We start from the raw sequence: 71,695 nt of genomic DNA on the forward strand, positions 1-71,695 counted from the left end.
GTGCAAGGGACTAGTGGAGGTTGTGGGAAGGAAGGGTGGGGCTTGTGAAATATCAGCGAGGTTTTACAGATATGAAGGTGGGTAAGAAGGCTGGGGAGCAGCCTTTTTTTAAAAGGAGACATGGTGTGTAAAAGAGCTGGGAATGGACAGTGGCATTTCTGGATAATGAGGCTGGGGGGAGTCAATAGGGTTTAGGGTCAATGAAGGAATGCTGGGAAGGGTGCACCTAATCAGAGAGGGAAGCTTTCATTGGTGACATTGTGATAAATTGGGCAAAGAAACTAGGAACCAAGGTGATGGAGACAAGGCGGGGGTTGTTCAAGTGAGATGGATTAGTGTTGAGAACAGAAAGAGAGAGATTTGGAAAGGAAAGAGAGAATCTCAGCCTAAAAACTAGTGCTGGGAAAAGAGAATGGGGAGTAAGAATAATGCAGACTGAAATTAGATAAGAAAGATAGAGCGGGAAGGAAAATGATACGAACATCAGTAGAATGGAGATATATCGGAAAAGAATGCAGAAGGCACTTGCAAAATATTAAGGTATAGAGAAAAGAGAGAGAACAATACCTGCTAGAGACCATGCTGCTTTATTAATTGGAAGAGACCCAAAAATTCCAGATGACTTGTCACATCTCTGCTATCAGAAGATGATCTGCTGAAAACCATTAATAAAGTATGCATGACAGGAAGGCAGGATGAAAACCTATTGTAGAGTGAAGGGTTACACTTCTGCCAAGTGGCAAACTCCAGCTGCAGTGGTTAGAACGTCTCCAGCCTTGCGGGCTGAGAACCACTGTCCCTGCCAGTAGTTAGATGCTGAATCTGGAGCCAGCTGGCCTACATTGACAGCTATGAAAGGGAAGAATAATGAGATTGAGGATATGAAAAACACTTGAGTAGCAAAGCAGCCTTGGCTCTCATGATCTTGCGTATGTCAGAGGGGTGGCTTACACAGAGTATTGCATCTGGACCAAGGAGCTGTTTTTAGAGCTAAGAGTAAGTACTCTGTATTGTTGCTCAGGTCAACACCTTCTGCTTCAGGGCAAATGAACTGAGTTAGTTTTTAGACCACAAAATCTTAATGTCAAGTGATTTTCTGTTTTCCTCCAGGTCAGCAACGATATTTGCAAGAACATGCTAAGGCTGAGCCCTCAGCCTTGGCAGAGTTTGGCTTGACTCTGCCCATTTTACGTAGGCAAAAAGAGAATAAGCTTTCACATGCAGTTCCCCTGCCTGGGTAATATAACTCCTCACACATCTACAGCCAGCAAATTCAATCCATCTAACAGCTTTCCAAGAATGTTATTGGGGGATGTTTCCTTCAGGATCTAAGGAAATAGCAGTATTATTTTCTTTATCTGCTCCTTTTTCTTCATCTTCATCCGTGAAGCATCTCTCCTAGAAAATAAAAAATAATTATTTTTTGTCTCAGCTCCCACCTCTACTGCTTCCAAGCCTGCCTGCAAACAGTCCCACAGCTGTGGTACTATCCTGATTCCCACATTTTAGCATCGGTGATTCATATCTCTAGAATATCAATTCTGAATGAAAAAAAAATGGGTTCAAGTTCAGCTTGTTGAGACCTCCAAGACATCCATCTCTTCCCATCACTCTACAACATTGCTGGCTGAAATAAGATCCAGTCCTAATGACCCATGAAGGCCATTACTTGCTCCAGAATGGGGTCAGTAGCAATTGCTAATTCTGTCTAGGTCCTGGTATTCATGCACAGGCAAGTATTAAGAGACAGGAAGACAGGAGGCAAGACAGGCACTTTTTTTGAACCAGCACCAAGTAATCAGTTTCTTCTACTTAAGAAACTTTCCAGCCTCCAAACCCCCAAATGGTCACTTTATGTTAAGCATAGAATCATAGAATCATTTAGGTTGGAAAAGGCCTTTAAGATCATCGAGTCTAACCGTAAACCTAACGGTGCCAAGTCATCTACACGTCTTTTAAGCCTGTTCCAACGCTTGACAACCCTTTCAGTGAAGAAATTTTTCCTAATACCCACTCTAAACCTCCCCTGGCTCAACTTGAGGCCATTTCCTCTCGTCCTATCGCTGGTTACTTGGGAGAAGAGACCAACACCCACCTCGCTACAACCTCCTTTCAGGTAGTTGTAGAGTGCGATGAGGTCTCCCCTCAGCCTCCTCTTCTCCAGGCTAAACAGTCCCAGTTCCCTCAGCTGCTCCTCATAAGACTTGTGCTCCAGACCCTTCACCAGCTTCGTTAGCCTGCTCTGGACATGCTCCAGCACCTCAATGTCCTTCTTGTAGTGAAGAGCCCAAAACTGAACACAGTATTCGAGGTGCGGCCTCACCAGTGCCGAATACAGGGGCACGATCACCTCCCTGCTCCTGCTGGCCACACTATTTCTGATACAGGCCAGGATGCTGTTGACCTTCTTGGCCACCTGGGCACACTGCTGGTTCATATTCAGCCAGCTGCTGACAGCACCCCCAGGTCCTTTTCCTCTGGGCAGCTTTCTAGCCACTCTTCTCCAAGCCTGTAGCATTGCATGGGGTCATTGTGGCCAAAGTGCAGGACCCGGCACTTGGCCTTGTTGAACCTCACACAGTTGGCCTCAGCCCATCGATCCAGCCTGTCCAGGTCCCTCTGCAGAGCCTTCCTACCCTCAAGCAGATCAACACTCCCACCCAACCTGGTGTCGTCTGCAAACTTACTCAATCCCCTCATCCAGATCATTGATAAAGATATTAAACAGAACTGGTCCCAATACTGAGCCCTGAGGAACACCACCTGTGACCGGCCGTCAACTGCATCAATCATTCCATGTTCTGCTGGAAGCATCCTCGGCAAAAGGGAGCCAGCTCCAAGTGCAACTTACCTGCAGTGTCGTGCAAGCAACACCAGACTGGGACCGCCAACTTTCTGTAACCTATTTATTTCAACTTCCAAACAGCAGTAGAAATGCTATTACTTCTCTCGTAAACAGATTCAGAACCTCTTTTTTCTTTTTCTCTTTTTTCTTGCTGGAAATCTTATCTGAATATAAAACATGCTAAAGTTATAGACTGGCCATTAACACTCATTTATTCTGTGCTTTGACTGACCTTTAACTTTTCTCCCTTCTTACCCCCAAAACTATTTAACAGCAACAGTTATATCCTGTTTGAAATTTCATTTTGCTAGGTTAAAAAAAAACCACATGCCTCTGTCTTATTCTCCTAAAACAAGCTTTTGCATCTCTGTCATCCTTTGGACTCTTTTCTGTTCTTGTTTCAATCTAAATTAATCTGTATAAACAAAAAGGAAATAGAATTAAATACAGTATTTCAAAGAAGATCTCAGTAATGCCTTCTACGCTGGCTGTAACACTTCACTAATCCTACCAGGAATTCTTGTCAGATAAACCCTAAGGTTATACTTACCCTTTCCATAGCTTCATCCCATTGGTAGGATTGCCTGGCAGGATTTACAATTAGAATCATAAAATCACAGAATCATTAAGGTTGGAAAAGACCTCTAAGATCATCAAGTCCAACCATCAACCCAACACCACCACGCCCACTAAACCATGTCCCTAAACGCCTCATCTACACGTCTTTTAAATACCTCCAGGGATGGTGACTCCACCACTTCCCTGGGCAGCCTGTTCCAAGGCCTGACCACTCTTTCAGTAAAGAAATTTCTCCTAATATCCAATCTAAACCTCCCTTGGCGCAACTTGAGGCCATTTCCTCTCGTCCTATCGGTGGTTACTTGGGAGAAGAGACCAACACCCACCTCGCTACAACCTCCTTTCAGGTAGTTGTAGAGCGCGATGAGGTCTCCCCTCAGCCTCCTCTTCTCCAGGCTAAACAGTCCCAGTTCCCTCAGCCGCTCCTCATAAGACTTGTGCTCCAGGCCCTTCACCAGCTTCGTTGCCCTTCTCTGGACACGCTCCAGCACCTCCATGTCCTTCTTGTAGTGAGGGGCCCAAAACTGAACACAGGATTCGAGGTGCGGCCTCACCAGTGCCGAATACAGGGGCACGATCACCTCCCTGCTCCTGCTGGCCACACTATTCCTAATACAGGCCAGGATGCCATTGGCCTTTTTGGCCACCTGGGCACACTGCTGGCTCATGTTCAGCCGGCTGTCAACCAACACCCCCAGGTCCTTTTCCTCTGGGCAGCTTTCCAGCCACTCTTCCCCAGGCCTGTAGCATTGCCTGGGGTTGTTGTGGCCGAAGTGCAGGACCCGGCACTTGGCCTTGTTGAACCTCATACAGTTGGCCTTGGCCCATCGATCCAGCCTGTCCAGGTCCCTCTGCAGAGCCTTCCTACCCTCGAGCAGATCAACACTCCCACCCAGCTTGGTGTCGTCTGCAAACTTACTGAGGGAGCACTCAATGAAAAAATGAAACGTGAGTTTACCATTTCTCTACATCTTGAACTACTATTTTCTTAACACGTATTGGTCTGGAACACACCGTGCAGTGCAGAATACAGGAGACTCCTAATTGTTCTTACTTGCTTAAATATAGGTGCTAAATTTGCTATTCTTTACTTATCTGGTATTAACTTCATAAAGATACTAAAAAATCCTTGCTACTGGGCCTACAATTAGATCTGCTAGACATTGTTCTTGTATAGATTGAGAAAACTAATTGGTTCTGTCCTTACAATTTCTGAACCTTGATTTTTCATTCCAACTTTGTAATTTCTGCTCCTTCATCTTTATTATCAATCTGCCAATGCTCCACCTCATTGCTTTTATTCAAAATTAGAGCAAAGTACTTTTTCAGCCCTATTACTTTTTTATCTTACCTTCATTGGTTGCTACTTTTGTTTTATCTGAGGGTAGAAAATCTTGACTGTTATTTTTTCCCCGTTTAACATATGCTCCTGATTCACAAGACACACGTTATTATACCAATCAGTTCCTTTTGCTCCATTTCTCATAGAATCTTTATATTCATAATACACATTGTACACTAGGTGTTTGTACAATTATTTTGGAACCTTCTTTCTAAAATTTTTGCCCATTATTTTATCCAAAATTCCAGACTGTTGAAATTTTGCATCTCTCTAATATCTTTTCCCACTCCCTGAGATTCAAATGCCTAAATTCTGATTTCATGTAATGACATGAATTCCTCAGAGTAGTTTTATCCATCATTAGAAATCTCCCTTCATATCCAAATCTGCTGCTGGAGGCCCATACCAGATTCTTAAAAATACTCTGAAAAAGCCTTATACCACTCCTCTTTAAGATGACCCTAAAGAAAAAAAATGAGAAGGAAAAGCAAAGATAGCCATGCAATTCTTTTTTATCATGCAATGCTGTTCAGTACTCTCTATTCCGATGGATTTTTCAATATCCATGTTATCATGATTGTTATTTCATTATAGTTCTGTTCTTCAATAGCAGTCAGTTCTTTCATTTCTATCCAGATTCTTTGCATGATAGTAGACCATCATGCACATACAAGGAAACAAAACACATGCAAACAGAACAAAACACACTATTTCAGCTACATTGGCCATTAAGCGTTATGAACAACCCTTTTTCTATCTGCATTGATCATCTAAATGTACTTTTGCCACTTAAAGACTTTATATCTGCATTCTACTGACCTCTCTACTAGCAAAAACACTTTCTCAATGATTTTGCTGCTTCATGCTAGGCAAGGAATATCAAGTTTTGCCTAGACGTCTTCCCTCATGAGGAAAGCTGTTATTGAACAAGTCTGCCTTGAGCCATAAAAGCCAGAAGCCAGCGGAAAAGCATCACTGGTGGATGGTTTTTTGCAGGTTTGTGACTACTTCCCTTGAACCACAGCTACAGCACAACGTATGTGCGGGAAAAAATGTACTGCAGCCATGCATTTTATTTCATGGGAGCCATGCAACGGCTGCAACTGATGAACATAGATATAAGAGGAGATGCTCAGATTGGAGCACTGCTTGCTATCCTCTGCACCTTCTGAAGAGCAGGTGGCAAGCCAATCTGCTTGTGCCAGCTGACTCAAGACTCTCAAAAGTTTGGAGGGAGTCTAGCTGTTGAAGAATCCTCTTTGGCAATAAATCCTACGGGACAATCACTGCAAATCCCATTTACAGTGTTATTGAATATGCTCACTTAGTCCCCTGAGTGAGCATATTTTCAAGTTTCAGTGAATCTTTCTTAAAGCAGTGTCAGACTGAACAGCAGCTGGTGGACAATTCTGCCTTCCTTCAGGACCCGTTTCTGTCCTGAATCAGTATCCTGGAACAGACAAACTCCAAGTTCTCTCTCAGAAGCCTTTTCATTCTTAAGAAGTTGACTCTAATCATATATACATTTTTTCTAGCCCTCACCTGGGAAACTAGATGCTAGGTTCTTCTCCTCTTCATTTGCAAATCACTGTTATTCCTCAATTTCTTGTTCCATATAAAATCAAATCAATGAAATTCTATCACCTGTCTTAAACAGGTCAGATTAATCCTTTTCTGAACTTAAAAATTGCTACCTATTGGTCTTACCAGTTTAAATATGACCTCTGTCATATTAGCCATAGGGTGAACAACAGTACAACGTAAGGGTATTACGTTTCCTGTTTCCTCTGCTTAATTTAGCCATAATAGCATGGTCTAGCTGCCTTCTATTTAATTATACTCCAAGTCTGTGTGACACCCAGTTCTCCTAAGCTTTTTAAAGAAATTCTTTCCTTTGCAAAACCATTGCACATTCTCAACTCATTAGTCAACGCCGCTGTCTGAAAGTTTCCTTAATCGACGTACACACGAATTGACTAGAGGCACGTCCCAGGGAGCTTCCTTCTTCCAAGCAGAGAGCGGGTACTCCCGCCTTACCACCAGTGATGGAATCCGTGTGGGAAGCCGTGCAAATACTGATATCCACTACCTGCAGCTGTTTTGAATCCCATCTGCCTGTAACTTCGAAGTAGCTGGATAGGAAACACGGCTTCATCACTTCAGGCTAAGCCGCAGACTTTCACCCCCGTCTGCAGCCACAGCTGAAGAAGGCAGCGCGCCCTTAAGCCCCGCGTTCCCGTGCCAGAGCCCCCTCGCAGGCTTGTTCGCGGGCAACTCTCCCCCCGGCACCCCGGCGCTAGTGGGAAGGGGCGCCTCGGCCCCCGCCGCGGACGGGGAGACCTCGGGGCGGGGGGGAAGGCGGGAGCGGGGCTGAGGAGCGCCGGGGGGCAGAGGAGAAGGCAGAGGGGGGCTGAGGATGCGACGCCGCCGAAGGCTCCGCGCGTCCCCCATCCCCATCCCCTTGCGATGGGAAGCGGCGCCTCTATCCCGCGGCGCCCAGGCGGGGCCACCGGCGCCCGTCCTGGGATTTTTATCGTTGAAGAATTAAAAATGGAGATTTGGGCGCGGAACCCACTGGGGCTGCCAGGCCCGGCCCCGCCTCCTGGGGCCTGGGCGCGGGGGCGGCGTGCGCGCTTATCCCGGGACGGGGCCCCGTCCGCGGGGTCCTTGTGACGGCCGCCGCCGCCGCGGGCAGGTGAGCGGGGCCGGGGACGCGGAGCGCCGGCAGCCCCGGGGCGCGGGGGAGGCGGCGGGGGGCGCGAGGCGGGGGCGGGGCGGAGGGCGGCCGTGACGTCACGCCGGCGGGGGGCCGGTGCCGTGGGGGGTGGGTGGCGGAGACTCTTTCCTCCGCGGGGAGCCGGCGCCGGGCGAGGGTAGGGCGGCGTTGCAGTACCCGTTTGCTTGAGCAGCCGCCCTTTCTCAGGGCGCCTTAGCAGCAGAAATTGAGGAAAGAACCCGAGTTCTCGCAGGTTAATGACGTTTGAAAACGTTAATGACGTTTGCAGGTGAAGAAAAGGGATAAATGTAGGTGTCGGGGACTTGCTGTCTTTTACTTGTGCCCGAGCACAACCACTGGGTACCACCACTGAAGGCAGATCCTGCTCTTCATACAGCAGCTCTCACCTGCCACATTCATTTCTGGAAACTGCGCTGAGGGCTGATGCCCGCCCAGGGGTAGTTCCTCATTCCCACGTGGTGGATCAAACCCGAGTGGGAATTCAGTTCATCCTATCTGCTGAGGCAGTAAGAGAATAAATGGGAAATAATACTCTGGGTTAGGTACCCTCGGTGTGTGCGAAAGGGGGAATAGCCACTGAAAGCAGAGGACTGGGCACTGTAACTGCTGATGGTTTCTATTTGGGGGTGGAGGTGGGTAGGGAAAGCTGTAGAAACATAGCAGCGTACAAGAGGGGTGGATTTATGGAGGCAAATAAAGTGGGTGGTGACTGTGTGAGACCAGCACAAGAGTTATTTTCCATGGAACCGCCACAAAAAATCTGGGAAATGTAAAGTTGGAATTTCAGTTACATTGAAAGGCAAGATGCAGAGTTGTAACTGTTAGATCACTCACCTTGTGAAACAGAGCAGTTGGGTTTGATAGAAGAGAAAGTAGGAGCCTGTCACAAGAAAGCAGGTGTCAAAAAATTCTCTGTAGAAGAGTCTCCAGCTACGTTACGCTCATTTTCGCACTATGCTCTGCTAAACCTACTGCCAAGAACAAACTGGTGAGCAGCAAGACCAAGATTATCCACTCTTTAGTCATGGTTGAAAGCCAACTACAAGGTTTTAATTTGGATGCCATAGGTCTCTTGTGACAGCTTTGTTGTTGCATGTCCGTTCCCTGGAATTATAGCGTTGATAAGATTATCTGTATCAACAAACGATGCCTCAGCAAGAGCTCGGGATCTGAGTGACTTGTAGTACAGGAGGCTTTTGTTGGAAGGGGAGCTTCCTTTTAAGTAGACCGACATTAGTTCTGTCTCCCTCTGACATCACCTCTAATTTTACATTGTAGATAGAGCTATTACTCTGGAATTCGATATGCTTTATAGGTGGAGCCCAAACAAACATCTTGTGTGTCAACACAGATGTTGTTCTCTAGAAGAATAATGAAATCACTCAGAAGAGTAACGCTTCAAGTCCATTACTAGATGAGATGTGAAAAATATAGACAAGTTTAAAAATGTTTGTTCACAAAACACTATGCCCACTTGTTAACCTTTTATGGGGTGTTCAGTATTGAAGATCATGGGAGCTGCTCTTGGCTCAGATTTGATAAAAGCAGTAGAGAAATTTCTCTTTTAAATTTTGAGACTTGGGGCAAACCAGAGCAATTATGAGTAAACATGTTGCAGTAACATTCTTGCATTGTCTTCCAGTGCATAATCAAGTAGGTCTTTAGTAATAGCCTTGCAATAGGCACTCAAATAGTTATGTAGTAATTTTCTATATGGTGTATGATAGAAAGGATGCTTCAAAATCGTGTTTGTGGTCTCAACAAGGGGCTGGTGAGAGATAGCCAGTAGAACATGGCAAAAATAGAAGTTCTGTCCTGTTGTAGTCCTTTGATGTTATACTGGCAGTACAGAGGGATGCATTTACCATGTAGGACTCGCATCATATGGTCCAAAAACCAGGGTCAGGGTTCAGTGATCAGGGTTCATTCTTTCTTATGAAATGTTGGACGTAGTGCACAATTGAACTGTGGGAGCAGGAACTGAAACCTGGCTGAGCACCCTACCTACCCGAAAAATCCATGCTGCCTCTAGTTTTTTCTCAATTGGTCAATCATTTATTTTTCTCCACTCTGGCTTGGATTCAAATGGAATGATGTTGAATTAGCTTGTGTCCCACCCACCCAGCTAGCTGGTGTAAAGTGAACTCACTCCATGTGTACCCAACTACTTTCACATGTCCTCAGTCAAACCTGTACTGTTAATACTTGTTTTGCAGGTTTTAAAAAAATACTTTCGGACATTTAAGTATTTTAATTTCTTTCTAAAGCTTTTTTTTTAGCGTCTACATTGAACTTAAAATCAGAAATGAGTAAGTTACTATGTTCATTTATACTGTAGTCTGTGAGCAAACAAGGTTAAATGTGGTCGTCTTCCAGCCAGCAAATAATTTTCTGTTACATAAAAATTGGGATGGAGGAAGAGGAATCACAGGGATGTTACATTGTTTACATTGATCAATGTAACATCCCATTAATATTAGGAGAAAATTCTGAAAATGCTGAATAATGTAGGACATAGACTCAATTCTCATTTGATGGGGGTTCCACCACTTATGGATACTTTTTTTCATGTCAGTTGATGACATCATTCATTTCATATGTGCTCCATTATAAAGAGCTTTATTTTTTAATCAAGTGGCATTGGTAATATACTTTCATCATCCCCGTAGGCCAACTTAAGTTTGTTCCACTTTGTTCCCAAGAGTTCCAAAGAGTGGTTTTGCTTGTGCCCGTATTTTCACAGCCATCTTGTTAGCAGGGAGCCAGCTGATCCTGTTGGAGATCAGGCTGGTGGTGAGAACATATGGTGAGGGGCTGGTGGAAGGGTGAGTTCCAAGTAACAGCTCACATGTGGCTTAAAGTGACTCTTTAACAAGCCCCTAGTAAAACTGTATGTGCATGAGACCTGCACAAGGTATCAAACCTCTAATTTCCTCAAAGAATGGAGGTGCATTTGTTTACAAAATTATAATGAGTGGCATCAGTTACCTTCATCACATACCAGCGTTTCAGTAATTCTGCCTCATGAAGTTCAGCAAGGCCAGGTGTAAAGTCCTGCACCTGGGTCAGGGCAATCCCAAACATGGATACAGCTGGGTGATGAGTGGACTGAGAGCAACCCTGCCGAGAAGGACTTGGGGGTATTGGTGGATGAAAAACTGAATATGAGCTGGCAATGTGCGCTCGCAATCCAGAAAGCCAGTCGCATCCTGGGCTGCATCAAAGGAAGCGTGGCCAGCAGGTCGAGGGAGGTGATTCTCTCCCTCTACTTGGCTCTTGTGAGACTCCACCTGGAGTACTATGTTCGGCTCTGGGGCTCCCAGCATAGGAAAGTCATAGACCTGCTTGAGCGGGTCCAGAGGAGGGCCATGAAGATGATCAGAGGGCTGGAGCACCTCCTGTATGAGGACAGGCTGAGAGAGTGGGGTTTTTTTAGCCTAGAGAAGAGAAGGCTCCAGGGAGACCTTATAGTGGCCTTCCAGTGCTTAAAGGGGGCCTACAGGAAAGATGGCGAGGGACTCTTTATCAGGGAGTGTACTGATAGGATGAGGGGTAACGGTTTTAAACTGAAAGAGGGTAGATTTAGATTAGATATTAGGAAGAAATTCTTTACTATAAGGGTGGTGAGACACTGGAACAGGTTGCCCGAGAAATTGTGGATGCCCCATCCCTGGAAGTATTCAAGGCCAGGTTGGATGGGGCTTTGAGCAACCTGATCTAGTGGAAGGTATCCCTGCCCATGGCAGAAGGGGTTGGAATTAGATGATCTTTAAGGTCCCTTCCTACCCAAACCGTGCTATGATTCTATGATTTATCTGGCTACTGAGTCTGCAATTGCTTTTGTTTGGGGACTTTGGAATAATCTGAAATCTCTTCCAGTACTCTGGATTTTCCCTAGTCTTTCAAGAGTTACTAAAAATGAGTATCAGGAGGCCAGAGGGAATTTCAGGTGGTTTTTAAAAGAATGTTAGGTACAAGAGGATACCTGGACATGTTAATCTTAAAATGTTGGTAGATTATACGATCTCTTTATCACCAGGTTCCAGTCAGTGATCAATATATACAAATTAATCCCCATATCATATAGGGATTATTATTGGTACGTTTATTATCAGTATTAATTTTGCACATTTTATCTGCAATTTTAAGCCAGTTTTGCTACCGGCTGTAATAGCCTGTGTTCCTAGTCTGAAGGCCCCATAACAATGCAAAATGCACTCCCTATGTTGCAGGCTGAATGAGTTAGATTCTAAGTACTGCTCAATATTTCTGATTCAGTAGCCTGAGGCAAGCCCTTAATATGGCCTTCTCCGGGGCTCTGTCAGCACAGCATGCTTCGCAGACATTGAGGATTTGTAGACCTTGCTCTGATCAGCAGTTTTAAACAATTAATAACTTCTTTTCTAAAGAGTAGCACCACACCATCAGCTTTATCCTTCTTATCTGCCTTCTAAGCAGAGATTTTAATATCCAAATCATACAGACTATTCGTTTTATTTCTTTCATGTTATTGATAAAATTTCTTTTCAATGAGAACTTCCAGATCTTCCTAGATCTTAGTCAGGCACCAGTCACCAGGATATAAATAATTCTGTATTAATTCTCGTCACGTTCCTTGCCACATTGGTTTCGTTCGTTTGTGCCATGCTGAGCATCATTTACTACAATGCTTGCTTCCTTTGAGCTCCTAGTTTACTATCCTTCCAGCTTGTGCTCTACCTATTAAACCATCTCTATCTCACCCCATGAGTTTTTGCACTTTTACCCTTCCGATTCTCTCCCCCATCCCACTACAGAGGGGAGTGAGCGAGCGGCTGTGTGGGACTCAGCTGCCTACTGGGGTTAAACTATGACAGTCCTTTTTGGTGCCCAACATGGGGCTCGAAGGGTTTGAGATAAGGACAGATTTGATTGGAGTGTGCGAGACCAAATTTATAGCTGTTAGAGCTACTCATTGGCAGGGCTTGCCATGGGCTTGCTTGCCTTACTGCATGTTAGAATGGCTGCTCTTTGCTTTTGCTGTTTGCTGTACTGCTTGTCATCCGTAACTCTGAACGGAGCTGTGCTTTACACCAGTCCACCCCTATATTCTACCCAGGGCTTCAAAGAAGAAAAACAAAAGCAGAGTGGGTAGCGTGTTACAGGTTTGCTCATATAAGTACACACCTGATGACATAAAGCCAGAAGAGTCTGGACTTGCTGTACTTTATGATCTTGGCACTGACTGTGGCAATTACGATTTGTTTCTTGTAGGTACTTGTTCTGGTGTTGGAGCAGAAAAATTTACTTCTTAAACAAGTAGTAACCTGATTGAGGCAAATAAAAGCTGTATTCAGTTATGGATACTGAACCTGATTGTTTAAATCTCTGGCTAATGCTCAAGAATCTTAAAATCAGACAGCGATGCTGGTGTGCTCTAGCATTCTAGAGAAACCACTACCCGCTGTCAGGCAGGCAGGGTCAGCTGTAGGAACAGACGAAGTAGGGAGCTGCATGTGGCAAACTAGGGCCATGGAGCCCACTTGGCCTTTGCCAGGGCTGGAAAATCTGTGTGTTGGCATGGTTGGGTGGATGAGGGGTGAAGAGCTGCTTTTCCCAGTGCTGCCAGCAGTACCAAATGCTGTCCCAGGCACCTCCAGCCCTTGGGAAGGAGCCACGGGTGCCCATGTTTTGCCTACCATCTCTTCGTCTAGCTCCACTGCTCGTTCCCCTCGCTGCCGGCTGCTGCCAAACTGAGAGGGACCAGAAGCCCAGGCTGGACTCTCTGCAGAGGATCCGGAGAGCCCAGACCTCTGGTAGCAGTCTTTTTGGCTAACGCTGCTGAAAATACTTATCACTCCCCCTCTTTTGAGCTGCTAAAAATATACAGAGAAATCATCTGATAAATAGCTTTGACAGTGAATGTGCTCTATGTTGCATGGATCCTGAGGCTTCCCTGGACTCCAGTCCTCATTCTTTCAGCCTCTATTATCTGGCTGTATAAAAAAGATCCATAAATACATAGGATAATCTCATCACCGTTTACAGGCAGTAGTGGATGGCAATTGCCAGCAGCTATCTTAGCATGACAGAGAGAGACAAAATGCCAAAATAGGCATCAGGTATACCTGATGAAAAGAAAACTTTTTTCCTAAATTGAGAAACTTGCATGATTACAGAAATTAAAGCTGTTTTTTTTCTCCTCCATGCAGGACATGATAGGTAGAAAAGAATCCTGTGCTTCAGGACAGATACTGATGACCGACCTAAGCTGCCTTGCTTACGTACTGGAAGAATGGACTGTTGTGGAGTACCTGAAGAAGTACCTTTTTCATGTGGTCATTGTCTCACTGACAATGAGTGCAATATTAGTTTTTTTTATAGTTCCTTTAACAATCCTCTTTTTCATTTACCTTACTAATATTTTGCTTTTAATATATCAGAGGAACGGTGAGGTAAAAGCAGATCCCTTGAGTGATGTTTGGGATAGTGCAAGGAAAACTATAGCAAGCTTTTGGGATATATATGCAAGAATATGGCATGGTAAGTATGACATGACTTTTTTGAAGCTTTGAATTACAATAAATGGTAAATACACATAAGTTTTAATTTTTTTTTTATTTCTTCCAAATGGATGCAAAGAAATGACATTTATTATTCTTTGTATGGCATCTAACCCAAAAGTTTCTGCCTCAAAGACTGATTGCAATATAGAATAAGCACAATGAAAGGGATAAATTAGTTTATATAGGGTAAATTTCTCTTAAGTGGATAGGGAGGTGCAATTCTCTGTATATGGTATCAGAGTGAAGCACAGTGTTAATGTTAGTTTTAGTAACGTAACTGCAAGGGAGATGTGATTTATTTTTTACCTTAGTAGCTGTTTAAAACCCACTTAATAAATGATCAAAATCCAATGAAATTAGTGTATTTTTAGTTGGCAAAAACTAATTTGTGTTACGACAATTGAAAATAATTTTAAGAGCTGTCTGGACAAAGAAATAATTAGATACCACATTTAAGTTTGTACTGTGGCAGAATTTAAAAGTAACCTGATTTTTCAGTTTCATTACACTTAACCTTCAGATACTTTCAACACACCCTGCTCCCTAGGAAAACCCTCAGCCGCATGCTAGGCACTTGTTCCTCCCACAGTTGTAGTTTAAGGCTATCATCAGCAAGACTTAACTTTGCTGCCCTAAGGATGAAGAATAACAGGTTGTTATCTATGTTGCTGTCCTTCCTCACAGCTTTTTTCCTTAATCTTTGAACATCCTGCAGTATAAAACGTTCTCCACCTCTTCCTAGGACTCTGCCTGCTCCATCCCCATCCTTCTCCCTGAATGGCTCATGACTGCTGCTGAAGGCAGACCAGGTGGAATAGAGCTCTTAGTTGGCAGAAGCTGTGGCTTTCCCAAGCCTTTGTATACATTAGCCTCCTACTCTGGCTCCACCTAAAACCTAAACCAAACGTAGGAAGAGCCAGGAGAGGGATTTACAGAAGTCCATGTCTGTGAGGAAATTCACTTCCACTGTGAAGTGAATACATTTAACTCCCGTGGAGAGAACCTCTCTTTGGGATTCTTATGGATTCTGGTTTGGACTTAAACATGTCAACCAGGGAAACTTTTTATTATGTAAAATCCCAAACTCTTCATTCTGCTTGACACGGAATGAAGATTCATTCTTCCATATTTCAGGAAAGCATCCTGGCTGGTTGTTTGCCTCTCATTCTGCCGATGAAGCGGTTTTACACCAGTGTAGTAATTTTTTTTTTTAATTATTGTACTTTGGACTGGGAAAAGTTCCTAATGGGAAATAATTTAGTCCCCTCACTGGGGAGAATGTCAGGTTCAGGTCTGATCTAGTGATTAAACTGACCAACAAATTGGTCCATCAATAACCTGTGGTGTTTGAGGGGCTTTCTCTTTGCTATTGACGAAAAGTTCCATCCAGAACTTAATTCTTTTAAAAGCTACTGCAGAGGCTTTCACAACTCTCTGAAAATCATTTAGCAAAGGAGAGTAAACAGTTTTCTTTAAATTGCCAGATGATTTACAGCTATCATTGTGTCGTGGTTTAACCTGGCAGGCAGCCAAATACCACGTAGCCGCTTGCTCACTCCCCCCACCCCCAGCGGGACGGGGAGAGAATCGGAAGGGTAAGAGTGAGAAAAACTCGTGGATTGAGATAAAGACAGTTTAATAGAACAGAAAAGGGAAAATAATAATGATAATGCTAGAATATACAAAATGAGTGATGCACAATGCAATTGCTCACCACCTGCGCTGACCGATAACGAAGTAGCAATCGGTACTTCCTGGAACACGCCTACCATTCATACACTGAGCATGACGTCACATGGTATGGAATACCCCGTTGGCCAGCTGGGCTAGCTGTCCTGGCTGTGCTCCCTCGCAACGCTTGTTTTGTTTTGATTGGTTTTTTTTTTTCCTTAAGCTGAATGTGCTTGACTAGCAGGGTACTTAGCAACAACTGAAAACATCAGTGTGTTATCAACATTCTTCTCATACTAAATCCAAAACACAGCACTAGGAAGAAATTTAACCCTATCCCAGCCGAAACCAGGACCAGTGTATTGCTTTCCATCCCAAACAGGTTATGAGCTTCACGGTGTGGAAAACCTACCAGAAGGACCGGGCATTCTTGTGTATTACCATGGAGCTATTCCTATAGACTACCTTTACTTTTTGTCTAGGCTGTTTCTCTGGAAGAAAAGACTTTGTCTGTCAGTAGCTGATCATTTTGTCTTTCGTTTACCAGGTAAGAACATGTTCTCTTGTATTTAAGCATCCTGGATTCACTCAATCTGTTGGTGGTTTTGGTGAAATTTACATTTATTACCTTTCAAGAGAGCTTTTAAACTAAAAGACTGCTTTTAGACTTTTAAACTAAAAGCTGGTAGATGCAGAAGGGCAAACAGGGTTGAATATCCTGTCTTTTAAGTGAAAGGTCATAAAAACATGGTAGACCCTCCAAAGCCAACAAATAGACATTACATAATCTCGTTGGGATGAAATGTCACGCCTCAGTAGAAAGTGTAGGATAGGACTATATTACTGACCTAATGCTGGCTGGTCAGCAATGGGCTGTAAGTGCAGAAGAACCCAGTAAATAGTAGGATATCAATTACCTCCTTGCCTTCTACACTGAGTAGCCATTGCAGTGGGGTATGACATCAAATCTATCTTTTGATCAAAGCCTGGAGTAGGACACAAAACTGGTTTGAAGATTTTACTGTTGAAGAGAGCTCTGTGATACTGACCACCACAACACATTCAACACATTGTAGACTGAGAGAGAAATAAATAATTCCATTGTGAGAAGATACAGAAAAGGAAACCTCATTAATTTTTAGAAAAACAAGGCATAAAGAAGGAGCATCCAGAAGGAATAGCAGGGAGATTATTTAAAGGCACCTTTTTACCACTTATACTAAAAATTATTATAATACTAAAGAGTAAAGGAAGCTATTTAAGAGTAGAAGGACATTCTTCAGAAAAGGAAGTTGTGTTCAAACACTGAAAACAAAGAGCATAAACTCAAGCAAGTTTGATGCAAGAACATATTAAGGCATCCCTAGAAAGATGGTGAGGAAGAATTTGCTAAAGGCATACTTAGTAAATACTGTGTAGTACTAAACACATCAGAAACATGAAGACATCAAGAGATGATTGGCTTTTAAGAGGACCCCTAAAGGAAGATAAAGCTTAGCAGAATGTCGCACAGGAGACTTCTTTTTTAAGTGATAAATGAGAGGGTACTGTTTCAAATTGAAGTGTCCGTAGCACAGATTTTTATTACAAAGGTATAGTGAACTATTGTCAGGACCAAGCAACACCCTCAGCTGTGCAATTTTCAGACTATTGATGTGTACATAATATATTGCTTGAATTATGTTCATACTAGAGGAACAAAAGGTGGCAAATATGGTGTCAACTTATAAAAAGACTACCAAAAAGGTAAAAAAGACCACAAATAATGGGGATTAGGCCTCCTCATTTGCTGCATTAGTAGAAAATGTGGCTGAAAGTAAGAGACTGAGTGAAAATTCTCCCTAACCTCTTGCTCTACCATACTTACCTGCTCTTTGCAGAGAAATGTTACACTTCACAGATTGGTTCTTTAAAGAATGCTTATAAGCATATGCTGAACCTCAGTCTGTTGGATTAATTGCAGTTATGGGAGAAGTCTTCTTGTGAATGAATAACTGGTTAAAAGGTAGGAAATAAAGGGTAGAAATAAATAGCTCATTTTCACAAAGAAGCAGAATTTACCAGGTATACCAATGAAGATCAGTCCTCGCACCTATATTGTTCAAAATAATCATAATCTAATTCAGTAGTGAGGTGACATAGCTTTATACTGGCCATTTTTTTTCAAGGCAGTAAAAGCTCACGCAGAGAGTAGTTATCTACCAATACTGAATCACTGGCTGATTAAATGGCAGATGAAACCCAGTATTAGTTATTATGCAGTGCAGAAGGAAAGAAAAACAAGTCTAAACACATAAACATGTAATTAGGCTTTAAATTTTCTAGATGACTTTAGGAGTATGTCAGCTTACGTGTCAGCAATCGCCAAACAAGGCAAACAGAATTTTAGGCTTATAATGGAAAAAGAAGAAACAGAAAATACCGTTATGTACTCAAAATGCATATGATGCCCACATCTTGAGCACTGCATGGAATTCTGGTCTCCCCATCTCAGAAAAGCTGCGAAGTAATAAAGATACAAAAAAGGACAAGGATGATCAGAGGCCTGGCATGGCTTCGTTTGAAGAGCAGTACATAGGACAGAAGTCTTGCATGACTGAGGGATATAAAATTCTGCGTGACCTGGAAAAGGGGAATAAGAAGTGATACTATGTTGGTGTGATACATCATAATTTTTAACAGGCAAAAGTTTTAAAGCCAAGCAAAGGAAGTATCTATTCGTTTAATAAGGATATGGCATTCATGGCTGCAGGACAAAACAGGAATATATGAGAGTTTGTTTGGATTAAACAAAGCCAACATCTGTCTTTGACAGAAAGATCTATCAAACATGATGTCTTGAATAAGATTAAATACAATTAGATTACAAGATGGGCACTGTGTTTTCCACCGTCTTCCAAAGTTTCTGTTGCAGACCTTTGTCAAAGTTGCAGTGCTAGACACCAGTTCTGGCAGTCCATAATTGTTGTTTACATTTATTAATATAAACAGTTTCTTTTCAAACCATGCTGTTGGGACAGTGAATTTGAAGACTGGGGAAACTCATTTGCTGAAGTTCTCTATGGAACTATGGGAGTTCCAAACTGATGGATTTAAAATGTGAAGATAATATAAGAACACATAGAGTGCTTCTGTGGTTCTCAATCTGTCTTTGGGAGAAATCCTAGTTACAGAAACAAAGGAAGGAGATTCATTGAACTATTCACGCAGTGCTGAAACTGCCCTGCTAACTTCTGCCATTCATGCATATTAAGAGTCGTACAGCAGTCCAATTTGATCCACGTAGTTTGCAATGTAACCACAAAATACTCAATTTAACAACTCAAAATCTCAACGTTTAAAATGTTGAACATCACATTTTAAAAGAACACTAAAAATAGTTGCTTGTTTTGTAGTAATCTTTATTGTACTGAAAAGCTATATTTTTCTTCTGTATTAATATATTTAAAAAGGAGGAGGGAGCAATAGATGTTTATTTTCAGATTTCTAGCTATGATGTACAAGTTTCGGTTGCATGGCTGGTGTTTTGATAATTATAGAAAATAGCACATGGAGGCATTAGTTTATTGAGATGCTGGTTCATCTTCATAATATTTGGGCAAAAACATTGTCACGTATTTGCCATTTTGCCAATATTTACTCTGTACGGGTTTTACTTCCTTCGTACAAATTTGCCTTAGTCAAAATATATAGCTGTTAGATTTTCATTTATCTTGTTCCTACGTGCAAGCAGTATTTGTGATATATTGTTATAATAACGTGTATTTGCTACTTATTTATTGCAGGACTTAAATTATTATTGGAAGTGACAGGTGTTATGCCAGGTACAAGAGAGGAGTGTCTCATTGCACTGAGGAATGGACACTTGGTGTCCATCTCACCAGGTGGAGTTAGAGAAGCACTATTCAGCGACGAAAGTTACCAACTCATGTGGGGAAATCGAAAAGGGTTTGCTCGGGTCGCTCTAGATGCAAAAGTGGTGAGTGTTATATGTTACCAATCCCAGTTTATGCTTATTGCACACATGCTTCATTATAAAATACAGCTTAGGAGTGTTTGTTGGAAAATCTTCCAGACAGAAGAAAAGGTTTGGGAGTAAAAATTTCTTTTTCTTTTCCCACCACTTTCCTCAAGCACATTAATCCGTAGGGAGCAAGGGTTTTATGGAACTGTATAGCTTTTTCTTGACTGTTGCAAGGCATCCATCTCTACAGTTCCATGTCTACAGTTCCATCATGCAGGCATCCAATTTCTTGTCTTGACTGTCTTTCAGGAATCTTCACTGCGGTCCTTCTCCGTATTGCCGTAAGGTTGCATTCTTTTTTCTCATCCTACTAGACTTACATCTTTATCTTACTTCTACATACCCAGTCATTTTCTTATGGCTCTTTAACGTATTATCCTTATCCTTCTTTCTTCTCATATATTCTGGGAGGGTCCAGGATTTTGTTCTTACCCTTACTTTTCTTCATGTTTGTGAAAGATTGCATCGAGTAACACAAGGTGTGTCTACATCAGTGTCTGAGTTTCAATCACGTGTGCGCTTTTGAAGCACTTTTTCCATCTCCCTCACTTACCATGCTTTCATTCACATCATGGAACATGTTAGAATACCTGAGCTGCATTCCTTTTGGCTGAAACTAAACCAGAAGTGGGACCTAACACTCTCCAGTTGCAAATGGGCATTCAGTCAATGGTACCAGACAAGAATTAGTTCTACTTAAAACCAGAGCGCTTGAAATGTGTTCAGTGTTGATGTCAGATCCTCAGCATCCTCTAGAGATGTGCTTCTATTGATTTGCACTCCACTAATGTACACATGGCCACAGGGCCACAGTTTCAGTTGTATTTTCCATATGGACGATGATCTGCAAATACAAACTTCTACCACTGGCTCTGACTTCTTCCATCTAATTCCACATGTGAGACTGTTTCTCTGATATAGTCTCTGGGAAATACTTTTATTTGGGATGGCATGGAGCTGAAAGAGCAGCAACCCTGTCTTTTTCCTACCTGCCACTTCTCATCATCACCACCACTAGAGACAAGTTTTCTGTCTTAATTTAGACTTAGCATACCTAGCGCTCTTTGGGTCTGACAATAGTGGTACACATCCAGGCTTCATCTGTTCTGCCATGAGCTTTCTGCTGCTTTCCCATGAATTGCACAATTGCCATTTTTCTTTACATTCTTATGAATATCTCATCAATTGCAGTGCTGTTCTTTGGCCTTCCACATAAAGGTAATCCTTTTCTGTCTATAAAGGAGAATCTGTGCAGGGAGTTGAGTTCTTCCCATGAAACTTGAATTTCTCACCACCCCTTTCAGGTTTTTTGTGCAGTTATATCTCTTTCCCACTCCATCCAATTTGTTGCTTCTCAAACTTTCTTTTGGTCTCTTGTGCGAAAGCTTCTACTACAAAGTACCTAGGGTTGCAAAATGCATGCTTCAGGTTAATATTTCTTCATAACTTTATCTATCTCTGAAATCTTGTGGGGAGGTAACTAAATTAGAATAAATTTAGGGGGATTTGATTACCCAATGGATAAAGTAATTTTAGGCCGAGAGTCCTATTTCTACCTCTTTGTCTTGTTATGTGGCCTTTTAAAAGTCATGTTTTATGTGCTTCTGTTCCCTCTCCCATCCTTTTTCTCAAAAAGTGTGGGCTGGTAAGTATTAGTCACAATACTTAATATATTGTGTGGGCCTGTAAACCATCACTACTAGGAAAATATCAGAATGCGAATAAAATAAACCCAATCAAATTAATACCGGCATTTTGAATTCCCTTATAGTCTTTCCTCTTCTTTATTAATAATATACTCCAACAGTCAGAAAGAGATGTCACTTTAACAACTTGAGTGTTTTCTAATAATTTTGTTTTCATATCTGTCTTTCAAGCTACCTCAAACATTTGAACAATCTTTTGCCAGATGTTTTCACTTCACTTGGAACCTTATAGTGTGATTCTACAATGTAATACATTTATTTTTTAAAATAAAAATCGAATTAAAAAAATATAAGCGTCCTTAATATAGAGTGCTACCCTTATGAAAACACATCACAAAAATCCTTGCTAGTAATCCTCATAATCCTTCCAATCTTCCATATTTTAGAAGCACATGGAAATAACTGAATAGTAGTACCTAAAATTGCTGGCACCGTCTATTAACAGGGTTTGGTTTTGGGTTTTTTTTTTGTTTAATGAATTGGGTATTCATTGAGGATAAAGTTCTTACAGTGTAAAAGGTTCTCGGGTCATTTGTATACCATGTTTGGTAAAACAGGCACTATGTAGAACTATCTGGTACCTGGAGGGCAGAGAGAATATTTTCTCCTTTGACATCCACTAGCCTGAGCTCACCCGTACTGTGAGTGCTGCTGACTCTCGTATCACTTATTATTGCAGTCATTCAGGGTTTTTTGTTTTTTTTTTTTTTTTTTTATGATCAGGAAGATTGACTGGATCTCAGTATGGTGGGCATCACCGTAATTAGCTTGCAGGCTCCACTGAATTTTGGGCATCTTTGATATTTCTCTGGAAATCTGTGATCAGGCATAGCTTAGATAACTAAACGCTTAAAAAAAAAAAGAAAAAAAGTGCTATGCATTTAACAGTAGAGGGGGCAATATTAACCTTATATACCATTTCTTATATAAAGTTAGACCCATAGTATTCCATCTTTTAGAGTTTGATTGCTCCTGTTTGTTCTTGCTGCATCCTTTTCAATACTGGCCAAACCAGTCTTGTAGGTTGACTGAAGACTGGGGATAGACCCGTCTAAACTAACAGGACTTGCTCTGTAATGTAGCAATGTATGTTTTGCTAATACTTATTCGGATCCTGAATGAAGGCAAGGGAGGACTAGAAATGCCTTGTTTTGAATTTATTCTACATGTAGTGTAGCCATCAATCAAAGAACCACACATACTTTACAGTATTCATAATGACTACATGGTGGTTCATAACCTGCCACGGGTGACTTGAATGGGGATTTCAAGACAAAAATAATTTTATATATGAATAGATGCTCCCATTCTTACTATAATGTTACCGAAGTTCAACAGTTCTTCCACTGAAAAAGTTGAAAAAAAGCAAACAAGGAACATAGTTTCAGCCTCTGTCCTTGCCTGTAGGTTTCCACATTCAGTTTTCACTTCATCTTGTATAACTACTCTGCTTACTTGGGCTCAGAGAAGGGGAGCGTTACTATTTAATGTAATGTTCTGACTCAGTGAACTTCTGAGTTTGTCTCGGGTGAATTTATGTAGGCCAGAGGCCTGAGCTTCAGAAATACCCTCTGCCTGTGGCTGGAGTTTGACAGGCTAATGAGGAGGAGTCATCATTTCTGAAGATCCCTGCGTTTTATCTGTGCCAAGAAACTGGTTCAAATCTAGTTAGGTAAAAGATAAACAGGGACTATGGTTTATAAAATTCTTAAAAAAAAAAAAAGTAGAATAACCCCACGCCGGGGGCTGACCAGTATGTGCAGGGGGTTTGTTCTAGTCCAGAGGTCCCTTCCAACCTCAGCTGTCCTGTGAGTCTGTGATTTTTCAAGCTGGCTGGGTGTGATCAGCTCGGTTCCAGCACAGCAAATCCAAATCTGTGGGTTGCTGCAGATCTGATCGTGCTGCTTAAGACTCAAGCTTTTATGTGTACCCGTTTTTATCAGCTTAGGGACTGAATGCTGCTACCCACCCTGTACTTCATTGGCTGATCATGGTATGTGAGTAACTTTCATAGTTGCCAGATTTCTTTATAGCCTAAGATATGTTTCTCTTGCACTATTCCTAAAATTTAAAGTGTTTTGTCTGTATGATAGGTGGGTTTCAAACATTTTAAATGTTAGACATACAATCAATAGCTGAAGCTGAGTGTGGTATGTTTAGTGTCCAGTAGTTGTATGCTTTTAAAAGACATTACTGATTTTTTTTTAAGGGTTTATTTCTAATAACTTCCCATAATTTCTCATTCTGAAGGGTTTACTATTACAACTTTATGTTTGATATTTTTGTTATCTGTTGGGTTTTTTTTTTCTTTTAAATGGTTTCTATCGCTTTGAGTTCTTTGTTAGGCTGTAGTTAGGTCTTTTTCTTGCTTGTTTTTTTTTTGTGGAAGTGATTCTTAACAGCGTAAAGGTGTTTTTTCATTACCTTCTGGAAAAGTAATTTCAAGAACATGCTTAAAATATGGTTTCAAAAAAAAAAGAAAAGGGACAATAGAGGGGGAAAAAAGTCATTGTATGTAAGGATACAATCACTGTTAGTTTTTAGACAAACTATGAAATCTTACCTCAGGCCGTAAGACATGACTGTTTCAAATTCAGGTATCTCGAGTGTCTTTCTTTTTAGTTACAATAATGAAGCGAACTTGTTCTGTAATTGCCTAAGGATCTGCTCTCCAGAAGGTGTGCAGTCCAGGTCAATGAGGACATACAATTGCCTTATTGTCCAAGGGATCTGCAGAAGTTTTTTTCCAGTGGGGTATTATCCAAACATTACTGCTTCAGTGAGACCTTACTTTGAGAAGCAGATGAGATGAGCCAAACGGGAATGTCCGCTTGCTTTCTGCAAGACTTCATGAACTGAATACTTTCCTATTCACCACACACGATGTAAGCTTTAGACAGAGAAACTGCAAAACTTCATTCTATGTTTCAGTCAGCAATACTGCAATAAACATATAACATACAAGTTTTTTTTTTTTTTTAGAATCTCAGTTAACTTTTATAATGTACTTTCAAAATGAAAGGTATAAACCTGTAATACAATGTCAGTCATTATCCTTTCAGATGGTGACTTTAAAACAGCAATGTTTGTGGGAGCTGAGAAACAGAATTTGATTTCTATTCTGGAGTTTATTTTTTACAACAAGATACCTTGTTTGCTACTTAACTGACTAATAATTATCCTCTGTATTCAAGTGATTTTCCTAGTTGCACCAACAGGCACTAAAACATAAATTCAAACTTGGCATAACATTTCCACCTTTTTGTTTTTTGTGATTCCTTAGCCCATCATTCCAATGTATACTCAAAATGTCCGGGAAGGATACAGGATGCTTAGAGAAAGAAGTAAGAACTTAAAAATATATTTTAAGTATTTGGAATGTTTTCTCCACTTCTCTCAAATTTCTCTCACTTTTCTCTTAGATTTTGCTTTTCAGATTTCTGCTTATTTTGGATTCTCTAACACACTTGCTGTGGGTCAGAGGTATCTCAAATATGGAAATAACTTGTGTATAACTGGTTTGTGCTGTGTGATTTGGTTCTTTAATGCAATCTTATTTCAGTGATCTATTAAGTCTATCGAGCTTTGTTTTGGTGGACAGTTACCTAAATCCTGTAATTTCTTTTTGACTGTCAGACAAAGCATGCATTTTTAAGAAGCCCTCCATATTAATCAGATTTAAAGTTTGGATTGTGTTTTCTGTGACTATAATCTCACTTTTTCCTTCCTTAAACTATTTCAGGGTTTTTTAGACAGTTGTATGAAAGTACTCGATTGCCATTTACTCCTCCATACGGAGGACTTCCAGTTAAATTTCGCACATATATTGGGGAGCCAATCCCTTACGATCCGAATATAACTACAGAGGAATTAGTGGAAAAGGTAAGTTAGCCCTCCTTGCAGTATTGAACTACATACTTTGCCCTCTATTATATATGCACTTGAAACTAGTTGTTTGTATGCTTGAATAAATACAAATACACTTTTACTAGCTTGTTAAAGGAACGGGCAGTTGAGCTCCAGGATTATTTAATGTACGGATACCTAAAAGTAAGTATTGACATGGTAATAGTTGATTGGGATGCCCTCATCCTTTCAGAATGTGTGAGCTCTGTCTTCTTGGGATGCTAACTTTGTTTCTCCCATGCCTTTGATAACTTTGATAACTGAAATGATGTAAACAATGTTTTATGTTCAGTTTTCAGTAACTAGGAAAATAAATTTCATATATAATAAATACCTTTGAGAATCTTCTCTAAGTAACATAGGGCTCTAGAAACAAAGTTCCGCAAGAGCTTCAGTCTCATTGCCAAAAGGAAAATGTTAAAAAAATAATTTGCATCCAAAATATAAAAATATTTTGAGTACCTACAGCTTGGTGAAATCCGTGGTGCCCAAGAGCATAAAAACGTTTATAGATCCAGGGTTTAGGCATTTTTCACAATACTAATCTATACAGAAAACACACTTCTAAATTTTTTTCATAGAAGATGAAAGGAGGGCTTTATGCAAAAAAATCTGCTATGGCGTAGGAATACACAGAACAAAATACTTGTTAGGAATCACTGATGTAAAAAACACCTTGCTGCCCCCCAAAAGATGCAAGAAGGCTAGGCTAGCCTTCCTTTCTTTTTTTTTCTTTTTTTAAGGATCTACTGCAGATTGTTCTGGGCTTCACAGCAGTGAAACCAGAAAGACAGGTTTGGTCTGTTACAGGGGAACTGCCCCAGCAAGCTGCTGAGTTTGGTCTTAGCAGGTTTAGGAGGTTGGAAGCAATATTAGTGCTAAGACTGCCCTTACGGTTATCCGTTTTCTTCGATTTTGGGGGAACAGTATTTTGTGTATCTGCAAAACTGAAATTGAAATTTCCAATGACACTGATTTGCTTTACTAAGTCAAATCTTTCAGCACCCACTTCAGTGGGAGTACAGTTAGGTCTTCTGTGGCCCACATTAGTTGTTAAAAAAAAAAAAAAAAAAAAAACAAAACCAAAACCCAAAAAACACCAAAAAAACTTAAATGGGGTTTGAGAGGAGCAGTGGCCTGGCTGACTTCTATCTGATCCTGCCCTGGAAAGGAGTCAGGACTTGAATCTGTCAGGAGAGATTTGGCCACTCTTTTCTTATATTTCCAGTGATATTCTGCCATCACTATGGGGTAGATCACTGGAGTATGTAGCTATCCTTATTTCAAGTTTAAATACATGAGGAAAAACTAAGGGAGATTATTTCTTATCCCTAGTAGAAATACAGAATATTTTATGCATTCTCTTCACAAACTTGCATTTGAATCTCATGTAGAGTAAAAATGAACAGAACTTAGATATTAATTCTCTTATTATGCGCATGCTGAATATGATACAACTATGGAAGAATTCATGTTTGGACTCGATGATCTTAGAGGTCTTTTCCAACCTTAATGATTCTATGATTCTATGTTGGGAAGGACAGACGGAGGTCCTACTCCGAATTCCTGGTCCCAGCAAGGTCAGCTATGAGACCAGATGAGGTTAGTCAGGCTTCATCCAGCGCTCTTGATGAAAAACCTTCAGGGATGGAGATTGCACAAACTTAATGTTTGCATGTGTTAAAGGCTACTTTGCTTTAGTAATGACCAGGTTTGATAAATCTCAGTAATTTGAGCCTATCCAAACCGCAATGAATGTTTTTCTTTCTTTTCTTTCCAAGGAAAGTGTCGTTAGGACAACTAGCTAATATAAAAGACAACTTTTTTCTTAAAGTGGATCTTATGTGTGCATTTCCCAATACCTCTTGAACCTCTGAGAAGACGTCAGTCATTATTCTGTTCTTCCTTGCATAAGCAGGTCTGTAAAGGCAACTTTCTCTTCTCTTTTCAGACAAAGACTGCCATCCAGACTCTCATAAGCAAGCACCAAACAATCCCAGGCAGCATATGGAAGGCTTTACTGGAGCGATTTGATAAACGTTGTAAAAGTGATTAGAATGCTTATGTTTATTTCATTGCTTTTACAGCAAACAGTAAAAAACAATGTCCTATGGAAACAGTGACTAATAATTGGTGTTCAACCAGTCTAATTTTAAGTTTCTACAGATTCGACAGAAGAAAACAATTAACCTCTTGAAGGTTCCCCTGTGTCTTTCAGGATATTCTGAAGTCAGAAAGACCGAAGAAGAAAACTTAGGTATAATAGCAATGCAACAGCTAAATTCCCCAAAAGGAAATCATGTAGCCAGGATTTGCCTGGTTCCTAAAACAAGTGTGTACATACATCTGAGAGCCTCAGAAGTTTTGTCTTGATCTGTGGTTTTATGTTTTGAGCGGTTCACGGTCCAGTCTCAGAGCAGAACCTCAGAGTCGGTGTTGTCCCACCAGAGCCCACCCCTCGGTGGGCACCTTCCCTGGTGGACCCCACGCAAGATGGTGTCAGAAGAGAAACTGTCTCGCTTTAACTAATGATCTACTCCTTAGACCATTCTTCTAGAGAGACTATACGAAGAGAAATAATCCCATTAAACCAGGTATTAGACTCCTACAAACACATCAGCTTAGTGGTTTGTTACCCTGGAAGGTAGGAATGCTACACCAAGACTTTGCCCCGACAGAAAAAAGAAAAGTCTCTCAAAGAGAGAAGAAAAGCTTTAGTTAAGTGTAGCACTATGCAAATACATGTAAAAAGTAGTTTCAAGTCTGAGCTGGTATATTCATGCACGACTGTAGCATACAATACTGGTTTAGTGGACGAGGCTTCCCCCAGCCTGAGAATCCCTGGGTCCTAGTGTGTTTGCAGTATGGACGTGCTGTACTCGCCCAGATCTCCTGGGGAGCAGGGAGCGGGCTGGGGGCGAGCTTACTTACGTAATGCAACCCTGAGGCTTATCATCACTCGTGGTTTGCCCAAAAATGTGGTACTGCAACACTGCTGTCCCCATATGGATTGAACCGCAACGCCTGCTTGGAAAGGTGGACATAGGCAGCGTAGTCTTCATAATACAACTTCCAGAACACTGAAACTTGCTACAAAGCAGAACGTGTTTTTACAAGCTGTGGGATGTTGGTTTTGGTGGGAGTGGGAGAACTTTGTGTAATCTATCCGATATGCCATTAAATGCAACCAAGTCTATTAACTTTAAACACGAAGAAAAGTAATTTTTGTGCCTTGTTTTTCTTTCTTGTACTTTTGATACCTATATAATCTTTCCCCTCAACATCATAAAACTTTATGTAGCATCTAAGGAAATATATACAACATTTGCCTATTTTCACTAGAAAACTAAACCTGCTCTTTGGATTAAAATAAATCCCTCCTCTTCCCATGCTGCTTCTCCACAAATATTTCTTGCATATTTGGAGAAGGGAGCAGAACAGACAGATGAGTTATTTCCCTGGAGCAAAAAGACAAGAATCCTGTCCTGAAAAAAAAATCTCAAATCCATCCTAAGACATAGGAATGTTTACTTGAACACCTGAACTATAATTGCTGTATACAGGCAGAAAGGTTTTTCTCCCAGCAGAGACTCAACATGCATAGGAGAAGATAAACTAAAGCAAATCAAGATGCTGATTGATATGTCTGGAAATGAACAGGAAATCAAACCATGCAGTCTTCCACAGTGTACTCCAACAAATAAGCTAAAATTCAAAGCCTGAGCTTAAGTCGAGTGAGAGAGGGAACTAAAAGAAAGGGCTATCAAGTACTAAAACGGACACAGATGAAGAAGCAAGAGGAATTACGAGTAACCAGAACCTGAAAGCATTCCTTGTATGGCAGAAACTATGCAGGACTAGACAGCACCCTTCTCTGACTATGCTATCCTATTTTTCAAGAGCATTAGCATCATCTATTAAAACACTTCAGTTGTCTGAATTTGCACAACCTTTCAAACTCCGTGCCCTCTGATACGTGATGCTAGGGGCCGTGCTGCAACTCAGAACAGTGCACTAGCCTTGGATAGGGGAAATGTAATCAGAGCACTTACTATCTTTCAAAGAGGGCATTTGAGCCTAGATCTCCCATATCTCAGACAGCTGTTAACAGTTTGCTAACGAAGTTCAAGTTTTTCCTGGCCTACTTCATCTTACAGCAGCATCCCTGTATTATCTGCAGGTTAGCTAAGTAAGCTGCAGTAAAAATTAATTTCTATTAGTTGTCTTCTGTCACAGTTGTCTTAGGAGTATTTTCTGGGGTCTCAAGGTGATAGACAAAACTATTATTGAGAGATGTGAGTGGTTTTGAATGACATGTAAGACAGTGATTTTTCTAATAAAAAAAAATTTCAACCATTTTTTCCAGAAACATTACAATACTGCTCTAATAAAAAGCAGTTATCACAATATTATTTTAGAGGACCCCTCTAAATTTTTACTCTTTTTAGAGCAGTATTATAGAAACTAGAACTAGAAACTGGTATTACAGAAACTAGCAGAAACGAGAGTTTCTTTTCATACAAATAGAATTGTAATTGCTGATCAAATCACTCCCCTACTACACGTATTTTGTAGCTTCGCTGTCATACAACAAGGAAGACACGAAAAACAGCAAATGCAAATGATCTGTGCCTGCCTCAAAACGTTAACAACATTTATGACTCTTTTTGGGTATAGTTTGCGTAAGGAACACTGCAAGGAAATCCTGTTTCTTAAACTTTTCGCATGTGAGGTTTATCCAGCTCAAACAACATTTTGCATTGGGGAAAAACATCCTACTGGTAGCACTGGAAAAACAAATTCATTGGACAGCAGAGCAAATACAGCCATACAGATGCACAACTGCACGGCCACGGAAGTCGAACGGGCAGATGATGGAGGTGTGAAAGCCGCTCAGTCGGAAAGGCCTGACGGGCGAGACCTGCAGCAGCTCGCAGCCCGCTCCGGCCAGGTGCCTCTCACCCGAAGCGCAGGGCACGGCTCACGGCAGCGCCGCACTGCAGCCCAGGGCAGCCACATGAACCCGCCTGCCTGCTGTAACTGGGACACCCCTTATTTCTTAGACTGGTTTTTATTTTTTCCTGGAGCCGTAGATCCAGGAATCGCTCCCGGGCTGCAGGCCCGGCAGGAATACCTTACCAGCCCTCAGAACGCCATGTCCGAGCTGCAAAGACTCAGGACCGCTAACTGCTGCCGGCAGCGGCAGCCGGGAACCAGCACCGGGGCAGCGCGGCGGCTGCTGCCCGCAGCGGCGCCCGGGCAGCTGGCAGGGGGAGTGAGCCCCGGCGCAGTGCTGGCAGCTGCAGGGGGAAGGTTCGGAGGCGACCTGGGGACAGCAGCAGCTGGGGGAAGGCGCGCAGCCCGTTTTCTTCATGTTGAAGGGCTGCACACCGTGAAACACGCTGCAGCGGCAGCAAAGTCAGGGCGGCACACGGCCGAGACCGAGCGGCGCCGGCCCGGCCCGCCCCGGCCCGCCCCGGCCCGCCCCGGCCCGCCCCGGCCCGGCCAGGCCCGCCCCGGCCCGGCCAGGCCCGCCCCGCCCCGCCCCGCCCCGGGCCGCGCGTCAGGCCCCGCCAGCCCGCGCGCCCCCTGGCGGCGCCCGCTCCTCTCCCGCCGGAAGCGTCAGGCGGTGCGTGCCGGACGGGGTCCGGGTGGCTTCCGCGCCCCTGGCGGCGCGGAGTTCCCCCCTCCCGTCTCCGCCGCCGCCTTCGTTCTCTCCGCGCCCCCCCACTGCCTCCTCCGCTCCCGCCCGCCGGCGGCACGGTGCCCTCCCGCCTCCGCCCCGCCGCGGGGAGCCGCCCTAGCCTGGCCGCCCCGCGGGCACCCGGCCTCCGCGGGGGCGGCGGGCGGAGAAGTAAAACCAGGCCCCGGCAGGGACGGGGGGCTGGAGCCGGAGCCGCCGCCGCCAGGGGAAGGTGAGCGGGCGCTGCCGGCGGGCTGGGGGGGGTCCCCGTCCGGGCCCTGGCCCCCGCTGCGGCTCCGCAGTCCCCGGGCACCTTGCGTTGGTCACCACCCAGCTCGGGGCCTTGCTCTAAGTACCGTCGGGACGGGGACGGCGGGACGGTGCGAGGGCGGCCGCGGGAGGCGGGGAGGCCGGGGGCAGCTGGGCTGGGGTTGTGTCCTCCCTGCCAGAGAAGAGAGACTCGACCCCCCTCCAGCCTCCTGCAGAAGGAGCCACTGCCCTGCTTCACACAAGCAAGAAGCAGGCCGGTTGGTGTTTCAAAGCAGGGAGAAAACCGCCTCTGACGTCCAGGATCTCTCCAGTGGCGGGTGCCATTAGCAGGATTATCAGGGTCTTCTGGGTTTTTTTGTTTGCGGTGGCATTGCTGGTTCTGGTAGAAATACTCTCCGTAAGTGACTGATGCAGTGCAAAGCGATGTATTTCTGTTGGCAGGGGCATGTCGTAGCTGTTGCTTTTCAGTATAGTTCTAGTTTGGAGATACCGCAATGTTCTCCAGAGGTCCCACTTACACATTTCATATGCATGCTGAAATAACGCTGTGCGTGGTTTACAGGAGTATATGTTGCTTTCCATAATTGCTTCTTGTAGCATGATCAGTAGGGTCTCAGTTCACCCAGTGCCTGCTGACTACAGCTGAAGACCGCTGCTGTAGTTTAGTTAAGGGCTTTTCTGGGTCATATGCTAGAAGTCAGTGAAAGGAATTGTATGTTAGCCTTGTTTCCATTTCACTGTCAACGTAAAGCCTTAAGCGTGAGCATAAGTCAGCGTGCAGTGTCATTAGTCAAATGAGAAATTGCATCTTTTTCATCTAGTGAAAATATGTATAAACTGCTCTATTAGGAAGTTAGAACTTAAATTAAAAATACTTAGTTTGAACTGCACAACAGGAAATGTGTTAGTGATGTTGGTTAAAATAAGAAGTCCTTTAAGGGTATGCTCATATTACAGAAAGATTCTGCCTGTAAGTTGGCTAAGGGTGAGACTTAGCAGTACTGCACCCCATTGTAGTTTTTAGATTTGGATGGTGGCAGATGTCAGAAAACTTCTGACAAGGAGGGCAGTCTCTCTTTGCTTGAATGAGGTCCTCATCAGAGTGACATTGCATGTTTTATCTTGTAATTTTAACTGCTTTGGGCAGTCATAGAGTAGACAGCTGTAAAGTTGGAACATTCCAAAATGACGTTATCTGTTAGTAGCATACATGAACTATGTTGGACCTTTATTCAGTGTGGTGCGTCCTGTGCTTTTTTGGATCATGGAGACAGAATCTGTCTTCCCTTCTTCACTGCCATTGCCTTTGGTAGGGTGTTCAGTGTGGCAGTAACATAAATCACACTTGGGCTTGGATACGGAGCATTTTTGTGGACATACCATGGGTGATCCGAACAAATGCTGGACTTGTTACGGGGGAGCAAAATTGCAGGAGATACAACCCTGGAGGAGGCCTTTACCTGGTGGAGAGTAAGTCAAATATGACTGAGGATGACTCTCTACATTTTGGGCTACATTAGCAAGGCCATAGCCATTAGATCAAGGAAGTATTTATTACCCTCTTTTCAGCACTTTTGAGACCACAAGGCCAGTTTGGAGCCCCACAAGAAAGATGCCAACGAACTGGAAGGGGTGCAGAGAAGGGCCACCGACATTGCTGGGTGGCTGGAGCACGTGGTGTCTGCGGAAGGGCTGAGGGAGCTGTGTAATGTTTAGCCTGGAGAAGAGAGGGCTTAAAGGGGATCTTACCGCTGTTCTTAATGAGTGGTTATAGAGAGGGGGGAGTTAGACTCTTCTCAGCAAAGGGATAGGAGGCAACAGGCACAAATTGCAGTAAGGGGAATTCTAACTAGAATAAGGAGAAACATCTTCACCATGAGGATGGTCAAGCACTGGATTAGGGGCCCAGAGCAGCAGTGGGATCTCCATCCATGGAGATACTACAAACTGCACTGGACACGGCCCTGAGCAACCTGATCTAACTCCTTAGTTAGCAAGAGGTTGGACAAGTGCTGTCCAATGAGTCTTTCCAATATAAATTATTCTATGATCCTCTTCAAGATGAGGAAACAATGTTGTTCAGAGTAGAGTTGACTGTCTCTAAGAGAAGGCAGTACTTTAGATGTTACCCTGTGGTTGGCAGCAAAGATGATGTCGGATTTTAATTTCTATTACAGGTTAGTGCATAGATATGCAAGTAAACTTAAAAAACTGCGATGATTGCATATGAGGTATTGCATCTAACATTACAGGCAAAAGGACAAGCAATATTTTGCAAGGCTGACATGTGTGGACAGGACTTTAAATTTACTTGATGAGGATTTTGTGTTTGGAGAAAGCCATAAACAATTAAAAATATAATAGGCAGGAGAGTATAACTTTAAGTAATCTTTAAAGCTATATAAACACCTCTGAGTTTTGCAAAATGTTTCTCTGCCATAACCCATGCTCAGTATTGTTCTGTAGCTAGTAGGTGGAACCACTGGAGAAGTCCAGGCATAACAATCTGATAAATATTGTAGTGTTGAATGCTACTCCTAAATCCTGCTTGGTCTCACAAGTTGTATTTCTTGTACCTGCTGTGGGTGTTTGCTGCCTGACAGGTTCAGGAGTTCGGCTCTGGCAACTGGAACGAGAAAGAACTTTCTCTTGCTCTCCCACATGCTCGCTCTCTCCTATCCTTTCCCCCTAATTCACACCCCCAAACACAAGTGCACGAAAGCAGTGAAGTGCATGTCACTAATGCTGTGTGCTTATACATCACTGAAGATAAATCAGCTGCTCGTCACGTTGTCCTCAAGAACATGCTGAGGAGCAAAATGTTGTAAGCCTGAATTAGTGGAGCAGGCATGGATCGTGGGAGCAAAGTCCTTGTCACGAGATCAGCTTTCTTCTCATTAATAGGAGTTATCTTGAGCAATATGGGTAGAGGCCGATTTCAAAACAGAAGGAAAAGGAATATCCTTGCTCTATCAGAATGGGAGGAAAAATTGAGACCGGAAAATAAGTGAGATGGCTTCTGCTCTAGTACATGTTTCAACATCTCACAGCAAATGTGGAGTAAAACTGATCTGCTTCATAGTTTTTGCTGTCATTGGGGTTCTGATAGTATTAGCAAAATTATCTTCTGAATTTCAGTCATTTGTTGCTTGCAAAAACAGAGCAAGAGATGAAAGATGTATGTCTGTCTAGGCATAGGAACTCTGCAGTCATACATGCTGCAAGTCACATTTTAATAAAAAAACAAAACACAACAACCCCAAGCTTAGATTCTTATTGTTCTTAATCCGTTTCTCTCTACAAGCCTACGTTATAGTTGCAACATGTTTTTCTTCTTGGTCCTGACTAACAGTTAATTCAAGTCTTGACCAAAACTTTATTCTAGACTAGGATAACTTTCCCCCCCCGAGGTATTATTTCCGTTGTTCTAGAAATATTCTAAGATAGCCAAGCATACAGGTTGTCTCATGTTTGTAAGATGAAGTGAATAGCAAGTTTTGCCCTAAATCGTACAAAGCTAAGAAAAAAGTGTTGCTCCAGAATTACAGAAAGCCTGAAATATCAGCCCAGAGAGGTCTAGCCCTGAAACTTCTTAGGAGCTGGCATTGGAGAAGAGAGATTCTTACACATAGACACAGGAAAGCCAGAGCAGTGAGAACTTTTTGTGATCTTTTTAACTTGTGCTTTCTGCTGACTCTCTGTGTTGTACTCTGGGACTTGGCATTTCACTATCTGTAAATTTTCAGGTACAGTTAAAGGTCTCTACAGGAGTGAGACCTGCTTATTTGAGACCATCTTCTTCCTGAGTTATCGTATGCTTGTGGTTAGTGGAAGTGTTTAGTAGATTTTTTATAGCACTGGATTTGAGATTGTGCTGTTTCCTGTTCTTGTAAGTGCTTGGGAAAAGCTTTTGAGTGTACTGTGTATTGTATAGAACAATAAATTAGACCAATCAATACAGCTTTCTAAAAATCAAAAATACAGTATAAATTGGTATTGGTAACAGTAGAAATGTTCTGGATCTGCGTAAGTTGAACAGTTTTTAATGAGATAAAATCTTAGCCTGAGATTAAGCAATTGCGCTCTCTTTCTCAGTTAGAATTGTCAGTATTTCCACTACACAAAAGAAAAGGACTGAAAAAATCAAGCAAAAGTTTTGCTGTATGAACCATTATGTTTCTAATAGATGCTGCTGGGATGTGGGGTAATATGGTATATGAATAAAATGCATCAGAGAGGTTTTTTATATGATTAAACAGAATAGGCAGGTCTATCTTATTTGAGGATTTATTCATCTGCCTTTTTTTTTTTTCTTTCAATTAAACAGGAGATGATAGGTGGAAATGAGTCCTGTACTGCAGGACCGATACCTATGTCCTACTTAACCTGCCTGACTTACATTCTGGGAGAATGGACTGGCGTGGAGCATATTGAAGATTATCTGAGTTATGCAGTCTACCTTTTATGGGTGCTTTTTCCACTCGCAGTAGTTTTTCTACTTCCGGGAGTTCTCGTCATCCTTTTCTACACTTCCATTCTCCTCCTTCATATTTATAAAAGGAAGAATGAACTAAAGGAAGCTTATTCCAATGATGTTTGGGATGGTGCAAAACAAATGTTGGCTACCCTATGGGATGGACATGGAAGAATATGGCATGGTAAGCGAGAGCTGACTTTTCATTGAAAACTGCTGAAGCCCTGACTCCTGGTTTGCCTTTCGGGATTATCAATATATATCTGATTGTTGCTGCTGTTGCATGAAATCTAAAATTCAGGCCAATTTTTTTTCTGTTTTATCAATGACTGCCAGTGGTGCTTGGGAGAAAAAAAGCCATTGAGACTTTTTCGGATGTAAAATTTTTTGTCTTATGCATTTATTCCTTTGCTGCTACAAAATGAGATCTTTCATCCAGTTGAATATAGATGCAATTTGTAAAATTTTTTTTTTCTTTTTTACTTTTTATAACTACTCCTGGATTTCCTCATTCCAGGAGGTCCCGAAATGATTGCTATGTTAAAAATTAAATCAAATAACTATATTACTTCAGAGTCAATATATGAACACTGGAAGTTAAATGCCAGTTCCCTGATAGCTAGTATGTCAGCACATGTTAGCGTTAGGTTCACTCACTAGTTGCTACTTCAAATTGACTTTAGAGCCCCAAACTGTTACAGAACCCTGCTTTTTAAATTTTCTTTCTGTCTATGTATTTTTGACAACTACTTTCTCTACTAGAATGTCAAAACTAAGGGCTCTGTTCCTGTCCTTCTACTATTATTTCTTTTATAAAGACAGACTTAATAAATGATTTGACTTTTCTTCCTACGGAAATCATAAGCCTCTTTCAGAACTGTTCAGTCTAGATGCAGCTAAAGGAGAAAGATGTTTAAGAGCAATTTACATAAAGAACAAATCCTTCTTGAAAATCATCTCTATTTGTTCTCTAGTCAAAGGGAAGCAGGTTTTCAAGGCATTGATAACCAGATGGTGCAGCGGCTGTATCAGATGGGTTTTGTAAGACTAAGATGTAACTTTCAAATCTAGGAAAGTACACTAGATCAAAATCAACAGCTACATCAAAGAGCTTAAAATGCTCACGTACAATAAAAAGCTATTTACTTTTTTTCATAAGAAAATGATTTTTTAAGGCCTTGGCTCTTTTCATTCTTAGTAACTTTTTCTTTTTATAAGGTCTAACTTTTTATTTGCGCAGAAAAGATTCTTATCCAGTCCCTCATTGACAGTTGTGACTTTTTTCTGCCCTGCCAGCTGCTTCCATGTTCTCTATACACTTCTCTTGCTGAAGAATGAAATGTTTTGCGATTCTTTTTTTTCCCCTACCTGATTAATCAGTATATCATAGGAAGAACTTTTCATCCTGAAATCTCAAAGCATTGGGGAAAAAAAAAAACCAAACCAACCCCACAACCAAAAAGTCCAAAACCAAAAGCCAAAACTGGTGTGTGATACTTGTAACTTTACATATACTATGGGAATGCTAGATGTAGGTATCATTCTGTTTATGATTGGCTGGCATGGAGCACAGTTAGTGGTCACTTGGGATGGTACAGATGATATGCTTGCAATATGTTGCAGAGCTCCACAGGTATAGGAAGTAAAATGGAGGGAGAAGAGCCAAGAGTACCTTCAGAATTAAAAAAAAAATTAATGGAATGGGCATTGCAGACCTGATTAACTTTGGAAGAAGTGACAGAGTTTGGGTTGATTTTTTTTTTTTGTGGTGGTTTTTTTTTTTTTTATTTTAAAAAAACCCAAACCCAAACAAGATACTGTAACAATACTGCTCAATATTAACTGGATATGTTTTATACTGATGCGTTTTGATATTTTGTGTTAACTGAACATATTCTTCTCTGTTAACTTAATTAGAAATGTAAGTTCAGTAAGAAACTTGTGTGTGTTTATGTATGTTTCAATTAAGCATATAAAGCCCCAAATAGCTTTTAGTACTTAGTGATGGAAAAATGGAGCAAGTATAACTGTGAGGGAAATAACAAAGATAAGCTTCATACCCTGGAGTAAAAAGAGACATGTAAATGGATGTTGTCATGTCAAATCTTCTTAAACAGTTACTAGTGACAACGAACTTTGAAAGGTAAATAATAGCTTGAAATAGTTGTGTTTCACCACTCCTATCCAATCCTTATTTTGATTTCTCTCGAATGATTGATTCAGAGGACTCTGCATCCTTGAAGACTGAACATTTGGCTCTTACCACTTCTCCATAGCTATCCATTTCAGTTTGCCAACTTGCTGCAAGATAATTTCTTTGGGATAGAATTGCATCAAACTTTGACATCTGTTGTGCCTTTAACTCCTAACAGGTTATGAGCTTCATGGTGCCGAAAATATTCCTGAAGGACCAGGGCTCATTGTGTTTTATCATGGAGCTACTCCTGCTGACTATGTCTATTTCATGGCTAGACTTCTTATACAAAGGAAGAGATACTGCCACGTAGTAGCTGATCATTTCGTCTTTAGATTACCAGGTAACATACCTCATAAACAATCAGTTTGAGAACTCTAATTTTTTTTTTTTACCGCCTAATTAATAAAAATTGTGCTACAGGAACACAGCTCTCAGAACAGACATTCATACAAATTTAGTGAAAATGGTGAAGTACAGCTGTCTCTAACGTGTTCTTTACAAACAAGAATGAGTTTATCAGAGTGGCCGTTGCAAGGATGGGTCATACTCCTGGCTGGGCAACACCTTCCAACAACTCTAGGATGTTTAGAAACAAAGAGAAAGAGACTGTAGGAGAAAAAGTTGCCTCTGTATTAATCGGTAGCAAAGATTTCAATAAGATGTTTCTTTTTTTATTAATATAGGCAGAATGCCTATTAATATAGGCAGATTTCTTAATGAGATTAAGAAATAAACTGCTCAGAAGCAATGCCCTTAAAGTTGACAATATTAGTCTGGGGAGATGATGTATTTTCGTATCCCACCCAGTTGAATATGGTGGGCAGTGAAACCTGTCCCCAAGAAGACTGTTCCAAGTAGAATCTTTTTGGCAGGAAAGCTGTAGAAGCGTCCAACAAGTTTGTGTGAAACATGAGGTGAAGCATGAAGAAAATGAAAAATATGTTTAGGGCAAGATTTTGGCTGGACAGCCTAGTGAAAAACACTGCTGATTGGTGAAATTAATTATGTGAGGGGTTTGGTTTTTGTGTGTGTGAAATTCTTTTCCCAAGTTCAGTTTGTGACTAAAAACCTCGTAATTCATTTTGTGAATTTACAGGAGTGTTCTGTAGTGTATTGATGCTTTTAGTGCAAACAACTCATATCAGAAAACTGTCCTTTTGCCAGTATAGTTTTATTTCAGACTTAATCTCTGAAAACTGAACTTTTTCATACTGATAACAGCATGGCCTTGCCTCTACAAGTGCTTTTGCCAACAGACTAGGATTTGTCAGTTGATTATCAAATCTTTTGCATACAGCTGACTAATGTAACCTATTTTGTAATTTAGATTTGGCTCCATATTATATTAACTCCAAACAGTTGTTTATCAAATGGGAGATTATTTTGTTTTTCTCCATTTCTGCTTTAAAATAAGATTCTAAGTGTGGGTATACTTATGAGTCCCCCAAATATTGTTTAGTACCATTGCAGAGACATCTGGCTGAATGGCTGATCTCAAAGAATTGGGTTTAGCAGTACAATGTCTAGCTACAGGCATTTATCAGGGATTGATACTGGGACCAGTGCTGCTTAATGTTTTTATTGCACACCTGGATGAGGGGTTGGAGCATGCTTATCATTCATTGATGATGCCAAACTGGGGGAGCAGTTGATACACTAGGGGTTAGAGCTGATTATTCAGAGTGCCTTCACAGAAATGAACTGACAGAAACATCACGAAGTTCAGCAAAAGCAAACGTGAAGTTGTGCATCTGGGATGGAGCAATCCCATGCAACAGTACCATGGGTAGAAGGTGGCTTTGCAGGAAAGGACTTTGGCATTCTAGTGGACAACAAGTTGAACGTGACTCAGCAGTGTGCCCTTGCAGCAAAGAAGATGAACTGCAAGCTGAGCTTATTTTAGCTTGAGTGTAGCCAGCAGGTTGAGTGAAGAGGTTTTTTCCTTTGGCTTGTCACCTGTGCAAGCACATCTTGCAATATGGTGTCCGGTTTTGGACTCCCCCCGTACAAGACAGACATTGACACACTAGAGCGTGTTCAGTGGATGATGCGGGGCTGGAGCACACAATGTGTGAGGAGAGGCTGGGAGAACTGGATTTGTTTTGTCTGTATCAGATAAGGGTGGGAGAAGGTATTATTGCTGTCTTCAGCGACCTGACAGGAGGGTGCAGAGAAGAGGGGGTCAGACTCTTCTCATAGGTGCACAGTGATAGAATGAGAAGCAACAGAGACAAGTTGCAACACAGGAAATTTTGATTAGACGTGTGGAAAGGTATCTTACCATGGGGGTGGTCAGGCACCTGAACAGATTGCCTAGACAAGTTGGGGAATCTCCATCGCTGGAGACTTTCAAAACTCTGCTGGGTGAGGCCCTGAGCAGCCTGATCTAGTTGGACCCGCTTTGAGTGGGAGGTTGGACTAGATGACCTTTCAACCTACATAATTCTCTGGTTCTGTGAGTGAATTAAGGCTATTCAGGGAAGTCAAGCCCAAAGAGTCCAGATAATGTTCTGGATTGTGTTTCAAAATCTGCACAATAATCTATGACTGGCAACCCAGAGAGATGCCACTTCTCTTGGGAATCAAACCGGAAAGACTGCCATAATTTTATCCTAATACTAAGACTGCCTGATCTTGATTAAGTCTTCAGATTAAATTGGATGCCTTTTCAGAAGATGTTTTAGTTAACCAAAAGTTATTATGCTCAATGCAGGAGAAACTTGGGGGGTGAGGTAGGGGATGGGTTTGGCGAGTCTGTAGGCTATTAGACACACTTGCATTAGATGATTAGATGATCCTTCTGTTTTTATGGTTATTGAATCTACTATGAATAGCTGTGAGGAATGGCTTGTCCCATGAATCTGACTCTCAGGTCCGTGCCAGTATGCAGTTGCCAGTACGCAGTCTCATTGCATCCTCTGGGTTGGGCATTGCTGTCTGAATTAACTGCAGTTAACTGGAGTGTGTTTGTAAAATGTTGCTGTGCCTCCTAAGGGATGCATGAGTCTGCAAGGGGTCAAACATCTACTGCTTATTCTTGAAAGATACAGCTTGATAACTTATGGAAGGGAATCTAACCTAATAGGAGACCTCCTATAGGTACCTGGAGATTCCTATTGAACATTGCCTAATGCATCTTTCTTTCATGTTGATGCAAAAGGAAATTACTTCATTGTCTCAATTTATACTGTATCAATACTATGTAAGCTTCTGTTGCTTGTACTTTGGGGCAGAAGGATATGAAATATGATTCTGTGGCTTCTTTTTTTCCTTTTTCTTTTAAATACTAGAGGTTAGTCACAGAAAAAAACCCATTTCAATGGTTTCTGATTCTTTTGGATTCTTAGCTGTGTAATGCTCAGGAATACATTGATTTGTCTAAGGTTGAGTTAAGAGAAAATCTTTTCCCCAAAAGTGCAGTGAGGACTGAGATATCACTTGTGTTCTCCATCACCCTCTCCTATAGTATGGGCCGTGTTTCCTTCCTAGAGTCATCTGGGAGCCCTCTTTAAAAGGTTGCCTGCTATTTTAGGGATCTAAGACAGTCCCTCCCCTGTAATGTCCTAGAGGAAAGGAGCCCTGGCTTCTTGTCTGTTACATACACAAGGTGTTGCAAAGTGTCTTGTGGACTAGATATCCTGCAGATACACATGCGTGGTTACCGGTTGCCTACAGTTGTGGAAGGTTGGATTCAGTGGTCTAAATGATTCCTCCCTGTCTGCAGTCCTAAAGGTCAACCATAGAAAAACAATGACATCCTTGCCATCTTGCTACCAGGTAGCTGACAGCCCCTATGTTACAGTCACTGGGGCTAAGTTAGAGAAATGTATATGGTGCACTTATTGAGATAAGTGTTAAATGCATTACTGGGTACTTTCCAAAGGGTTTTCAAACATCGATGTGGACACAATGTTGTGGAAAATAGGAGAAGAGTATGCTGGGGCAAAGGGCAGAGACCAGGTTGAACTGTGGAATAAAATTAGTTTTGGACTTCTTGGTATTTGGAAAAATTAGCATCCCTTCATGCTCTGGAAAGCTGAAAAACTGCGGTTATAGAATTTTGAGAGTTGTTTTGTTGTTTAAAGTGGAAAAATAGATTCTTGGTCACTTTTATGCAACAACCAGGTACTACCCCAGTGTTTCGTCTGACTCCATGATGACCTTTGCTTTGAGCACAGAGTACCCTGGCTGTCCCTTCAGGGCCACTGCACTAGTTCCTGTCTGTCTGCTGCTCTAAAGGAGCCAGGTTCTTCCTCTTTGCTACTGGGGCAGAGATATTGATAGTAATGTGTGATCTGCTGGCTAGGCTATGAGGTACAGCTCAGAATATAAGGCTTATACTAAAAGTCAAGGGGGGAAATACGGCTGAGAAATTTTGTGAAGACTTGAAACCCCACCCCACCGCTATTCTGTATTATAAATTTTTGCCTGTATTCTGTCTATATTCTGTTCTTTTTTTTCTGACCTATGAACTGGACAGACTCCAGGTGTTGCTCTATCACACACCACATCCCCCCCTGCCCTTCCCTAGCATGTCCAATGCAGAAAAGAAAACTATCTTCACAGCTTCTGCTTCCCTGGAGTCTCTTTTCCTGCTCGGCTCAACCCTTCTCATGACTGTTTTGTCTCTCTCCTGAACTCATTGACAGAAAGGACTTAGACAGGTAGCTTTGTACCACCAGGTACATTCCAGAGAGCTTTAATTAGTTTGGGAATGTAAAACGTTGTAAAAACCAGGTATTGAAGATCCCACAAACAAATTAAGAGAAATTAAATTACTTTAGGAAAACTCTCTTTCAAGTGTCCTCTGTGCAAATGCTGCTAGATGAAGACTGTTAGTGTCATCAGCAGTGTGCGAGGCAGGCACAGCAGAATATGAGACAGATGTAATGCAGCTTGTGTTCTGTTGTCATGTTTATGGACAGATCCTGATTGTGTAGAGGTATAAATCAGGAGTAATTATACTCACACCAAGTACAAAGACTAGTTAGAGATCAGAGTTTAGTTAAGAATAAACTAATGATATGCTGCCTCATGCTCTCTTTCCCAAGCCCTTAGTTTATGCGGGCTGTAAGAGAAGACAGATCTCTGTCTTCTTAACTATATTTGGACTCTTCTTCAGAGTGTGTGTGTGTGTATGTAACAAATATGTGTAACAAATATATGTAACAAATATATGTAACAAATATATGTAACAAATATATGTAACAAATATATGTAACAAATATATGTAACAAATATATGTAACAAATATATGTAACAAATATATGTAACAAATATATGTAACAAATATATGTAACAAATGTGTGTTCATAGAAACAACTATTCATTTGTTAATCTGAGGTTAAAAAATGAAGATCTATTATTGACGGGCAAACTCGACTAAGTCAGTTCTGTGTCCTTGTCTATGACTGATGAGGTTGTTTGCCTCAGTGGGAAACTTCAAGAAAGAGAAGTAATCTTTCCCACACTGCTCAGTCATCTAAAGTTCCCATTTTGGTATGCAGTACTCATAAATACTATGTAAATTTAAAATTTATTGAACCAAGTGAACATGATTGATTTCCTGCAAACAGAGGTTTATGCTAGTTGTGTTCTTTCAGATTAGACTAGTTGTCTAAATTGATCAGGTATGTGTCCATTTGATGCTTTTAAGCAAATTTTTGATGTTCTGCTGTTTCTTGAAGAGTAGGGTCAGTATGACATTTCAAATTCAAGATGATATGAGGAGTTTATGTAACTTCACAGTTAAAAACTTCAGTAAATGAAAAATCTTAACCTAAGATGAATATACCCTAGCCAGGCTTGCCAGATGCCTCTTTGCGTGAAAGGCCATCCGGGTACTCACAGACTGAACCAGGGAGTCAATTCCTGCAGTGATCCGTAACACAGAGAATGCCACATTTTCGTTGTCATTCTCCTTCTTGTGCACAGACTGCTCTTTGTTTGCCAAAGTTAACAAAACAAAAAAACACAACAATTTGCTGGTATTTTCTCTTGTTGCACTTTATTAGGACTGTGCTACATTTGAGAAGTAGAGCTTGGGCAAGGAGCCAGTGTCCTGGAGCCGACTTAAAAACTCCTTTGAAGGGACACATGAAAGATGTCACAGAGTGCTTGCCAGTTTTTTCCAGTTTAGTCCTGATTGTGAGATAGCACCTGACTTTACTATGACAAAAAGCCACTGAAACCCTAAATCTTCAACTTTTTAGACCAAAATTTATAAGCAGGACTTAATGCTTCAGTCCCTCTAGAAGCGTCTTTGATTTGGGGTTACAGGTTATTAGACAAGTAAGTTCTAGTCATTGTGTTCTGTGTTGGGAATCTGTACTCAATGGTAGCGTGAATTAACATTTTCTGAATTAATATTGTCTTACCCTACAGGTTTTAAATTATTACTTGATGTACATGGAGTTATGCATGGACCAAAAGAAGAATGTGTCAGTGCTCTGAAAAAGGGCTATCTGATAGCCATTGCCCCAGGTGGAGTTCGGGAAGCACTCTTTAGTGATGAAATGTATACTATTATCTGGGGTAATCGGAAGGGCTTTGCTCAGGTCGCCATTGATGCAAAAGTGGTAAGTATGACAGATCACAGAAGAGAAGCAAAGAATGCTAACTTATTAGTACTTTCTTCGAGGGAGAGCTGTTTTGATTGTCATACATTTGGTGTTACATTGCTGAGTGGTCATGAGTATGGTCTACTTGCTCTCATAACTACATTTCAAGACTCTTTTTGTTGCTTCGGAGAAGGCGGCTTTGGAGTCAGTTAAGAATAGTGTGGTCAGGAAATCCAGAGTTTAAAAGAATGAGAGATGAAATCCAGGTGGTTTCTACATTACAAGCTTGTGCTGTTTTACACATGCCTGGTCAGGATTGTAATGGCTCAACCCCTGACACAGAATGATTGGGAAGCAACCATACATCAACATTTCTGTTTCCCCTATCGCTGTGACCCAGCACAGTATAGACTTACTGGGACTATGTACTGTATTGGCATTTTATGGTAGTAAGGGATGTCTAGGGCATACAGCAGCAGCAGGAGATGCTGTTCAGTAGCGTGAACTGTCTCTTCAATTCTAATATATAGAATTGTGCTTGGTCAGCAGGCAGATGATTATTCATATGGGACCAACTGTGAAAGGCACATAAGTATATGATATATTTGAATTGTAACTATTTTAATAATCGTTTCAGAGGCCCTCTCATTCTATATTTGTACTTGAAAGATTGGTGCATATGCCTGTAGGTCTGCATATACCTAATTTGAAAGTAAGTCTCACACCAAGAGTTCTATATTTAGGTACCGTCAAAGAGAGACTAGTTAAATCTCTGGATTTTATACAGAAATAGAATACTTTTAAGACGCAATTTTAAGTGTGTGTCACTTTTCTCAGGAGGAAAATAGGATTTTTCTATTTTCCTTTAAACAGGATATTTTCAACAGATTTAGATTTTACTAATGTATTGCAATAGCATATAAAAGGCCATACTTGGGATTCAACTGTGGTTGTATTAGTTATATTTATTTTATTGAATGTGTGTTTAGTTCCCTTTACGCACTCACAAAGGTCTTGCAGCTTCATCCCCCCCTAAAAAAACACCTGAGAGATGCAGTAGAATAGCAATAGTGTCGGAGGCAGGCTGAAAGTGGGGAAAATATCTTTATTTAGATTAAAGATGAACTTCAAGTCACCTTTAATCATGAGCATAGCTCCTCATGAAAAGAAAAATGTGTCTAAAACATCAGAAAAAGGTGTCTAAAACTGGGACCTTCAACTTCTTGAAGCTGTCTTGCTTCAGCAGTTTGTTTGCCAGGATTTTTGTCATATAAACCAACTTGGTACATACAAAAATCTCTACCTCTATGTCAAAAGTAAGATGTTCCAAATAAGATGGTTCTAGAATATAGAAGTTTGTTACCATTCAGTTTAGGCAACTGCACTTCTTTTTATTCTCTGTAGTTGCATTGGATTCTTTACAGACTTTCTCCCCCTCAAAAAAAGCCCAAAACAACCAACTTGATACCTTCTGAAAAGTTTAATTTACTAGCTCATCTCCATGCTTGTTTAAAAAAGTTTGAAAGAATATGAATGTTTGAAAATCCCATAGAGTTCTGTATTTCTGATGATGTAATGTACAGTAAGTACATACTATAAAGTGATATTAAAAAACTTCATGTAGTAGTTGACCCCCTCCCAGTTCTTGTAAATCTTACTAGCTGTTTGCAAGTCCAAAAACAGCGATAAAAACTTGAAATATTCAACACCATTCCAAATATTCATCAGCAGAAATAAATCATGGACATGGATTGAATACGATACATCATGTGTGAAGCAAGGCAATCAGCATAGCAGAGACGAATCAGTTTAGGGTCCCAACCCTGTGAATTCTTCCCTTTGAGCATAACTACAAATTAGGTAAGAGGTTTAACGACTTAAGTCACACCTGTGCAAACACTGCTAGACGGGGGAAGGCCTAAATGCTCCATAGATTCTGGAATCCTGAACTGCTTTGAGAAAATGGACTTGCTGTGAAACACCGACTTACTGAAATCTCATGGTATTCTCCAGCTTGAAACCTCATGGCAGAATGTCACAGAAGAACTTAAGAATACTTGTTTTGCTCTCTATATGTCCTTGTCTGAGAAACACTTCTGAAATTAATTTGCTTGTTGGGTTTAAGTGAGGTAGAAGGTTTTTAGATAGTGCTATCTTCATTAAATTCTTAATTATTTTTTTTCCCTCCTAGCCCATCATTCCTATGTTTACACAAAATGTTCGAGAAGGCGTTAGGACATTAGGAGGAATAAGTAAGATATTTTCTATTTTTTTGTAGTTTATTTTTCCATATGTGTCTAGCCTATCTCTGTAGAAATAATCCCCATATAAATTTGAGATTTGACACAGCCTTGTTTCTGGAGGCTTGCTCTCTGGTAGAGTTCAGAGATGTTATTAGGATTTAATATCAGCATTAGATGTGGTATTGGCTCATCTAAGTTACTGTCCACATAACAGTGTGCCTTCACAGAAGCAGTAGAAGAAAGGAAAAAGGAGCCAGAAAAAGGCAAATAGATTTAGAGCACTTTTTTCCTCTGCTTATATCTGCTGGGCCAACTTCTGCTGTCTGTTAAGCAGCAAAGCAAACAGGGGTTTGCAACTGACACGTAATTTCTTTAAATGTGCTCCTAAGGCTCTGTGTTTACACCTCTACCTGTACTTAAACTTTGAAAGGTTTGAAATATATTTAATCTGTGGTTGGTTTACTATTCAGCACTAGACCTGTGTTCCCTCACAAAACCTTGCATTTGCCTGCTCTCTTTCCTCATCTCTATGGGACTTCCAGCCAGCACATGAATAGATGGGTGTATGTCTGAAGGGTCCACTTCTGGGATGATTAGAAGCCACATCACTGCTGATCTGCTAGTGTTAAACCCCCTTTTTTTTTATATTCTTCAACTTACTATCTAGCAGAAAGGGCCTGAACAGTCTCCTCCACGCCGCATGTTCTGCCTCAAGTATGGCATCATAATCTTCATCAGAGGACTGCAGGGCAAACCAGTTCTGTTTCTCTCCCCTCTAATTAAAAGCTATATATTGCATGGAGAAAGCCAAGGCATCAGATGTAGATGTGCAGAATAATTCACACATTCGTCAGGTTGTACAAAAATAAACAGCAATTAATTGTTGCTGTGTTCAGGAGAATCTTCCCAAACAAGCAGAAATTGAAGCCAGTATCATTCATGCTACTGGTATTCTACAGCAGAGGTGCTAGAGGAATTGAATTCTGTTGATCACTGGAGGCGTTACTCCAGTTTCAGTAGTTTTGGAATATTCTTTGTTCTTACAGGTTGTGTACAGAAAATTCCATATCTTGGTCAGTAAGGATTTTCTTATGCCAACACCTCAGTTAAAGGAATTTCTTGTCTAAAATGGAGAGAGAGAATATTAGCACACATTCTGCAAGGAATCTGTTCCGGGTGCGTTTGGGCTAGATGCTTAGAAGGTGGCGTGTGAGGAAGATGATGTGTCCTCTTAGAGCTGATTGAAATACCTGGTTTTTCTCTCTTTTTATATTGTTTCACTGCAACCAGTGTGTGATCTGAAAGAGCAATTCAGTGGTTTAGCATGACTGGCCTTTAGGCAGATGAGACTATTTCTGATCCTCTGGACCTCAGCGGGACTGAACAGAACAGTCTTCCAATACTAGTTTCTTATGCTAACCTGTAAAATTAGCTGAACCTGTATTGTGTAGCATTCCCTTCCTCTCCAGAGAGGCAGCTACTGGATTTTTCTCCTCTTCTTCCTTCTCTTCGCAGCTACTCTTCGGAGGAGAGATTTCACACCAAGTTAGGGTGGAAACAAGTTTAATGTTAGCTTTAACGCAGCTTTTAGGAAATGAAAGTCAAGGGTAGAATAGCACTTGAGATGACACGTTGTTTGAGAATCTGGGTCAGGGGCTGGATTACTTGAGAAGCCAGTTTCAGTTTTAAGACATACTGGGAAAAAAACTTCACAGAATGATATCTCTCTCTCTCTCTCCCCCCCTCCCGTCCTCTCACCCCCCCCCCTTCTTCTTCCCTTTTCCTTCTCCTGCTTTCCCACTTCCCCCTAAATTTTTTCACATTAGAAATACTTAGGTCACTATATGAACGTATTAGATTGCCAATAGTTCCTGTGTACGGTGGGTTTCCAGTCAAGCTTCGTACATTTATTGGAGAACCCATTCCATATGAACCAAATGTAACTGCTGAGGAACTAACTGCGAAGGTAAGATAGATATGCATATATATATTTTTTTAAAATACTGACTGTTCTGATAGCAAACACTGGAATATTCTTGTCAAGTGATTTCTGCCTTGGAGCTAGTTACAGAAGTTGGTGGAATCATGGTAAGCTTTGGACTTGCTTAACTCTGAATGTCCTTCTTAAATGCTATCTTTTTATTACTACACCTTGCAGATGTTCTAGGCCTTTTGAAGTCAATACTGCACCCTATATTTGCTTTGAGAAACAACTTGCTTTAGGAACTGAAGAAGTTCAGTCAGATAAGACTGCTCTGGGTCACTTCACTCAGAGAAAGGGTTCTGGTTCTTTGTCTTTTCAGAAAGATACTAATGAAGCCTTTCAAATATAGCAAATCTGTGTTCACAAACTGTTGAAATTCCATACAATAAAAAAATCAAGGTAAATAATTTCACTGCTTTGTACCGTGTATTTCCATTTCTATTTCCTCCAACTTCTCACCCAACAAATTAACTTTTGAATGTTCCCCTAGTTCAGATTTAGGTGGTTTATAGAAAAGATTGTGAGGTCGTCATGATAATTAGGTTTATTAATAGATTTCACAGCAGAGAAAAAACAGTTAAGTGATGGAGCAGTCAGATGGAGGGGGCTGAAATAGCCATTTTTGAAAGCTTCACAGATGGTCACTTTTAGCATTCTGAAAACTTCACTTGAGAGAAAGAGATTTTTCTTCTTGACCATGCAGGTGTTGGTTCAGTTGTCTTTCCTCATCTGTTTACCCTCTGATTAGATCTCTGCAAAATGACATCTTAAAATCTGCATTATCTTATGCCCTGGTTATGGAAGACTGATTGTTTCTTTTGGGGGTTCAGTCTGACAGGACTTCAGGACTGCTGGCTTTCAGGAGAGAATGTGTGTTTAAATGACTTTCAAATGTGCTTTGGCATTTTACATTTGTGCCAACCCTCACTTGCTTCTGACTTAAGTGCAAATTCTGCTAGATAAAGCCCCTAGAATGTGAATCCCCTGGAATCCTGGTTAGTTAGAGTAATTTTAAAATTGTATCTCATGTTTCAGGCTATGGCACAGTATGTATTTTCCCATCATATATAGAAAAAATTAAGCTCAGATTTTTTACCAAATAGAAATTTTAGATCTGTAGAGACACTTAGGACCAGATCTATAAAGAGATGTGGTCAGGAACCTTCTCCCAGGACTTCATAGTAGATCACATACTTCATATAAACAGTGGGAGCTTGTACCAAGAATCAGTTTTCCCCTTGTTGACCACTGGTTTACAAAGGCAAATAGTTCCCTGTTCTGTCTCTGGCCTTAAGAATTCAGTATCTGTGCTTCCCTAGGCAGAATAGGGAGGTTATGGCATGTCCTCACCATAACTTTTGCATATTGCCCTGGTTTTGAATGTTCCCTATAGAGCTTTTATATAATAAGAATGGCTGCTATTAATTTCTTGGCCTGCTACGTTTTTGAGTGAAAGTGAATGCTGCTGTCATATGCAGTATTTTAGGTGTGGTCTACGTGTGCTTTACAGGACCAGCTCCTTTAGGGGACTTGGGTGCAAGGACAATCAAATGTGCTGAGACACAATTGTCTTTCCAGTGCTGCTTCTCAGCGTGTGTAGAAGCAAAGTTCTTGCATACGGGAAGAGTGTTACTGATGCAAACCTGGGCATAGGCAGAAGTTTCTGAGTTCCAGTACAGCACGCAGGCACCGACATGCTTTATAGATCTAGGTCTCTTCATTAATTTACTCCATCGTCATTTTACTATTGCATATCACTAACAGAGCTTGTGAACACAGCTACCAGAGATAAAAGATACTAGCTTGTTGGCCTGTTTCTTGGCACATCCTGTGGGCTTAAATATGGAAAAATAGTATTTTGCAGTAGTTCTGCGACATTTGAAAGGCTGAAAAAGAGCTTAGAAATTGTGTTAATGTATGAACAATATAAAGATGACTTAATCTGACCAAAACCTTTTCTCTTTCCTTACAGACAAAAGCAGCACTCCAAGCTCTAATAGAAAAACATCAGAAAATACCAGGAAATATATTTAGGGCTTTAATGGAACGATTTCAAACACAAAAGAAAGACGATTAAGGTCTTCTGAATAAACTACTATTTAGTTTAATATTCTTAAAGTCATATTTGTAACTTATTAATTCTTCTAATAATAGGTTTTAAATACTGTCCTAATGATACTGCTGTATAATTTAAGATATAAGACACTTTCCCTTGCCCTTCCCCCTGTCCAGTATCAAGCTCAGGAACGCAAACTTCAAATCATTCGTAATGGGGCAAAGCTTAGTTTTTGATAAAGGCACTCCTACCTTGAAAGTGTTTTTTTTTTTCAAAAATGACACTACAAGTCTTTATGTACGTGGTCTCTTGTCTTTCTTTTTTTTTGTCGTTTTTCCCCCCCGCCCCACGTATGGTTGCTCTTTAAACTGAATGTTAGACCTGCTGTAGAGCTAGAGTCTTGCTGTCTTGATCATCGTCACTGTAACTAGGTTTTGCAGGCCAGGTTAATGCAGTACAGCATTTATGAAAACTTCCTTTATTCCTTTATGTTGTTACTCTTGTGCTGCTGGAAAACAGTCAATCTTCTGTGACCTGTAGAACCTCTAGCTATGCCTGTAAAACCTATGGTGGAAAGTGCTTAGTTTTACTGTGGTGAGCTCAGAAAGAGTTTGCAGGAGTGAAAATTGATTAGAGAACTGCAGTGAACCAAGGAAGTTTGTTACAGAAACCACTCTGACACAGTGCATGAGAACCCTACAGCACAGCTGCTGTTCCAAGCCAAGCCATATTGGATATCTGCCCTTGAGTAGAGAGTTGTCCCGTATACTTCTCAGTGAATCTGCAATTCTCCTTTGAAAGAATGAGCCAAACATTTAAACTTTAAGAAGTGGAAATGAGAATACTGTTTAGTAACATGAGCTTATGAAGCTTTATTTTGAAGGAAAGAAAAAATTAATTTTAAAAGTAGTAGTTCTTTTGAAAAACAGAATAGACATTCCCAAATACCCTTTAAATCTAGTGTATGTATAAACTGTTAAACATCCATATTCTTCAAACACAGTTATTTACATAAGTTATTAAATCAGGGTTGAGAGGGAAATCCTATATACTTTCCTTAAGTGAAAACAATTGAATGAACAGGAAAGACTTGCAAGATTGGGCTTTTGTGAGCTCACAGTAAATTATATTATTATATTTTTTCTGAACTAAAGCCTATGCTTTTATTGTCCAAATAGGAAATATCTGAAATGTTTCTGCTGATTGCCAGTAAGTTTAATCTACAGTTCTTAAATCAACATCTGGGAACTCTTTAGTTTTGGGATGAGGACAAATACCTTAAGGAAAGACAAAAAAGGTGTTTGCTATATTACATGGTCTCCTCTCAATATTGTTGGGGTTTGACCTGTTCTTAAACACCCCTCCCCCCAAAAAAACCAAACAAAACCCCCTCAACTTTTGAAAGAGCAGATGCATTCAATTTAGTATCCATTCCTCCCACTATTTAAGCACATGCTTTGCTCTTCTAAATGTGTAAATTAGTGAGATTACATAAGTGCATGTGGATGATGCTCTATGTCGGAAAAATATCGCTTTATGGGAAAGAGTCTATAAATGATGGTTTACAAAAAGCAAAAAGCTGGCTTATTTTATGATGTTATTTTATATCAAAAACATTTTATGTGGTGTTGAATTAAATTTTTTAAAGCTTGGGGAAGAATCATGTTATATAAAAGCAAATGCCGGGTTTTATTTGAAGGAAAGATTGTGTTCTTTTTAATTTATTGGAATGTTTTTAAAAAATACTAAGTTAACACAGTATGTCATTAAAAGTGATAATGCCAAATTCCTACATCAGAGTATAACTTACGTATGACTTTGTTTTTGCTGTCCATCTTGAGGAAAATGTACATCAGTCTATATTGTGAAATTCTCCAAGGCAGCTGAACATATTTTTTGTTGAGGTTGCGTATATGTAAAAGAAAACTCAGCCTAAAAGGTTCTGTTATACATGAACAGACCTTAACGATCTAAGATTTTGTAAAATTTGTTTTACTAAATACGTGGGCTGTTTCATGCAGTTTTGGCTCTTTAAGTATTGAAAGATGAGTATTAAAAAATGAAGGGCAGTATTGGTACTCTTTAAGTGTTCATATTTGTATAGGCCTTTCATATTTATTTCTATATATAAAATAATGTATAGAAGACACCGTTCGAATAAAATTGACAACTGGAACAGTCTTCTGAAGTTTTGTGTTGTGTTTGAACTAACTGAAATTACACATGGCCTTCCCTGCTGAACCTTCAGTGGTTTTGAGCAGTGTGTAATACCCTTGAGAAGCTCTTCTTGCCTAGTGTCTGAATAAGGGGTGGAAGGATCAAAGCCCCAGAAGGAATGAATTAAAGAAAAAATAATTCAGACAACAGTGGAATGAAGGACGAAAGTCACATAAGCAATAAGGTCCAGGTTTTAATAGTTGTAATCAGTGCTGCAGGAGGCCTTACAGGCACTGCAATACCACTATAGTTACATTTAAGATTCCACAACAGAAAATACGTCATAAATACTGACTAGTAAGGTTTATTTGTACATATTTGGTGTGTGAATGATCACCTACTTTATTTCATTGAAAAAGGGGACAGATCTGGAGAGACTCTTACAAATAAGGCTGGAGACCAGGCTTCCGTTTAGCTGATCCGGTTTACTGTGTGTTAGGCAGCAGTATTTAAAGGAAATTTTAGCAGCTTTTAGCAGACTAGACAGCTGATTGCCTGGTTAGCCTTTGGATATGCTGAAGACGTTCCAGGTTTCTCCATGTGAACAGCATGGATGTGCATTTTTAGGTTGTTTGGAAGTAGAAATAGACTGACTGCTGTACTGACAGGTATTTGTCATTATCTCTCAGCAAGACCCAAATCTCCCACTGGCCAATTTACTGTCCTGTTGTGTAATAGCAGAGCTCAGTCTGAACATCTATTATTAGGATGCTTTCATATGAAATTAATCACTGCAAATGCAAGGTAGAGCAGTTAATTAGCATTGTCAACACAATTGCATGGTTCATCCGGTATTGGCTTTGCTGTACAAGTGTACCATTATGTTGCTTCATCCTATTACTCTGTAGAGATAAAGATACAGCTATGGTGACACTTAATGTGTTAGCTCTACGGTGCTTAATCCCTATTAAGCCCATAATAGACGCTAGACTGCTTTTTTTTGTGTTATTTACCATAAAATTACGGTACCAAAAGTAAACGTGGAAGTGCATGGAATTGCTCCATGAGTGTAGTAGCACAGAAAATACATGTAAAGTAAGATAATCCCTCAAAACATGTCTGCTGAAACGTCATGAGACAATCTGATGTCACTTACTTTCTTAGCTCTATTCACTTCACTTCAGATCTATGAAGGCCCTTGCCAGCAACAGAGATAATGTGTTTCTACAATACAGATCAATGATGCTAATGCCTTTTTGTATATATGTTTTTTACATTCAGAACTAGCTCAAATGAATGGTAGTCTCAACACAAATTACTTTTCTCACCATGGGTTATTTGCAGTATTTGCTTGTCTGCTTTTTTTGAGTAATTTTGTTTTGCACAGACGGTTGCAAATTTACCACTTACTACCTTGAATTTTGTTGCAGCATACATTGAGTGCATACCATATGTCGGTTCCTGAAACATTTTAAAGTTGTTATAATGATCTCTTCATGTCAGAAAATTGGTCACAAAAGTGTAATAAACTTTTGAACTCTAGGGAGAATTTTTTTAAAAACAAAACTGTTTGCTCACACTTCTCGCTTTTGTGTGTGTGTGTGTGTCTGAAACATTACAGGAAGGTAAGATGCCATTTGGAATTAACGTCAGGCTGCATATATAAGGCAGATGCAATATTTTTTTCCCCACCATGGAGCTGGGTCGGCTGTTGTAGAGCAGGTCCTATTCCACCAGGCGTTTTGTTGCTGCCATCACATGAGAGAAAGCCCACCACTCCCTGCTGTCCGTGCTAGTTACTATAACGAGAGAGCGCAGCATGATTCTTCAAATCACCTCTGGATCCTGTTTTCTAGCTAAAACCACATAGATGGTCAGGTCTATGCTGTGCTCAGAGCAGTTCCAGTCTTCCTTCAGTTACTTCTCAAGTGCGAACAGCAATGGAGACCCTAATGAACATTTGTTTGTTCCCTTTTTGAGCTATGTGAAGTCTACCAAAGGTACCTAGAAACATTTCTGAGATCCTATTTCAACTGCTGTGATGGAGCTGCCAGCCCTCCAGACACTTCTTTAATGGTCAGATTTCTCCTTAGCATATAAAAACCACTCTCCTGACAAATCCACCAAAGCTTTTGAAGTGTCCTGTCCATTCAGAAATGGATTAATTTTCTTTTCCCCGTCATGCAGTGTATTAATTTTCTTAACTAGTGGGCACAGCAGTTGCAGACTTGCTTGGTTAATGGTTTTTACCATAGATTTCCACATTCCAGACAGACTTTTTGGTGTCTTGATCTTGCGTTGTGAGAACAAGCTGAGGGAAAAGTCTGACTGCAACTTGGCTCAGTCCCTGAAGGCATTAATGAAAATATAAACCAAGCCCCACAACTGAAGCAAGGACACCCAAACCCCAAACTAGTTTCAGAATCCTAATTCTTACAATCTTGAGTCACGTTCATAGAAACAAAACTTCCTGGCTCCTTTTTCTCCTTGCAAAACCTGGCACCAGCGCAGAAGCATAGCAGCTCTTGATGGTGTTTCCAGGACCAAGGTTGCCATCTGAGTTGAGCAGTGGCAAGAGCGCTTGTCTGGGAGGAGCAGCCTCAGGAGAAGACCTCAGCCTGTCTAGAGCACGCTATAAGCCAGTAGTCTCTAGTGGAAGGTATCTAGTAGTCAACGCTGTATTAGACTTGCTCATTAGGTAGCAGCACATCAAGGGTTGCTATTTCCCCTCGAAAGCAAGCTAGCAGTCGTGCTTGCTACCTAATTCCTCTCTCCGTCACTAGTCTCGGTCTATATTCTTTCCTGCAGACTCCCCTGCTGCCCATGATGACACCCAGGATCGTTCAGGACAAGGCTTGAATCACCCTAAAGCTTTGCCTTTGCAGGGGAGTGAAGCAAGCTCGAGCACCTGCAGCCGCAGCAGCGCTGAGGTTCGCCTTGCAGTAGGGGCAGTGCATGGCGCGGTGCTGCGGCGGGGCTGCCTCTGCAGAGCAGGCAGGGGAGGGGGCAGCAGCCAGGCTGGCCCAGCCACCCTGTTTTCAGTGCCTCAAGTGCCCTGAAATATCTTGTTCAGCCCCGGGCTGGCTCAGGTGTGGCCAAACAGACATAAGAAGTTAGAGCTGAGGAGCTAACGTGGTTAAGTTCTGGTCTTTGTGCACATCCCACCACCACCTTTAAGATCCCCATAGAGAGCAAACCTCATAAGGGAAGACTGCTGTTCTAACAGTTGAGAAAGCTTTATCTAAAGAGCCTCTGGGATTTTTCTGTCATACGTACAGTATCCACAAATATCATTTCTGGGAGGCAATAAGCTTTCTGCATAGCAGCCGTTATAAATGAACCACAGACACTCTTATGCTATGCAATTTATTCCACCCTTCTGGTACAACAACCATACATAGATCTGAAGTTGTGCTGAACACACCACTTTCAAGTTGCTTTGGTTACTCCATGCCCAGTGCCTCGTTTGCAAAGCTCTCCTCGTGAGCCAGCGGACGTACCGTTTGACAAGCATTTAAAATTGGAGGATGGCTTTCGTTGCTTCTGCAGCAAGGTGAGTCAGGAGAACTCGGCATGTGGGTGGCTAAACACCCACGAGTGCCCAAAAACACACTTCAAGAAGCAATGGGAGTAGAGAGCTGACCTAAAAAGGCAGCCACAAAATCTCAGCCGTTGGAATAAGTTTCTTAGCTCTTAACATCTTCTGACCATTAATGGCTACAGGACCACATATGTCTGACTTTATTATTTACACACCAGCACAGGTACGTGTACGCATGTGTATGCGTGATGCCCTGTTCCTTTGGTATAAACAGGAGCATGGAACCTACTTTAGCTGCTGTTGCAAGGCAAATAGCAGACCATTATTATTCAATCCACCTGAGCTTTGCAAATGTCAAGATGATATCATTCATGCTAGCTTTGCCATTATTATGCTTAATCATTTTTTATTAGCTGGTGAACCAAGTAGTTTCCGTAGATGTGCTGATTTCTAACAGATCGTCTCTTCAAACCATGCAGCAAAACATGGATAGCAAGCAAATAATGATTTCTGGAGCCCAAGCTCCTAATTGTAATGCAGATTTCTGTAAGTGTAGGAACCAAGTCTATAGGAACATTTTCATCAGTCAGGAATTTGCCCACCTCTGAGGATTTGGGCCCCATTTCCAATGTCTAAAATAGGAGACAGCAACTGTGTTAGCAGTATTGGGGCAAATAAAGCCAGAAACACTCAGGTTGCAGAAGAGCATTGCCACCTCAACAAATATTTGCAATACCAACGTCCCTGAGCTCCAGGGTAAAACACAGAGGACTAGCGGGTTTGACAATGAGGGAGACCAATACACTCAAATATAAAGGTGCAATTTCACCTGTAGAGGGGGGACCTCCTGAAAAAGACTGAAATTTTTATATCATCGGGCCTGTCCTTCAGAAGAAGCTTTATTTCTTTGGCACGCTGTCCTGTTTCGACAGTCCCTCCACCTTTCCAGGCAGTGTGCCAGGCAAGAGACAGCAGCGGAGTCAGGCGGTCGAAGGAAAACACCTGAGCCGGTAGTATTGGCTCTTTTGGGACAGAATGAGGACCTGCTTCCATCAAATTTAATCAGATTTAATACTCAGCTACTGAGAACAGCTACTATTTTGCAACTGGGGAGAGGAAAAGATGTTTGGCTGAGCGCAGGCAGGCTGCGTAGGGAGAAGGGGTGGTGATTCATCCCAACATAAATGTGCCGCTGCTGGGGTGGGGCAAAGTCAATTTTAAGAGGTGCAGCAAGTGTTGGCAGCTGCGTGAAATAAATGAATAAATCAAATGAAGAAAACATGACTGGCTCCAGGTAATTCATATGCGCGTGATCCACGTTTCCCATCCCGGGATCCCATACTGTGCGTGTGCTGGGTTTACCTTATATTTCAGCAGAAAAAGCTGAAGGTTTAGTTCTGCCAGGAATCCACTTGTCTTACAGCAGCCCATCTGTAACGGACACGTTTGATCCTGCACAGGGTACTGGGCTGTTTTCTTTTTTTTTCCCCTTTCCATTACATACATTTTGCCCCTTTGTTTAGTGAGCAGTGCTGCCCCGTTACAACCCTCCTAATAAAAATCACCAATTATTTCAGCTGCCAGCAGCACAGAGATGGGTTAATATTTAGCAAGGGAGGTTATCTTAGGTTAGAAAAGCTGTCAAAATGCAAGATGGCTCAGTGTGGCTCAGATAGTGCAGTTATGCCCCTTTTTAAGATGAAAGGAAAACTCTTTTTATATGCCTGATCCCCAACCACATTTGCCCTGGCCAGTCTGAAAGCAGCCCTGTCTGCCCACCTCTGGAAGTCAGGTCTGCTTTTTCACACTTAAAATACAGAAGCCATAACGCATAGCATGGAATAACCCAAGAATTGCATCACCTCTGCAGGCATCTGAGGGCATGTGAAGGAAGGGTCTTTGCACAGGGAAGTTTACAGCGTGAAAAAGGATGGTTTGCTAACATTTTGGCCCACGTTTTTTCATTTTTTACCCCAGGCATAGTGTCTGGAAGTTTGCAGCCAGCGTTTCTGATGTCAGAAACAATAAAGGCACAGGGAATTTAAAAGCATTGCTGCCTTGGCACAAGTGGAAAACCACATTGCTGAAGCAGAGGTTGTTCCTCTCAACACTTCAGCTGAGTATCTCTGAGCACTCACACCAAATCCTGCATCCGTGTCCTGGCAGCTTGCAGGAAGAGCTCAGCTCAGCGCTGTGTCCTGTCTAAGACAGCAGCAATGCAAGCTGGCACAGAGGGAGCAAGTTATTCATGCAGCCTGATGTGGTCTGAAAAAGCCAGTATGAAAACGTCCTCTTTGCAGCCTCTGCTTAAAAAAAAGGACATGTGGGACCTGGAGAGTGCCAGGACATGGAGCGCTGGCCTTGCCATGGATAAAAGCTCAGCTCTGGCAAGGCAGCAGGGGATGGTGCCCAGCTCCATTACTCACCCTCCCTACCACGTCTGACCGGCTGTATCTCCTTGCTGGCTCTGCCTGCTCCTCCTACACGATCTGATCTGTACGCTCACACCTTGACACCTCGGCACAGAGTCTTTGTATATGTGTCCCAGGCAGTTGCAAGATAAATAACAGAGAGGTCCTGAGCCCAGAAGCTTCTCTGCTTTCTTCACCCTACACCATCTGCCTGCACTAGAGGCAGAGCATCTCCCTTGAGATCTGGCTTCCTGTATGAATTCGAATGGCACCTCTTTAGTACTTCTTTTAAATGGAGGTATTAGATAATGCAGAGCAAATTACTGCTTCTGATAACCCAGGTTTCAGAGAAATGTCAGATAAATTCTTCAAGGCAAACTGTAATGAACACAAGACTTTTATGTTTTTCCAAGATTTTTTGTTTTTCTCTAAGGCTGCCCTGTTTTTCCTTCCTCTTCCTTTAGGAAATATGAGGGCTATGATCTCAAGAGATGTTGCACGTGTGCACACAAGAAAAAGTACTCCAAAGGATAAAAGTGCAACCAAACACTTCCCTTCCCATTTTAATTCTGCTTCAAGCAGAAATGGAAAGAGAGTATATTATCTCTATGCACAGTCAGCAGCATCCTGTGGCACAGGCTGCTGGTGAAAATGAATTATCTATGCAAGAAAAGTTAATTAAAGAAAAGGCTTTATGAGATCTGTATTCAAAACAACATTGAAAGAAGTTAAATTTAAAATTGAGGTTTCTCATGTCCTACTTGCACGCATACCAGGGGAATGGCATACCTGACGGGAAATACAGTGCAGTGACTTCTCAGCCACCGCTCAGGGAGGGGATGTGCCATACTGGATCAGATCATTAGCCCATATTGTCGCCTAACCCAAGGCATGCACTGGTGAGGCCGGCAAATTCCTGCCAGACAGCTTGCCCCTGTGCAATTCCGTCGGGCTGTGCGACGGGTGAGAAGAACCCAGACCAAGCAGCAATGTCCCTGTGCTGAGCAGGAGGCACAAGAAGCTTTAAAACGGGCAGCAGCCACAGGTGACATCAAGTAGGTGGCTGGGTAACGGGATCGGGCAGGAGCAGAATTGGTCCTTTTGGTTCCCTGCTCCCCAGCCCGCGTTTTAAAGTCTCACCATGATGAGGAAAAGCAAAGGGTGTGTCAAAGGTCCAGCTGAGCACTGAGAATGAATCCCGAGCACCACACTCTTTGCATCCCCAAATTTCCAAGAACATTTCTCATTTAATTGCATATTTTCTGAAGATGTCCGATTCTAGCAATCCATACATGGAAATCAAAGACAGAAGTTTCACTCTGTAATTCTTTCTGCAACACAGCCTCTCAGAGGTGCTCTACAGGCAAGGTAAATTAATTTCAGATGCTAGATAATACATTACTTTCATGAAATCCTGTCACACATTCTAGTGTGTTGAAGAAGCTGTTATCACTGAAATCTCATGTCTTACGAACGTGGAGTAACAGTTTGGGATAAGGTGATGTGCCCAAATGTAAAAAACTGCTAACTACATAAATAGAATAGAGTTGGATAATTATAACTTTAAAGGTCAGAAATATCAAATATAGAAGCAAAAGCCCATCTAAAGGCTAAGCTCGATTCATTAGTAGTTACAAGTCACATGTAGGAGTTCAGCTCACTTTAAAGAAAGATATAACCATGAGGCATTTTTATTTTTAATTGCCAATCCTGTCCTGCCTGCTCTCAGTTGGGGCAGAGAGGGGAGAGCTGTAACTGCTGTGTGAGCACCAGGGCTTCTCCCAGCAGGCAAAACAGCCCATTTCTGCCTTTATACCATAACATGGAACTTAAGCTTCAACCTCATTTTCCCTTTACAAACACAGAATACACTGCACTGTGTATGCTGCTTACACGCGCATGATATTTGGAGATGCCCATTAAGGGATATCATTAAGGAATGCTATATGCTTTATGCTATAGCAGAATTTAAGCACATGGCAATTATTTGCATTCCTTGGAAATGGTGAGTGCTCTAGGACATTATGGCCCAGCTTAGGCAGGGTCTCCTTATTTTGGGGATTTTTTTTTTTAGATTTTAAAATATGGGCTAGGTGGAGTCACACACACAAGTCAAAGAAATTCCAAGTCAGCACAACAGCTCCCGGGATGAAGCTGTAGGCAGAAGATGGCCCAGGGTACCTACCAAAACACTGACTAGTCATGAGAAGTTGAGAGATGTGTTCCTGCTTTTATCAGGACATTTTTAGGACATTCCTCAGGACATCAGACCTCTGATGAAACGCCACACACCGGTAACGTAACCACACAGCTCCTCTCCCGCTGCTGCACCAAGGCGGTCGGCTGGAATCAAAATTGGCACGAAAAGGTGACAGCATTTGAAATGTAGACTCAGCCATAACAGATGGCAACCACAGCCCAAAGCAAAAACAAATCCCCAAAGGAAAACACAGAAACAAATATCAGAGACAAACGGGCATTTAAAATAAACGAACAAACAAACACAAAAAGAAAATGCCTTAAAGGGAGAATCTTGGAAGAGTTACAAAATCATCAGACAAGAGAAAAAAAGATCAGCAGGGATAAACGTGCAATAAGGAAGGGCTGAGTTGCATAATGCCGCTCGCTCAGTCTGAAGGAGCCTCCAGATGTTCCCTCTTACTCTCACAGAACTACAAGTTGTGAAATAGCTGGTTTGCAGAGGGTGGCTAAGCTGAGGCTGGTCATGGTGCCTCTTGTCTCACACCGGCCTGGGGAAGAGACGCTACATTCGTTTCACTCTAATGGTGGATCCACTGGCATGGCAGAAGAGTACATGAAGCTAACAGATGGAATAAAGTAGGGCCAATGCTAGTGAGGATATAGAGGAACTACCAACAGTGACTACTGCCAGAGCCCCACTAGTCATGGATGTTAAAAATGAAGTTGGGTCAGTATCTAAATGACCTTTAATGAGTTGATCAAATTCCAAATTTGGACTGCTATAGTATTTACAGACACAGGAAATTTAAAATTAATGTAAGATTAACTTGCTTAAAGCTATGAGATAGTTTGGAGATGAACTGCAGCAGCCCACAATATCAGTAATAATTCATTGGCTCAATTCTACTATTTGTAATGGTAAGGTAATTAAGCTTATCCTTCCATGTTTTGCGACATTATCAGTGATCTTGCCTTCCATAAACCAGTCTACCTGGTTAATAATGTAAGTCCTACGAGCACACGTAGCAGCCACACAGCACCGGGAAGCACCACGTATTTCCTGGGTGTGATCATGGCAGCTCAGTTTACGCTCACAGCAGTTAACAAGAGCCCGATTGAAAATAAATGACTTAGTTACTGGAAGACACAGTAAGTATGCGCATCCCTTTGTCCTCATTTTTTTTTGTGTAGCCTCCTGTGAATGAGAAATCTTTCAATTTTGGAAAGATGTGGAGCCTACGCTCTGCGTGGAGCCTACGCTCTGCGTGGCCCGGTGTGCTAGGCGGCCGCAAAGGCAGCTGAAGGCACCCCTCCGGCCAGTCTGGCTCCACAGCCTCTGGAGCGACGCTTTTGTCAGCAAATCGAGATCCCGACCCCTTGTCCAGTGAAAAGAAGCACAGATGAGCACGTGAGAATGACGTTGATGTAAACTGGTTAAAATATGCATTATCCTGTGGACAGCATACTTCAGAGCGTAGCGTACTTTAGAATTCACTCAGCCCAAAAACATGCCAGAGAGCAGGTTTCCAACCCATCTTCACATTAAATTCACCTGTGGTTCTGTGCTTGACCATGGGTCTGAAATGCTCCCACAGCAAAAATACTATACAATATCAGTACTTTCCAGCTTCATTTCTGAAGTCACTGAACAAATGCATTTCATACCCGTGCAAATTCAGGAGAAGAAGAAGAACTTCTCGCCTCTAATCTCCCTTTCCAAGTTTCCCATTGCTGTGGTAGGCAGACGCTGCTCCTTCCCATGCACACAGGTCTCTAGGTGCATTATTAGCAGCATTAAGTCAAGCCTCTTACTAACTACCAAGTTAAGTAAAGTAGGAGAAAAACCCTGCTTGAATAATTTTGCCAAGACACTTGGGGCTTTTATTACCAAGTCCCTGTATTTAGTATTTCAGCATGTTTTTTTACTGGAACTATAGATATTTCTGTCGTCTTTTAAGGCAGGAGAGACAAGAAGTGCTCTGAACAAGGACTTTTCAAGCCACTTGCAAAAATTTTCTCTCATTCCTTTGTTAAGAATCTAATTAAACTCTCTGCTACCTTTGTTCAGCCTAAAAAGAAACTGCTTTGTTTCTTTCATGCAGAAGGTTTACATGAAAAGACCCCTGAAGAAAGCGTTTGCCCCAGAGGTCAATAATTTGCCTAAAAACATGCAAAGTAAATCCCTTTTACGCCAAGCTAACTAGTCCCACGCCATGGCAGCTACTCACTCAGTTAATGTGTCCCGTGAAGCTCTGCATTTGGGGAGAGGAGCAGAAAGCCGTGTTAGAGGACTCCAGCTCCTTTCAGAGACTCCTAAATGCAAGGACAAGATCTTTGGGTGGAGACTCCTGGCTTCAGAAAGGCTGGTCAACCCAGCTGCCCCACTTGATCAAGGCAAGTGTTCCTCTGGGGGTGTGGGACAGTCCAGCTCAGCGGAGAAGACCGAAAATGCTCCTTGTGCTGCCTTTCGGGGGATGCTCTTTCACCTCACCGATTATCTACTTACGGGGTGTCATCAAATGACTTTCCAGTGCTCAAGTGTCCTGGTTCCAGCTGGGACAGGGTTAACTTTCTTCCCAGTAGCTTGGGGGGTGTGCTGTGTTTTGGGTTCGGTGTGAAAGGAGCGTTGATGGCCCATTGATGCTTTGGCTGTTGCCGGGTGATGCTTGCACCGGCAGGGGGGAGCACAGCCGGGGTGGTGGACCCAGCTGGCCAATGGGGTATTCTATACCATGTGACATCATGCTCAGTATAAAAACCAGGTGTGTGGGGGGGCTCGCCCCCGTTCGTGACACGCAGTCGGCGGTCGGTGAGCGGTTCTGTTGTGCATTGCCTGTTTTGTGTATTCTGTTATTGTTGTTGTTCTCATTGTTATTATTACTGTTCTACTTAGTTTTATTTCAATTATTAAACTGTTTTTATCTCAACCCGGGAGCTTTCCTACTTGTGCCCTCCCGATTCTCTCCCCCATCCCACCGGGGGGGGGTGATCGAGCGGCTGCGTGGCGTTTATTTTTGCTGGCTGGGGTTAAACCACGACAGTCCTTTTTGGCGCCCAACGTGGGGCACGAAGGGTTGAGATAACGACAGATTATTTAGAGCATATTAAGCAATTTATATCTGGTAACATATTCGTTTGTTCTGCACCATGCTCTTGTTTTTACTGTACCTGTTAAAAATTGGAGTTGGGTTCTGTAGTCTGTTGTGCTCTGCCGTGATTAATGATGTTTTGCCTGGGAGATTTGTTACTAAAACGCTGGCATTGGGGGTTATTTGGTATTTGGGATTCGTAATGAAGCCGTTTCTGCATTTCGGGTACCACCTCATGGAGACCATTAGCAATTATACCTTTTCCTCCGAGAGATTTTTTATGGAGGAAATAGAGAATGGCACCCTCACTACCTTCATCTCCTTTGTTAAAATAACTTGTCAGTACCTTGAACATCCCTGGGTAGTTAAGATATATCTATTGGTACTCCTTGGGAATATTGTTGCGGTTTTATCCAAGGTTAGTAAGCAATTTAAGAACGTCATCCAGAGATCTGCCCCAAGGCTGGATAGTTATGAGTGGCAGGGCGAGTGGGATAGCATGGGCAAATGCCTAGGGTGATGGGCACCCCCAGTGTTCTGGAACTTTACCCCTGAACAAGTGAAGAACCCTGAAAAATTAGTAGAATATTTGGAAGAAGTATGCTGTCACCCTGGCCATTCTAGGGAGATGCAAATCACTACAATGTGCTGGGGCCTGGCCCACGCCTACCGAGCCCTGTTTAACACCACTCAGAACCCCCAAGGGGAAGGAAACGTCTCTGCAGCTGATGACAAAGCAACAGGCCCTGCGGCTACCCCACCCCCCACGGCAAGCACAGCGGCTCCCTCGCCCCCCAGGGCAGGCACGGCAGCTACTCCGCCCCCTGCGACAGAGAACCAACCCACACCGGTATCAGTCGCCCCTATACAAAAAAGAAAATGCACAAGAAAATCAGCTCGTCTAGTAAGGGATGAAGATGAACCAGGGCCATCACGAGAACAGGAGGAGGAGGAGGCAGAACCCGTAAATGAGATGGTGACCACCCGATCCCTATCCCTGGGTGAGCTGCGAGATATGCGAAAAGACTTCAGCCGTCGTCCAGGGGAGCACATTGTCACCTGGCTGCTCCGATGCTGGGATAACGGGGCCAGTAGCCTGGAATTAGAGGGTAGGGAAGCCAAGCAGCTGGGATCCCTTTCTAGGGAAGGGGGCATTGACAAAGCAATTGGACAAGGGGCACAAGTCCTCAGCCTCTGGAGGCGACTCCTGTCAGGTGTGAAGGAAAGGTATCCCTTCAAGGAAGATGTTATATGCCACCCAGGCAAGTGGACCACCATGGAGAGAGGTATCCAGTACCTGAGAGAATTAGCCGTGCTGGAAGTGATTTATGATGACCTGAACAACGAGCAGTTATCCAAAGACCCAGATGAGGTCAAATGCACCCGACCCATGTGGCGGAAGTTTGTACGGAGCGCACCAGCGTCACATGCAAACTCATTGGCAATAATGACCTGCAGAGATGGAGAGGAACAAACAGTGGATGAACTGGCTGGCCAACTCCGGCAATATGAAGAAAGTCTCTCTTCCTCCCTACGGGCCTGTGTCTCTGCTGTGGAGAAACTGTCTCAGGAGGTCCAGCAACTCAAAGAGGATATGTCCTGCTCCCCCCCTGCACGGGCCAGCGTCTCAGCCATTAGGAGCAAGTGTCCCTCTGCTCAAGAGAGGAGACATCGTGGGTACACACCCCGGGGCACCCTGTGGTTTTACCTGCATGACCACGGAGAGGACATGAGGAAGTGGGATGGAAAACCTACCTCAGTCCTACAGGCACGGGTACATGAGTTGCAAGGGAAAACAACCACAAAAGGGCGTTCTTCCAGGAAAACTGCTGCTCCAGTCTCCAGTGAGTTCCCCAGACAGAGTAGAAGGGCTGATTCCACTTCCGACCTTAACAAAGGGACTTCTGACTCATACTTACAAGAAGTGGATAGCGAATATGATGACCAGGACTAGAGGGGCCCTGCCTCCAGCCAGGTGGAGGAAAGGGACAACCGGATTTACTGGACTGTGTGGATTCGATGGCCTGGCACATCAGATCCACAAGAATATAAGGCTCTCGTAGACACCGGTGCACAGTGTACCCTGATGCCATCAGGCTATAAAGGGGCAGAACCCATTTGTATTTCTGGAGTGACAGGGGGATCCCAAGAGTTAACTGTGTTGGAGGCGGAAGTAAGTCTAACCGGGAATGAGTGGCAGAAGCACCCCATTGTGACTGGCCCAGAAGCTCCGTGCATCCTTGGCATAGACTACCTCAGGAGAGGGTATTTCAAGGACCCAAAAGGGTACCGGTGGGCTTTTGGTATAGCTGCCCTGGAGACGGAGGAAATTAAACAGCTGTCCACCTTGCCCGGTCTCTCAGAGGATCCTTCTGTTGTAGGGTTGTTGAAGGTCCAAGAACAACAGGTACCAATTGCTACCACAACAGTGCACCGGCGGCACCAACCGAGACTCCCTGATCCCCATCCATGAGCTGATTCGTTGACTGGAGAGCCAAGGAGTCATCAGCAAGACTCGCTCACCTTTCAACAGTCCCATATGGCCAGTGCGAAAGTCCAATGGAGAGTGGAGGCTAACAGTAGACTACCGTGGCCTGAACGAAGTGACGCCACCACTGAGTGCTGCCGTGCCGGATATGCTGGAACTTCAATACGAACTGGAGTCAAAGGCAGCCAAGTGGTACGCCACCATTGATATCGCTAATGCCTTCTTCTCCATCCCTTTGGCGGCAGAGTGCAGGCCACAGTTTGCTTTCACTTGGAGGGGTGTCCAGTACACCTGGAACCGACTGCCCCAGGGGTGGAAACACAGTCCTACCATTTGCCATGGACTGATCCACACCGCACTGGAACAGGGTGAGGCTCCAGAACACCTGCAATACATTGATGACATCATCGTGTGGAGCAACACAGCAGAGGAAGTTTTCAAGAAAGGGGAGAGAATAGTCCAAATCCTTCTGAAGGCCGGCTTTGCAATAAAACGAAGTAAGGTCAAGGGACCTGCACAGGAGATCCAGTTTTTAGGAATAAAATGACAAGATGGACATCGTCAGATCCCAATGGATGTGATCAATAAAATAACAGCCATGTCTCCACCAACTAGCAAAAAGGAAATGCAAGCTTTCTTAGGCGTTGTGGGCTTTTGGAGAATGCATATTCCAAATTACAGTCAGATCGTAAGCCCTCTCTATCACGTGACCAGGAAGAAGAACGACTTCAGATGGGGCCCTGAGCAACGACAAGCATTTGAGCAAATTAAACAGGAGATAGTTCAGGCAGTAGCCCTTGGGCCAGTCCGGGCAGGACAAGATGTGAAGAATGTGCTCTACACCGCAGCCGGGGAGAATGGCCCTACCTGGAGCCTCTGGAGCACCAGGGGAGACTCGAGGTCGACCCTTAGGGTTCTGGAGTCGGGGATACAGAGGATCCGAGGCCCGCTACACTCCAGCTGAGAAGGAGATATTGGCAGCATATGAAGGGGTTCGAGCTGCTTCGGAAGTGGTTGGTACTGAAGCACAGCTCCTCCTGGCACCCCGACTGCCGGTGCTGGGCTGGATGTTCAAAGGGAGGGTCCCCTCTACACATCATGCAACCGATGCTACGTGGAGTAAGTGGGTCGCACTGATCACTCAACGGGCCCGAATAGGAAACCCCAGTCGCCCAGGAATCTTGGAGGTGATCACAAACTGGCCAGAAGGCAAAGATTTTGGAATATCCCCAGAGGAGGAGGTGACGCGTGCTGAAGAGGCCCCACCATATAACAAACTACCAGAAAACGAGAAGCAATATGCCCTCTTCACGGATGGGTCCTGTCGCCTTGTGGGAAAACATCGGAGATGGAAGGCTGCGGTATGGAGTCCTACATGCCAAGTTGCAGAAACTGCTGAAGGAGAAGGTGAATCGAGTCAGTTTGCAGAGGTGAAAGCCATCCAGCTGGCCTTGGACATTGCCGAACGAGAAAAATGGCCAGTACTCTCTCTCTATACTGACTCATGGATGGTGGCAAATGCCCTGTGGGGATGGTTGCAGCAGTGGAAGCAGAACAACTGGCAGCGCAGAGGTAAACCCATCTGGGCTGCCGCGTTGTGGCAAGATATTGCTGCCCGGGTAGAGAACCTGACTGTAAAAGTACGTCACGTAGATGCTCACATACCCAAGAGTCGGGCCAGTGAAGAGCACCAAAACAACCAGCAGGTGGATCAGGCTGCCAAGATCGAAGTAGCTCAGGTAGATCTGGACTGGCAACATAAAGGTGAATTATTTATAGCTCGGTGGGCCCATGACACTTCAGGCCACCAAGGGAGAGATGCAACATATAGGTGGGCTCGTGATCGAGGGGTGGACTTAACCATGGACACTATTGCACAGGTTATCCACGAATGTGAAACATGCGCTGCAATCAAGCAAGCCAAGCAAGTAAAGCCTCTTTGGTATGGAGGACGATGGTTGAAGTATAAATATGGGGAGGCCTGGCAGACTGATTATATCACGCTCCCACAAACCCGACAGGGCAAGCGCTATGTGCTCACCATGGTGGAAGTAACCACAGGATGGCTGGAAACATATCCTGTGCCCCATGCCACCGCCCGGAACACCATCCTGGGCCTTGAAAAGCAAATCCTGTGGCGACATGGCACCCCAGAAAGAATTGAGTCAGACAACGGGACTCACTTCCGAAACGCCCTCATAGACACCTGGGCCAAAGAGCATGGCATTGAGTGGGTCTATCACATCCCCTACCATGCACCAGCCTCCGGGAAAATTGAACGATACAACGGGCTGTTAAAGACCACACTGAGGGCAATGGGTGGTGGGACATTCAAGCATTGGGACACACATTTAGCAAAGGCCACCTGGTTAGTCAACACTAGGGGATCTGTCACTCGAGCTGGCCCTGCCCAATCCAAACCCTTACATACTGTAGAGGGGGATAAAGTCCCTGTCGTGCATATGAGAAATATGCTGGGGAAGACAGTCTGGGTTGCTCCTGCTTCTGGCAAGGGAAAACCCATCCGTGGGATTGCTTTTGCTCAGGGACCTGGGTGCACTTGGTGGGTGATGAGAAAGGATGGGGAAGTCCGCTGTGTACCTCAGGGGGATTTAATTTTGGGTGAAAATAGCCAATGAACTGAATTGTACATGTTAGTTATTACATAGTACTGTATGTCATCACTTTTATGGTTACCATATGCCATATTAACAGTATTACAGTAAGAATCACCCAGATTAATTTAGGATGAACGCCGATGAAACTGAGCAAGGTGCAACAATGATAGAACCAGACGAGCGCCCAGAACTGGCCTCCGCATGCAAGAGCCCAACACCACACACCATCTCTCCTGCCCTGCAAGACTGTTACGACAGGTGGAACCCGAAGTCATGGACTAAATGAACTCAACGGACGTTTTAGAGGGATGGCCCATGGACTAAGGGAATGATATCTCTGTGTGCGTATATATCAAAAGGCAGGGAAAAGTAGCGGTGACTAATTGGAATGTATGGGAAAATGTGAGACCTGGGCATGATGTAGATGGTATAGAATAAGGGGTGGATATTGTCCTGGTTCCAGCTGGGACAGGGTTAACTTTCTTCCCAGTAGCTTGGGGGGTGTGCTGTGTTTTGGGATGGCCCATTGATGCTTTGGCTGTTGCTGGGTGATGCTTGCACCGGGAGGGGGGAGCACAGCCGGGGTGGTGGACCCAGCTGGCCAATGGGGTATTCTATACCACGTGACATCATGCTCAGTATAAAAACCAGGTGTGTGGGGGGGCTCGCCCCCGTTCGTGACACGCGGTCGGCGGTCGGTGAGCGGTTGTGTTGTGCATTGCCTGTTTTGTGTATTCTGTTATTGTTGTTGTTCTCATTGTTATTATTACTGTTCTACTTAGTTTTATTTCAATTATTAAACTGTTTTTATCTCAACCCGGGAGCTTTCCTACTTGTGCCCTCCTGATTCTCTCCCCCATCCCACCGGGGGGGGGGGGTGATCGAGCAGCTGTGTGGCGTTTATTTTTGCTGGCTGGGGTTAAACCACGACATCAAGATTGTGGCTTTGATGTCTTCTGTCCCCTAATTCACATGAATGGTTAAGAAAATTATTTAAGAGTGTGTTTCTATTACTTGCCTTTTGGTTTCTGAGCCTTTAATGGGGAGTCACAGGGTTACAGGGACTGAGGATTTAGGACTCGTTTGAAATAAGACAGCTCCCAGTGGTGTTGCTGGGCTGCTGTTCCCTCCCTTATGCTTTGCCAAGCTACAATAACAAGTTGCTCCCGCCATACCCGTAGCCAAACAACAAAATACACATGATAAACAAAACCTTGGAGAATCTATCCGTCACATATCAGCCCTACTTGTGATCAGATTCACCCACCCAAGATATATACATACATATTCTTTCCACTTTTTGAAGTCACGCTAATTATTCAGTTGTTTGGTAGGTGGTTTTCCCCTCGTCTCCCTTTCTTGGTCACCTGAGGGAGGCCAAGAAGCAGCATCTAAGAAGGAGTGGGAGCATGGCTATGGGACAGACAGGCAGAGAGATCTGGGTGCTGGCCTTTGTTGCACAAACTTTGGGTGCTGCTTGGGGTGACATTGCACACACAAATGTGGCAATGAAGTCCAAGAGCGTTATTAAGGCCATTGGAGATGCTGCCAAACACAGCAACAACTTGTGTAATAGTTTAATGATTAAAGCACTTGCCCAGGAGGCAGAAGTAGAAGAAACTAAACCCTTCTCAACCGGAGGGGGTTTGAACACACTAAGATCAAGGAAGTAGCTGCACCTTCCCTGGAGCTTTTCCTAATTATTTGGCTCAGGTCGAGACTGGGGTGAGGCTCAGCTCTCCCTCCCCCACCACTCAATGGGGCTCACTGAACGGCGATGCTTTCAGGAGTCTGAAGGGGGAATAAAAGCAACAAAGCACCTTCTTCTGTCCCCTGTGAGCAGGGCCCTTCTCAGGTGATGGAGGAGTCCTGAGTTTCTGCACTCCCCCGACAGCCCTGAGAGCAGAGCCCAGAAATCCCCCTTTCCGGAGGCAGGGTCAGGCTCCTCTCGCTTCTCCCCTCCCCGGTGCAGCGGACCGGCTGGGGTGCAGCTGGGGCGTGTGGCCCCATGTCGGAGACCACTTTGGCTCTGAGGGGCCAAGGAGTGGGGAGGACCTGCTGGCCTGCTCCCTGGGCAAGGACAGCTTTTTTGGAGATCTTCCTTCAAGACAGCACTCAGGGCCCTGACCACGGTGGCCAGAGCACCCTGTTCTGCTGCTCTGGGCAAGGTGCCTGTTGGGATATCTGGTGGTTTCCTGGGAGTTCCTGCTGGGACAACACTGGTAAGATTGTCCAAGTCCCAGGTCGAGTCTTCTCTCAGTCCCAGAGGTAATCTGGGAGCCACTTGCATCACTCCTGCACTTGGGGATGGGAGATCCTCTGATAATACTAATGTCTAGAATCACAGAATAATTAATGGTGGAAAGG

At 42.6% G+C, this 71,695-nt stretch overlaps 2 protein-coding genes across 4 annotated transcripts; both read left to right on the forward strand.

Moving 5' to 3' along the window:
- The first annotated feature begins 7,389 nt into the window (after positions 1 to 7,389).
- Positions 7,390 to 28,566, forward strand: LOC142078190 (DGAT1/2-independent enzyme synthesizing storage lipids-like). Its single transcript, XM_075140655.1, has 7 exons — positions 7,390 to 7,461; positions 13,695 to 14,025; positions 16,102 to 16,266; positions 19,505 to 19,698; positions 24,733 to 24,793; positions 25,192 to 25,331; positions 27,307 to 28,566. The coding sequence occupies exons 2-7, from the start codon at positions 13,698 to 13,700 to the stop codon at positions 27,409 to 27,411; spliced, it is 993 nt and encodes a 330-aa protein (XP_074996756.1). The 5' UTR covers positions 7,390 to 7,461; positions 13,695 to 13,697; the 3' UTR covers positions 27,412 to 28,566.
- A 2,413-nt stretch (positions 28,567 to 30,979) lies between these two features.
- Positions 30,980 to 53,003, forward strand: LOC142078768 (DGAT1/2-independent enzyme synthesizing storage lipids-like). Of its 3 annotated transcripts, none has more exons than XM_075141843.1 (7): positions 30,981 to 31,270; positions 35,636 to 35,966; positions 38,155 to 38,319; positions 44,364 to 44,557; positions 46,731 to 46,791; positions 48,609 to 48,748; positions 50,739 to 53,003. In XM_075141843.1, the coding sequence occupies exons 2-7, from the start codon at positions 35,639 to 35,641 to the stop codon at positions 50,841 to 50,843; spliced, it is 993 nt and encodes a 330-aa protein (XP_074997944.1). In that variant the 5' UTR covers positions 30,981 to 31,270; positions 35,636 to 35,638; the 3' UTR covers positions 50,844 to 53,003. The 3 variants fall into 3 exon arrangements, with proteins under 3 accessions (XP_074997946.1, XP_074997944.1, XP_074997945.1); XM_075141844.1 differs by lacking the exon at positions 30,981 to 31,270 and adding an exon at positions 31,413 to 31,625; XM_075141845.1 differs by lacking the exons at positions 46,731 to 46,791; positions 48,609 to 48,748 and having other exon boundaries at positions 30,980 to 31,270.
- Positions 53,004 to 71,695: the final 18,692 nt, after the last annotated feature.

Source organism: Calonectris borealis, chromosome 2, assembly GCF_964195595.1.
Source record: "Calonectris borealis chromosome 2, bCalBor7.hap1.2, whole genome shotgun sequence".
NCBI lineage: Eukaryota > Metazoa > Chordata > Aves > Procellariiformes > Procellariidae > Calonectris > Calonectris borealis.

Excerpts from the sequence above, each read along its gene's own strand:
- LOC142078190 (XM_075140655.1), top strand. The coding sequence starts at position 13,698 with ATGATAGGTAGAAAAGAATCCTGTGCTTCAGGACAGATACTGATGACC. Across the intron at positions 14,026-16,101 it reads ATATGCAAGAATATGGCATG|GTTATGAGCTTCACGGTGTG; the intron begins GTAAGTATGACA and ends CATCCCAAACAG. Across the intron at positions 25,332-27,306 it reads CAGAGGAATTAGTGGAAAAG|ACAAAGACTGCCATCCAGAC; the intron begins GTAAGTTAGCCC and ends TTCTCTTTTCAG.
- LOC142078768 (XM_075141843.1), top strand. The coding sequence starts at position 35,639 with ATGATAGGTGGAAATGAGTCCTGTACTGCAGGACCGATACCTATGTCC. Across the intron at positions 38,320-44,363 it reads TTTCGTCTTTAGATTACCAG|GTTTTAAATTATTACTTGAT; the intron begins GTAACATACCTC and ends CTTACCCTACAG. Across the intron at positions 46,792-48,608 it reads TAGGACATTAGGAGGAATAA|AAATACTTAGGTCACTATAT; the intron begins GTAAGATATTTT and ends TTTTCACATTAG.